The sequence below is a fragment of the Chaetodon trifascialis genome, chromosome 16, assembly GCF_039877785.1.
Source record: "Chaetodon trifascialis isolate fChaTrf1 chromosome 16, fChaTrf1.hap1, whole genome shotgun sequence".
Classification (NCBI taxonomy): domain Eukaryota; kingdom Metazoa; phylum Chordata; class Actinopteri; order Chaetodontiformes; family Chaetodontidae; genus Chaetodon; species Chaetodon trifascialis.
The window spans coordinates 15,318,529-15,389,727 of record NC_092071.1 but is presented as its reverse complement, the minus strand read 5'-3'; the positions used below and the strand labels follow the sequence as shown (position 1 = coordinate 15,389,727).

At 41.6% G+C, this 71,199-nt stretch overlaps 4 protein-coding genes across 6 annotated transcripts; 3 read left to right on the top strand and 1 right to left on the bottom strand.

The window, feature by feature from the left end:
* Positions 1-3,411: 3,411 nt before the first annotated feature.
* Positions 3,412-7,940, bottom strand: LOC139344965 (uncharacterized). 2 transcript variants are annotated; one of them, XM_070983410.1, is made up of 5 exons: positions 7,519-7,940; positions 6,983-7,104; positions 5,439-5,786; positions 5,233-5,356; positions 3,412-5,145 (listed from the first exon to the last, which is right to left on the bottom strand). In XM_070983410.1, exons 2-4 carry the CDS (start codon positions 7,050-7,052, stop codon positions 5,250-5,252), a joined length of 525 nt encoding a protein of 174 aa, XP_070839511.1. In that variant the 5' UTR covers positions 7,053-7,104; positions 7,519-7,940; the 3' UTR covers positions 3,412-5,145; positions 5,233-5,249. The 2 variants fall into 2 exon arrangements, with proteins under 2 accessions (XP_070839511.1, XP_070839510.1); XM_070983409.1 differs by having other exon boundaries at positions 3,412-5,356.
* A 3,619-nt stretch (positions 7,941-11,559) lies between these two features.
* thy1 (Thy-1 cell surface antigen) lies at positions 11,560-15,663 on the top strand. The gene is made up of 4 exons (XM_070983325.1): positions 11,560-11,722; positions 12,284-12,327; positions 12,496-12,819; positions 12,954-15,663. The coding sequence occupies exons 2-4, from the start codon at positions 12,297-12,299 to the stop codon at positions 13,058-13,060; spliced, it is 462 nt and encodes a 153-aa protein (XP_070839426.1). The 5' UTR covers positions 11,560-11,722; positions 12,284-12,296; the 3' UTR covers positions 13,061-15,663.
* Positions 15,664-15,817: 154 nt separating this feature from the next.
* Positions 15,818-22,730, top strand: f11r.1 (F11 receptor, tandem duplicate 1). The gene is made up of 10 exons (XM_070983191.1): positions 15,818-16,038; positions 18,770-18,829; positions 19,316-19,432; positions 20,086-20,226; positions 20,397-20,599; positions 20,698-20,800; positions 21,146-21,253; positions 22,150-22,162; positions 22,353-22,413; positions 22,538-22,730. Exons 1-10 carry the CDS (start codon positions 15,987-15,989, stop codon positions 22,571-22,573), a joined length of 894 nt encoding a protein of 297 aa, XP_070839292.1. The 5' UTR covers positions 15,818-15,986; the 3' UTR covers positions 22,574-22,730.
* A 1,774-nt stretch (positions 22,731-24,504) lies between these two features.
* ubash3ba (ubiquitin associated and SH3 domain containing Ba) lies at positions 24,505-41,799 on the top strand. 2 transcript variants are annotated; one of them, XM_070983508.1, is made up of 15 exons: positions 24,947-25,080; positions 25,192-25,363; positions 36,993-37,046; positions 37,276-37,462; positions 37,586-37,784; positions 38,082-38,251; positions 38,364-38,572; positions 38,817-38,961; positions 39,093-39,213; positions 39,319-39,441; positions 39,594-39,686; positions 40,309-40,453; positions 40,548-40,654; positions 40,868-40,977; positions 41,075-41,799. In XM_070983508.1, exons 2-15 carry the CDS (start codon positions 25,236-25,238, stop codon positions 41,210-41,212), a joined length of 1,929 nt encoding a protein of 642 aa, XP_070839609.1. In that variant the 5' UTR covers positions 24,947-25,080; positions 25,192-25,235; the 3' UTR covers positions 41,213-41,799. The 2 variants fall into 2 exon arrangements, with proteins under 2 accessions (XP_070839608.1, XP_070839609.1); XM_070983507.1 differs by having other exon boundaries at positions 24,505-25,363.
* Positions 41,800-71,199: the final 29,400 nt, after the last annotated feature.

Here is a 71,199-nt window from a genome sequence, read left to right as displayed (position 1 = left end):
CTCACTTGGAAATGTTCTTTTTCAGTTGTCGATTGGCAGACGTTGAGGAATAGTACCCGATACCTGGTGCTTTTTTTGCTATCACCTTGGTTGAGGTTCCCAGTGAGCTGAGCCGATACTAAAAGGTGGAGTGAAAACACTGCAGACCAGTGATTGGTCAGAAAGAATCGTGACTTGCTCGACACAGAGCAACCAGAGTCATCTCCTTGTCTGCAGTTTTTTGTCTTGCTGCCTTCAGTCTTTTCTGAAAACCTTGGTCTGCTTGCTGTGACAAACAGCCACATACTGAGAATCAAGAACATCATCTCTTCCATATCCTCCACTGTTCCTGTGTTTGTGTGAAGATTGAAGATGATGTCATGGCAGTTTCACACAGTGTCACTGAGAAGATCAGCTGAGCTGAGAAAACAGAAAATGAAAAAGTACCTCAAGCCAAAGGCGAGTCAAATTTAGTCATGTCGTGTCATGCAGTGGAGATGAGGCTTTAGTCTTTATGTAGATCAAAGCCCAGAAACAGTGGATCCCACATTTCCCACGAGGAGAACTCTTAAATGCAAGGTATTTGTTGAAAAAGTGAGGTCTGAAACCCGCTCTGAGATAAACTTCATGACATCATCAGGGTTATTTTCTCAGAATTTATGAAGCTCCCTCCAGAGCCTCAGAAGACTTTGCACAATACAAAGAGTGGGGTGCCTGTTTATGGTGTACAGGGTAAAATGCTCACATCAATATGTCCAATTCATTCACACATTACAAGAAGAGCACACTTTTTTTGGTGCTCACTGAGGTGGAGTGGAGTTGAAGGTTATTTATAAGGACAGGAAGCCAAGCACAGTGTTTTATTTGTTCCTTTGAACAAAGGGCCCATGTAATATCCTTGAGGAAAATATTTCCACCAGTTTCTCTGATCTGCACTATGCTTATTATCACAGGAAGTGACATCAGCTACAGTTTACGCTGCTCAAAGCTCTTTACGGTTAGTGACACTGTTCTGCTTAAGCTGTACAGTTTTGAGACAGCTGCCCAAAACAACTAAATGTGATACTTCTTTGCTCTGAAGGGCCACATTTCCTCAGCTTGTCCTTTTGTGCCCTTTAGCTGCACTCTGGTGTGAACAATCACATTTAGAAAATAACTCAAATGTGACTCCTGACAACAGTGAGACGTCTGAAAGGTGTCAGATCTAACACACACAGCATGTTCGGAGAGATCAACCAGTAGTGTCAGTCACATCTGGTATTTCCCTTTTCCTCCGACAACTGCAACCTCCATCTCACATTAAAGGTGAATGAGTGTGTGTGTGTGTGTGTGTGTGTGTGTGTGTGTGTGTGTGTGTGTGTGTGTGTGTGTGTGTGTGTGTGTGTGTATGTGTGTGTGTGTGTGTGTGTGTGTGTGTGTGTGTGTGAGAGAGAAAGACAGATAGCGACTGTGTCCTCATGGCAGATCAAGCTCTGTGTTGCTTGGGGGCTACAACTGAACAGGAGTTCTCCTCACCTGACCTGGAGTTCTGTTTAAAATATCTTGAGGCAAATGAGCCAAGCTGGATTCAGCTTTTCACCACATGTTTGTTTATCTTCATGCAATTGGTATCATAGTGCTGGAAGAAGTGTTGAAATCCCTTACCTAAGAGCAAAGTAGCGCTATCACAGTGTAAAAAATACTCCATTACCAATATTATGAAGTTATACTTAATTATAAGAACTGAAGTGTTGGTAGTAACTAAAATAAAAAAGGCCTCATTTATCCTTCAAAATCACTGATATTATTCCAGATACATTAATGTGTAAGCCAAGTTGAAGCTAATTTGAACTTCTTTGTGTGCCAAGGCACTGTATTCTATAAGTTGAAGGCAGCATGCAGAATACCAGCCCCCTGGAACTGAATACAAGTAGCCAGTAGTGAATACAATAGTAGCCATTACTGATATTATTCATTGCACCTGTTTGTTTCCTGCTACGTCTCAAAGGCCTGCAAATCCCGATGCTTCTGGGGGCTCAACTGTGTAACCTCTAAGTATGCTCTTGGGGGCCGTCAAATGGTGGTGCAAGACAAGAGTTCCCTCTGCAGGACAAAAGATGGAAGCACCAACAACAGCAGCAGCAAGATGGTTGGATGACATCTAGTGTGTAAATGGAGACATGTTTGATACAGAAACAGAGCGGCAGACCTGTATTGGCTTCAAAGGCCTCAGGTTTGAGAGTCACTGAGTCCATTGTCCATCCTGGTTAGGCTATTTTATATATATATATATATATATATATATATATATATATATATATATATATATATATATATATATATATATATATATATATATATATATATATATATATATATATATATGTGTGTGTGTGTGTGTGTGTGTGTGTGTGTGTGTGTGTGTGTGTATATATACACACACATACTACTCACAAAAAGTTAGGGATATTGAAATGATGGTTAGGGATAGTGAAATCCCAGGATGAACCTAAAATGCACTAACCTTTACAGGTGAACTTAATTTTACCTTCTCTAAACTTTGAATGCATAGGTCCAACTGTTCAAAATGTCTCTACTTTTTGCACAACTTGCTGTTCTCTAACAAGGAGCTGAACGGCAAAATTTACAACAGCTGTTTGATCCCTGAATCGACCAATACGTTTCCTGGTTCAATTGGAATTGGTATTTAAACAGTCCTCTTCATCACTATTGATCAACATTACCTCGCCATTGCAAGGCATCAAACAGGATGTTCTCAGAGGGAAGTGGCCGCTGAGCTTAGAGTGTCACAGAGTGTCATGAGCAGGACTGGAAGAGTCACAGGAAAGCATGGGAGTGGATGTCCTTTGGCCACATCCCACACTCATGACCGCTTCATTGTGAACAGTGCCCTGTGGAACCGGATGATGAATGCCACTCAACTCCAGGCACATTTAAGGGAGGTGAGAGGCACCCAAGTGTCACAGCAGACCATTTAAAACCATTAACATTAGCGCGGTCTGTGTGCTAGATGACCTGCAAGGGTACCTGACCACACCACCAGGCATAGGTGTCATCGTCTAGCATGGACCAGGGAACACTGACAATGGACGAGGGATCAGTGGGCCTCAGTGCTGTTCTCTGATGAAAGTCGATTCACACTGAGCAGAAATGATGGCCGCCAACGATGTTGGAGATGTCAAGGAGAGCGCTATCAGCCACTGTTGTCACCAGACGAGACTTTGGTGGTAGTGGTGGTACAGTATGGGCAGGTGTGTCTAGTCAATACATTACTGCTGTACACCTTGTGAATGGTACATTGATATATATAAATATATTCTATCCATGCAAATCTTACTTACATATTTTGATTGTCATTCTTATTTTATTAGAGAATAGCAGCAGAAGTTTATTCTATTAATAGTGATGTGCAGAGAAAAGACCAGACAAGCCTTTATTGTGTATAACTTTTATTTGTTACCATAGTTTTGCTATAGCTTTTAGTACACCTTTGGTGGCAGGACGAAAGAAACGTAAGCAGCTGAACTGTCTATTTGAAAAATATAGACATCTTTATTACAAGTACTACTTTGCAAATAATACTGAGCAGCGTAGCATCCAAAAATGATAGCAAAATAAAACAGAAATGCACTGTGGTCAAAATTATTGTTAAAAACATGGCATCAAAGTAAAAAAAATAGCATCACGGTTGTTTTAAGCAGCATAAAGAGAGCCTTCAAAGGCCATAAATGAGTGTGTTTAGACAGTGTGGAAGGCAATGTGCACTGTGAAAATCAAATATTCAAATGGAAACTGCTTTGAAAAAACACCATACAATATTCTTTCATACTGCACACAAACTGTCTACATTATATGTGTATACATTAAGTCATGCGTACTTGTACAGGGGGAAAGCGGTGTCCAATTTAGACCCACCAGGATTATTACAGTGAATATTTACTGTGCAAAATGTTAAACCTCCACCTCCCTCATCATATACTATCTTTCTGTTCATGGGTTCTTACTTGAACTGCATAAGAAAAGGGGTTACTCATTCAGCTGCAGTGTCACTCTCACAACAAGGCTGCAGAGCTTAACCCCCCCGCCCCCGCCTCGCCGCCATCAATAAACAGACTTAAAACAGTCACACGTACAACTCTTTTTAATCTGTAGGGCAGATTAGCATCAAAGCACTGAGTGAAACTGACATTAGAGTCTTTTTCTTCAAATATGGAGTAATCATCCCAGTCATGTGTAGTATTTGACTTATTGCTGTCCAATGGGAAAGAAAACTCTAATACTGCACCATGTTGGAGTAGAAAAGAGGCTGTATTTGAGCTGCATGGTTATAACCAGGTGTAAGCCACATGGGGGTCCAGTGTACAGACGTCTTCTATTTAAAGGTACTGAGGGTTTCAGAGATTAGCATTAGCATCAGCTAGCTGGAAAGGCAGTGTTTGAGCAGTTATTCATCACTATTACTCAATAGCCATATCAGCCACCTGAATTCCTGTCTGGGTTACATACGAGATATAGTTGAAGAAGCCAGTGAGACTGCAGTTTTATCCAAATTAAAATGACAGGTTGAACTGCAAAAAGATGCGACATTGTCACTCTAATTAATCTGTAGCATAATAAATCAAATCACAGGGCTCTCATTTCTTTTAGTGTTGAGGGAAGAGCTCCACTTAACACTTAACGTCAGTGCATATAATCAAAGCCATTTGTGTTCAGAACAGCAATAAGGTGCAATATAAATCTATAGGAAGCATCTGTTTTTCTTCAAAAAAAATATACAAAACCACAAAACTAATATTTATTTGGCCATTAATGAAATTATTGTTTCTATAGATGAGTCTCAATGAATCTTATTTACAAGGGAGACCTGATTAAGACAACAGATTAAAAAAACTGTCTGTAATCTGCTCTTTATGATAGTCATTATAATAGAAAATGAACACTGTTCAGTGCTGCATTTGTTTGCAATGCTTTTCATTTGATATCATCAAGATTTCTTTCCCCTTTCGATAACATTGTGAAACAATGGTCTTCAAGGTACAGTGGTGAGAATGAGGTCTATTACATAAAATCTTTCACACCCCAAAGGTATATTTTAAAAGAGTAGTCAAGGTCAATTTTATCCAGTCTTTTTAATTTGGAGTTGTTTTCATGGCTTCTGCTCTCTGCCTAAAAATAATAGGAAATGAAATCAGTCAACCACCATCAAACCAAAGTGAGTCACAATCATGTATGAAAGGTCCATAGAGTTGTTACCCTGTGAAAATGAGAGTTCATGGACTCAGAAGACCCACAGCCACAGGAAGTGACATCACCAGTGACAAAAACCATGGTGCTGATTTGAACATTACACTGATTGCAGAGCAGATTGGAAGAATCCCTGCAATAGAGCAGAATGTGACTTTAGACACTGTTTCAGTTGCTTAAGACCAAAATAACAAGCTTAAGTGAACGCTACTCACTGTGATGGACGGCCATGCTGTTCTCCTTCCAGCTGTTACCCTGGTAAACCCTGCAGGTGTAGGTGAAAGGCCTCTCATCAGCCAGCGGGGCCCAGGTAAGGCGGCACAGAGTGGGAGTGACCAGGCTGACGTTGCTCCTCCTGCGGTCCTCTGTGGACACGTAGATGACGGCGTTGGGGAGGGTGCTGCCCACCAGCCGGCTGTCTTGTCGATACTCACAGTAGGGGCCAGGGACCTGGTAGGTGGCTGGAAACTCACAGTCCACCCTGACATTTCGCTCCAAGTAAGTTAGACATGGAAACATCTGAGGGCCGCGTGGAGTGAACAGAAATGTTGTCACTGAGTTCACTGAAAGAGATACAAACAGGATATGAAGGACACGTTTTTCTCTTTTTCAGTGTGAAATGAGGGCAGCGAAGTATAGAGAACTCCTGAAGAGCGTTATGCTGTAGTCTGCGAGAGAACTGTAATATGTAAGATCAATATTAACATTAATTTTCTGGCAGCACAATGGTCCCAAACATAATTCCAAAGCTACACAATGACAAGCCAACAAGCGCACCCTATCATGCCAACCCTAACCCTAGCACCAATTAACCTTAGCCGAATTCTTGATATCATAATTGTGATTAAAATGGAAATTTAATAGAACTGCTATTAGCCTAAATACATATTTTGTGTTGGCCTATTCTTTTTCTGGATGTTTGATATTGAAGCAGCTTCAAAGTGAAAAGCCGGTATTAGCAGTGTTAGCAGTGTTATTGAGCTCCTGTTGGAATGAGGAACATCTTTAAAATTGAAAATGTGGCAGAAATGACACTAAACTTAGCCTGCTAACATTAGCTGCTGCTGTTAATGCTTTGATGCCGAGTAATAAACCCCAATGAACAATTTTATGGAAGTGATGAATGTTTATTTCATAACTTATTCATTTGATCTTGAAAACTGTCCAGCTCCACCAGTCTTGTGTGCCTTATGTGGGCCTTTGCCATTAAGTCTTCAAAGACATTTGCTTGAACTTGTCATAAGTGTCAACAAAGAAAGTCCAGATAACATCCACTGTGATTCAATGTGTTGTGTGTTATACAGAGCTTTGGCATGATATAACACAGGCCTATCATTTCATCTATCTCCCACTCACTGCAGTGTAAAAGTAGGCTGTAACTTGGCTTGAAAGCAACTTCATCCTTCTGTAAACTTCTACATTTGGATTACATAATCCTCATGAAACTTTACTGATCTGTGTGGTGAAACTGGGGAATGACGTCTTTGCTGCAGTATTGATTATCATGGACAATCAGGGCTTGTCTTTGAATGTTATTCACAACACAGGCATTTTGTTGCATTTAAATCACATATTATTTTTTAGCAGCAATTCATTGTTTTAATAAAATCACCCACAGCACGCATTCATACATCCAACAATAAATGGATGTGGGCTCGATATCAAATGAACTTTTTTGCGACAGCAACCTCAAATTACATCGTCCTCAGCAGTGACATGCCAGCCTGAACACGAATAAATACAGAAGAATAAGACATACTGTGAGTCTGATGCGTGATCATTATCCTGCCCAGCAGGAGACAGGCCGTGGCGAAAAGGTGCAGCTCCATGACGACTGATATCTGTCCGATCAGATCAATAACCTTCACACCTCGCTATGACCTGCAGAGTTCAACACGGGACATCATGAGAAAGTTCAACATGCAGCCCCTGAATCTCATCAGTGACTAAAGCAGAAAAACGCTTATCACCTACAGAGGCATGCAGTGAGCATGCAACCTATGACTGCAGCCTGTATTAGATGACAGTGTCCACTAGCGCAGTATTAGCGGGCCTGGATGTGCTGCTCCGCCTGCAGCCCAAATGCAGACAGGACTACGCCCTTGCAGTGTCTTCGCGCTGCAGCAAGCTGTCGAGCTCTCCTTACTGTCAGTGCGCACATTTTGTCCTCACTGCGGGTGAAAAAAAACAGGCAGCCATGCAGACATGCTCCCGACGCATGCAAACCCCACCTGAAAACATTAGATTTCCCATGCAGATTGTTATTTCCCCTGCAGAGGAGGCAGCCGCTCTCACCTGATGTTTGGTGCCTGTCCAGAGGTTGAGCTGCGCCTCTGTGACCAAATGCGGAGCAGCATCAGCAGAGCAGCTGCTGGCTTTTGACTGAGGATACAGTTATTGCAATGTATGCGCCCTCACTCAAGCACACACGCACACACACATACACACGCACTGTTCCCCGAGCAGAGATCCAGGAGCTGCGCAATTCTGGGAAGAAATTAATTTAACTTCCCTTCCATCAGCCACGTAACAAAGTTAGTGCTCTGACCAGAGATTTCGCTTTCGTTTTCCCATCATGTGAGACTCATGATTGATGAGGAGGTGGTATAGACTTCATGTTGGACATCCTACACTGAAAGTTTAGGGCGCTGGAATTGGGCAAGCAACCCATCAATTTAATTTTCACATCACTGCTGGCACCGCCTTCACCAGATACTGATTTTGGAGGAGCTGTCATATCTTGGTGCAGAAGAAGAGTTCCCTCTGCAGGACAAAAACTGGAAGGACCACCACATATATGACCAATGCAGCAATCAATGATTTGGTGACACCTAGTGTAAAAAACAAAGACACATTCTGACCTCCCATAGCTCGGAAAGCCCAGGAAAGTTCTACCTGTGCCATCCTTTCACTCCAGGCCTGTGGAGTTTAAGCTCATTCAGAGTCGACTGATACCTTTGCAGTGGTTTGTCCACTTCAATTTTGGTGGCATTAAAGACATGAAAGGGAATTAGGGGGATTTTTTAAGAAACTGTTACAGAGTATTACTCATGTTACTGCAGTTTGTGTAGCATTTAGTATTCATTTGGTGGGTTTGAAAAAATATATAGTATGAAAATAATTTTATCATAAGTACTTCTTTAGAAATGTACACTGAGCAGCTCATTGAAACATAAATGAATGATATAAGATAGAGATTCACTGAGGACACAGTTATTGTACCGCATATATTGCTTGTCTGTTCTACTGCACATACATGTAAAACACATCAGAGAGGAAATGGCAGATGCAGCTTGATGATTGGTATCTGTTTAATCAGATCAGCAAACCTCAGTCTGTTATGATCTTGTAGAGTTCAACATTGGACATCCAGAGAAAGCACAGAATCACTATTTAAAGTACAAAACAGCAGAAGCTTTCAATTCACATGGAAAGTCAAAGTAAACATGCAAATGAAAAGCAAAGTACACCATACATTGTATGGCTGTAGAGCAGTAGCAGCAGGCCTTGATGTGCTGTCCTGCCTGCAGCCCAATGCAGGCAGCAGATGAAACTACACCAATGCAGTGTCTTTACACTGTATTTTGGGTCAGTGGTACATATAAGATACTGGGGGAAAATAATTTGCATTTTGGTATTGTTATGCAGTGAAAAGAATACACAAATATGCTGAATTCTTAATACATGGAAGCATATAGATGGATACCCATATCCAGTATGTAGTATTTATACTGTATATATGCAGTATGTAGCATATTTTATACATATACATATTTAAAGATGCAAAACAGGATGGAAGGTAATGAAGAAAATGTTTTTTTTGTTTTTGTTTTTTAAGGTGAAAATGAACAATGTGTTCAATGTAGTACATTTCTACTACTGCAGTAATTCTAGGTTATTCCTGCAATGTTTGGGAAAAAAAAAAATAAAAATAAATGATAAAAAAATACAATAGTGACACCTTCATAATCAAAGCAAACCAGTAAATTTTTAACTGATTTAAATGAGTCAAGCAAACATGATCAGGGAAAACATTATATAACAGCACTTTGACAGTAATTTTTTGATAGTCCCTAACTTCGTGTCCCAGCTGTTGTGCATGGGGGCTGGGGACGTCTATTATGCAGACTGGAGCTGAATTTCAAAGACGCAGCTGTGTGCTGTGTGTTCATGTATGAGACTTAACTGAATAAAAGTTAAGAAACAAATGGAGCCTTACTGCTGCGAATGTGTAAATGAGTTACTGCTTATCTCTGTGGAGAGAATGACATCAGCCCCAAACGAGCCACATCAGCTACAGAAACACTGACAGAAGGGGAAGAGAGACAGCAGAAAATGAATGGATGAGGACTGGTTTTGTAGCATGAAGCTACAGTGTTTTTGATGGACCTTAAATTTTAAATGGTTATGACTTAATCAATACCTGGTTCAGTTTCATACAGTAATAATAGTATTGTACAGTAGTCGTGTACTCATAGTATAGTTTACGTCACTGAAGAAGAATAGATTATGTTTCACCTGCAGCATATCAAGAGCAGCATCCGGCAGAGGAGCAGCAGGGATCACAGCTACAGTATCTGTAATTAATGCTCTTGGCAGGGATCACTTCACCTGCTTTCTCTGCTTTTTGATGGTCAAAAGGGTGGAGACAAAATTGTGTGTATACAGTATACAATAGCAGATATCCTCGCTTTCATTCTTTGCTGTGCTCTGTGCCTTTCAGAGAGCTCTGCAACACTTCTGTCAGTGTCCTGGGAGACTGCTTCAGTATGGCAGTTGTTCAGCAACTGTCCAAGAAGGACCTTGACAAAATGGATGAGCAGTGTGAGGAGATACAGTGAGAGGACACAGTGAGAGGACACAGTGAGAGGACACAGTGAGAGGATAAAGAGGATTCAGTGATTCTAGCTCAGTAGATTTGATATAAGCCAGCATTGCTTCATTTTACATGGTCATTGATATTTAGATAAACATTTTGTTACATTATATATTCGTTCAACTATACAGTGTTACTGACTATTGACCCTGCAGTGACCGGGACCACCTCAACACCAAGCCAGTTCATTTTTGGCCATGCTGGCTTGCTGCATGGCTCTAGGGATGGCGCTGTTGGTGTGTCAGCCTGTCCGTCTGTGGCTCCACCACTTTGGACCATGAATTCATGGACAGCCATGAACGCTGGTACACACATTCGTTACCCCCCCATGCAATTTAGGTCACAGCAGCCATGTTGCTCTGGTGAGTAACCCAGATTGGAGGGAATTCAGTGGAGGTGACAAACACCCTGGACCTTTACAGAACACCGAGGACGTTCATAAAACATTCTCTTTTGAAAATCAAAAAGTTCCCCATATGACTTTAGGAAGATGATCTCACATGGTCACATAGCGACATTACAAAGAGGCCATAAAGAGAACGTTCCCACGTGGTTCCCTGTTACTGCGATCGACTGGCGACCGGTCCAGGGTGTACCCCGCCTCTCGCCTGTTGATGGCTGGGATAAGCTTCAGCCCCCCCTGCAACCCCGAAAGGGATACACGGTATATAAAATGGATGGATGGATGGTTCCCTGTTAGTCACATGGTTTGAGTCGCCATCTGCATTGGTACAGTTCCTTCCTGCTCTCTGTGATCACCTCTTCCATGTTTTACAGCACCTGAACTCAGGATTGTACATATTTTTTTGTTTGTGTTGTCAGACAGCTGACTGACTGTGAAATATCTCGGTTCTTGGTTGAGAAAAACACCATCTTGTGGGCTGAAGTTCAAAACGGAGGGAAAAAGATTTAACCAAGATCAAAATTAGCCAAATTAGTGTGGACGTACTCTAGTTGTGGTGTTGACAGAGCCCTCTTAATAGTCAAATTTTAGCACTTAGACTGCTTTAATGTAATATTAATGTACTTAGTAATGGTAGGCCTATTAGCAGAGCACTCGAACACATATAATATTATCCTATGTGGTCTTTTGTTTCTTGTTTCTTTGTGTTATTTAGTTCTATTTTTTGTCTTTGTCTTTTTCATTTTCACTGAATTTAATTATCTGCCATTTGCATTTAATAAGTGCATATCTTTATTTATGTTGGTAAATGTAGCCAGGAAGCTGCTGACACACACTGTATTTAGACTGAATGAGAAAATGAACAACTGCTGAGGTGTCTCAGCTCATCCAACCCTCATCACAACATTTCCTTTTTGTTTCTCGTACAGCAGCCTGAATTCAATCTTTCAGTGTGTGGCCAGAGGTTTGTGTATTGACATGTGATCCTCTGGTAAAACAGAGGGAGGGGAAATCAATAAAAATCCTTATACAATACTGAGAAATGTCCCCAAAGTCCAGTGGAGCAGCATTTTCTCCCCCCTTGTCTCTCCCCCTCCCCTCCTTCTCTGTCCCCCTCCCTCCCTCTCTCCTCTGTTTCTTCTATAAGCCGACCTCTACTGTATCTACCCCTGGCATCACACTGCAGAGCACTGAGGAAAGCCCAAACTGCATCAGACAAGGTGAGAATGATTCATATACTGTTATTTGCTAGATCTGAGCTGTGGCTGAACTGCGTTACACACAGTGCTTTCTTTCAGTCTTCATACTGTTTGGTTTAACAGTGGAGTCAGCAGTAAAGCAAAGATTTGAATGAAGGCGAGAGCAGAAATGCATCAAGCCAACAAAACGGAGCTGAGCTGCTTTGTGTTTTCTTAACGCTGAATGCAAGTAGGCAAAACAATCAGCCTGTGTTCTCGAGAGAGGTGAAGCACAGAAATGTGTCAGTGTTGGCAATTGACCAGTGAAGTTTGCAGTCCACCTCTTTGCAGCGTAAACAGTGAGTCTCTATTGTACTCCGTTGTTCAGTATTATGGAAGAGTGACTTTTCTACAGTAATCTCTGCAGATGTGTGGCGTTCATGTCTCTGAAATCTGACCCTGCTCTTTACGGCGCAGTCAGCTTTATTTGATTTGAATCTCAATAACGTGAAGCCATGACAGCAAAGTAAAAGCTGTTTGGCGCTGGTGGTTGATAATTGCCTGGTGTTAGTTTGCTCTGACTGTCTTTCTGTTTTTTGTCAGGAAAGTTGGGAGGATGTTCTTCCTAGCAACAATTTTACTTTTTGGTAAGATCATTCATGGTTGTTAGTAGAGGATATTTTTCTAATATTTGCTTTTTATCCTGTCATTATGAGTGTGTTTCTGGCATTGATACACAGGGTGAGGTCATACATCAGTGTTTTTAACAGATTTGGTAAACATCTGATCATGTCTTTGTGTTACACCACACATAGGCTTTGCGTCAGCCCAGAAGGTGATTCAGTTGAACTACTGCTCAATAGATGAGCACAACCTCAGGATGGATTGCAAATATGCGCTTCCAGCTGAGTCACCAGAACCATTTTGCAAGTACACGAACGGTGAAAGACTCTTTGACACCACCGACCCAGACGAGGAGCAGCATGCCCCCTTCAAGAAACGCGCCAAAGTCCGCATCTTTCCAGGCAACATCTGTCGCCTGCTCTTTAAAAACCTGCCCAACGGCAAGTCCAACTTCACCTGCAACATCAAATATGCCGACTCAACCACGGCGACCAAAACCTCAGTGGTTGAGAAAAGTAAGCTGCCCGTGCTGATGGTCACTGTTTCGCACAGCTGCGTGCATCCTGTTATTTCACAGAAAGAAAACATTTGAGTGACTGCCAAACAAAATGCTCCTCCTTCTGAACCTGCATTATTTTTCTTATTGCAGAGCTCCTCCTCCCCTGCTCAGCGTGGAGTGTCCTATTACAAAGCTGCAGTGGCCTACTGCTGACCTTGATGACACTTCCCATGCTGCTGGAAATTCACTGGCTGTGAACGAGGCGCCAAACTGCTGCATACGTTAACACTGCACCCATAATCACCTGGTGACTAGACTCTCCTGAAGCTGTGTGTATGCACAAAGTGCAATGAGTTGAACTGAATGTACGTACAATATGTATTTGGTATGTCACAGGCCTGCGTACTCTGCATCATGCACTCAATACTAAGCACACACACAGTACTACTGCATAAACTTTATACTCTCCAGTACTCTCACATATAAACAGTTGTTGAAATGTTCCGTAGAAATCTGTTGGATTCATGTTGATTTCTTACAGACTTGCCCAACAGGGCGATGAGTAAGAAGCATGAATGTGACTTAGTCCTGACACTGAGTGTATATCCTGCAATATTTAATAACTACATTCAATAATTTCAGTGATTTTATTCAGTTGAATGAAAAACATTGAGCTGTAGCCTCCAGTCGTAAGTGATGCAGCATTGCACTCCGCAAAGTGACATAATTGCTGACTTTCATCACTCTTTAAAGTAAGCAATCTATTTTGCCTGACTGAAATCTGTCCCCTGTGTCTCCTCCTGGCTGCCAAATGATGAGGGCAGATAGAGGCGACCTTGTGCCACGCAGGTCCACCGGCGGAAGATTATATTTGTCGATAAGATCTGGGTAGGGCAACAAAGAGAGCTTTGGAAGGATTTAATGTAATGAGCAGGGAAAAAAAACTCTAAAACTGGTTTTGACTGACCCACTAATGGATGCATGAGTGATGAAGACTCTCTTCCTTTCGATTATATTCTAATGTATTCTTAGGAGACAATGTATGAAGTCTCTTCGTGACAAAGAAAACCAAAAGACAGACTCAGTTTTTATTTTGCTGTTCACTTGTGCCTGAGACACATGATCCATGTTCAGGCTTGTTGTCATAAATATGCAGTGTGTCTCTGAACGCTATAACTTTAGTCAGATCCATGGTTCTCTATGAATTTAGACTAAACATGCCATATATGGTGCAATGTTTTCTCTGATAATGTAAAGGATTTTTACTTATGTACTGTATATAGTAGAGTAGGTGGTGTGTAGCCAAAGCACAATCATTTAATTGCACTGAAAAGCACTGCTGTTCTATCTACTGTATAATAACAATAAACTGAGCTGAACCTAAACACCATCAACAAAGAACAATGCTCATTAAATAGAACCAACCACCACGCTGAAGGTACTGTAGATGTCCTGTAGAGGGCGGCACTGGGTCGAAATGGCTTGAAAGTGTCAGAAAGGAGGGAAAATGCTGCAGGCATTACAGTTACGATGGAATACCAAAGTTTAAAAACATCTCGTTTGAGCAGGTAGTTTAGACATTAACAACATACGTTATGGAAAAAAAAATCTATTTAACTGCACACACAGGCTAAAAAATGTGTTTGTGTTCTCACATAATCCTGAAAACAACCTCTGTGGGTTTTTACAATGCTGATACATGATTGCAATACCACCACTATGCCCCCAAAATGGATGGAACAATATTGTGATTTGTTTGTGCCTGTTTAATTACTCCGTACTGATGTGCTGAGTGCTCAATCACTGTTGTTGTTTCAATGCAAATGTATATAAATAACTACAGATACAGCATATCTCCAAAAGCATGTGGGAAACCAAATAAAGTATGTTGTTGCCTGAATATTACAACCATTAGTAACATGCTAAAATAACGGTCATTATGGCATCAGAGAGCTTAGGCATTGATGCCGGGTGATAAGGCCTCAAAATAAATTGCAGCATGAAGATTTCCATTAATTGGAATTAAAGAGAGAAAGCCAAATCAAGCCAAAAACAGTTCCAGGCCCGAGAGAGTATCCAAAAGTATGTGCCTGGGTGTCCATATATTTTTGGCCACATTGTGTCTCACACCGACAGACAGAGTCACGAGGTGGAGAGTGACAGTAACTTATCATGGTCAGGAGAGAGCAGAACAATGGTGAATTGTTTCCCACACACACACACACACACACACACACACACACACACACACACACACACACACACACACACACAGCCGTCATGTCGCCTCATCCTGCACGTTCAGTCTGCCTTCACGAGCACTTGCGTAACACACAATAATCTACTGATGGTTAGTTTGGCGGCCAGACTTTTAATGTTTATGTACAAAGGCTTAATGTATAAACTGAGAAGAGACAGACACACAACTCACGGAAATGACGACCTCACAGATGGTGAAAGGCAGCGAGGACGCATCAAATGATTCATGTGATCATGCAGCCTTCAGTCTTTATGGCAGTATATTGTGTGTCGAGCAGGGATGGAAAGATTGTAAAACTAAGTTTATTGATCCTCTGACATGCACTTTGCATAAATCCACACTGTCACTGCTTCAAACACATTCAACACACATTTCCAGGATCTTATAGTGCGACAATAAAACATTTTAACTTAAAACTGAAAGTCGCTCCATTTCTCTAAATGAATGTCAATATGGTCACATAACCTAATAATAGCTGAACTATTAGGGTTCATGTACTCTAATATCAGTGATGGTAATAGTCTAATATTAGCCTGCACTGTATATATCGCCATCAATGTGTCATGTTGTCACTGATTAATAAACACAATCTGTCCCACTTCTCAGTGCATGTCAGTGCGCTTTGTCACAGCTTTGGTCCAGTCACACCTGTTTTTCCACTCTGTCGTCACCCGTCTCACCTGAGAGGATCCTTTTACCGGAAGTATCGAGCTTGTTGTCACCTGGGCGGATTCGTCAGGTGAGTGCAGTCGAGTTGTTGGAGACAGAAACGGCGACAAAGCGAAAAAGGAGTTTGGGAAATATTGACGGCTGGCTGTTTATTCGACGTCAGGAAGCTTTTTGCGTGTTTTCTGTCGTTTTTTTGTGGAGGATTGTGCAGAAGAGACGTCTGCTCGCAGCTGAAACGGGCCAAAGTGGTCGTCATGCTGGTCAGCGGCTTGGTTTCGGTGTCTTTGTTCATTCTCGCAGCGACAGGTGGGTGATTTTTAACACTTTTTTTTAACGCTACTAACTGTTTGAGGACAATTAAAAGTCTGTATTTAATTTAATTTATCCGTATTTAAGTCTGCCTTTAATAACAACCACAACAGTTAATATTTAGCCCTCTGTTGTTTGTTCACGAAGCGGACCACAGGGCGCGCGGGCCGGGCCTGCTCGGCCTCCTCTGTTTGTGTGAGCTCAGGAGGTTTTTGATCAGGAGAACCTTTGACATCAGAAACCATGAAATAAGATTCTCTGTCGGCTCCAAGTTGCAGCATATTCAGGTCTTTTGCTCCGATGCCCCATGAAAGTGGAGTGTGAGCAGCAGATGTAGCAGGGCCAGCAACCACAACAGTGTGGAAGGTGTGGAGAAATACAGATGTATTAGTTCCTCCTGTTTGTAAAAGGAGAGATACAGCTGTGTTAGTTCTTGTGTGTGAAGAATAGTCCTGCAGTGATCTCAACACATAAGAGAGGAATATATTCTAACCATGTTAAAACAATCAGATCAATAATAAAGACACAATCAGTTCTATAACTTACCATCAGAATTAAAGTTTAACTCTGAGATACTTTGAGTGGGTGGATCGTTATTTCCAGTGAGTAACTTCAAATACGCCTCTGGATATTGACATTTCAAATGCTGAGCACTGTTTTCATAAAGCTGCTGACACAACTCTGTCATCACTGTAGAGTTAAAGCAGTAAATGTATCATGAAGTCTGGCTTAGCGACACACATCCCAGTCTGCTGTTTGAATAGGTCCTGTGCAGCTTACAGGCAGGCCTTTATTGCTTATTCTTCGCTGGATCCCCTGGGGTCCTCATTGACAGCTACAAATTAAAATCGCACAGAATCAATAAGACCAAAGCATGCAGAAGAAGTCAAGCATGCAGATCAGGAAACTTGATGGGCATTCATCTCCCTGACCCTGAAACTCGCAAAGTATGCAAACAAACAACAAAAAAAAAGCCTTGCAGTGCTCTGGTTTCATTTTACACTGGGAGCTTATCTCTGCACCAAACCAAAACTGTGACAGAGCTTCCTTATCTCAGCTGAGACCGCCTGTGACAAAGGTCTGCAGGGTTTCAGGGAAGTCTGAATGTAACTGAAGTCCAAGTACAATAAAAACGTCATTTGTAGATGTATGGAAGGAACAAACGGTACAAGTGGTGGTGCGCATATTAAATTAAAGTCTTATAAGTGAGTATTTTCATCCTGTAGTGAATTTGGTGATGTGTACAATGAATGCCTGAGTTGGCACACAGTTTATGATTAACCAGCTGCTGTTCCCTGTGTTTGAAGCCTCTTGGTTTGTCACACCAACATCGTAGTTAAATCTTGTAACTCCCAACACTTACAGTAATGCCAGTGGTTGAATGTCATGTCAGGAGGTGCGTGGACGCATAGAATCTGTGACAGACACACTGGTGACCATGTGCATTAATGATTTAGTCGCTCGTGTCTCTGTTGTGGCTGAAGAGCCCCAGTTTCAACCTGACTGTTGACAGTTTCACCAGAAGTTTTCTGGCTCAGCGGTCGGGAAAGAGCCACATTTTTTTTCCTTTTTTGGCCACACCCTTGAGGCCTGTGAACATGCTCTGGGTGTTTGACAACGGGTGTGTTCTTCATTCTCAAGAGTGATTTTTCTGGGATCTTTAACAGTCATTTTGTGAACTGCCACTGTCAGTTATTGTTAATACAGTGATTAGGTGATGTAATGAAGGCAGGTATGCTTAGACTGCGCTGTCAAATCTTGTCTGTAGGGCAGCAGCTAATTTTATGTTAACTGTCATTCATCTGCCCATTCTCAGTGAGTCATTTTGTCTGAAGTGTCAGTAACTGCCTTATGTAATTTCTACTGGCCAAATTGACTCATTCACATTGCATGTTTTGTCCAACCAACAGTCCAAAAGCAAATATTCAATTTTTTTTTTTATTCAGATATTCCGTTTATCATCACAGAGGACAAAGAAATCCAGTAATTATCACACTTTTGAAGCAGTTTTGCTTAAAAATGATTGAAGCTGAACACTGAAAGTATTCAGGAATGAAATCTCTGCCGGCCTTCACGTCTATGGCAGCTTCACGTGTTCATCCTTAGAAATGTTACAACACAGAGCGCCCTGATTCCAGAAAAAGAGCATCCTCGAGCACATGATTGTATAAAGGATGTTACTACATGGGCTCGGGGACACTTTGTAAAACTATTGTCAGTAAACACTTTTCATATGCAGATGATTGCATTCTGTTTTTACTTATGTTTTCCACAAAAGTCCCAACTTTTTTAGATTCAGGGTTTTATGAGGGAGACCAAAAATTTGGTTTGCAATGCTTCAATTCTGCTTGAAAAGTCACTACAATACGATCGGTGCCAGTATGCTTTGGACGGGTGCTGCTGCTGCACCCAAAGACATGACTGTGCAGCCACTGCCTCAATAACAGTAGTTGTACTTACAGGAATTAAGAATTTAGACTCAGCATCTTTTTAAGATTGTGGTGATGACTGTCTGTCTCTTAAGTCTTGAGAGACATACTTACAGCCCAAGCAAACTCAAACAATGGTCATATAAGGACCTTTTTAATAAGTCATGCTGTGTGTATTATTCCTGTACATACTGTACATTGTGTATATATTGTTTTCTTTCTGCTTTTTTCTCTCACATGTTTAGTTTACTGAAATGTCTAAGAGTCTAATTACTTTTTTTTTGTCTCTGTGTGTCCAGGTGTAAGTGGCTTTTCAGTCACGACCAATAACGCAGATGTGCGAGTGAAAGAGAATGAAGGTAAGTCCTGAAGATGAAAACTCATTTGAATGTAGATGCTTTTTATAAAGGAAACTCTGGAAATGAAATGAATGTGTTAGCAGTGAACCTGCAATCTCTCAATCACCTCAATACATTGTTAGATTTTTGAGGAGTGTATCGGCTTCAGTGTAGTGTCCTTCATTTCGCTGTGTTTTAATGTGAGGAAAGCTCTTTTCTGACAAATTCATGTTTATTTTTGGGCGTTTTGTGGAGGACTTCACTACTTAAAATGCAGAGGGATGTACAGACACTGCACATAGCTTAGCAGTAGCTGTATGGTTTGTCTGGAGTAGAGGGCCTGTGGTTTTGGCTTGTAATAACCTTAGAGAGTTCGATGAGAGGTTATAAGATACAGCAAGTGTGTAAATGCACAAACTAAATGATAAGAAAATAGTGTCTGCATTCTTTTTGTTAATAATTCCTTTTTGATATGGCATCATTAAATCCTGAACTCTATTATTTCAGGGGCTGATCTCACATGCTCATATTCACCCGACTTTGGTGCAAATGCCAGAGTTGAGTGGAAGTTTAACGACTTGAAAGGCTCACAGACGTATGTGTTTTACGATGGGCAGACAACAGGTAAGCAGATTCACAGTTTTTCACACATTTTAGATTGTTTTGTGTACGATTTGTCACTTGATCCAGTCTATCTCATAGTAATCTCATCATAGTAACATGGCACCAACAGCAGCGTCATCATTTCTGAAGCGTTTTAGTTATTTTTGCTGGTAACTCCTGAGCTGTGAGGCGTAGAGGTCCTTGGATCTCTTCCATGGCCAGTATCCAAGTCCAACTGCATTTCATTGTCACTTAAAAAAATATGAAAAAGCTGTGATTTACTGCTGGGCTCTACCAAACAAGCATGTTCCTTACGTCTGGAGAAATGGAGCACCACAGTGCTTCATTTATGATGTATGTAGTGACATGTTTTATCTTTATCAAAACATTACAGCTCCTGCCATTTGGATATTGCTTTTGATTAAATACTGCTGCTGATGAACTGTTCAGCCCTATTGTCTATCTATCGAGGCATTGCCAATGCACACATATTTCAACTATTTTGAATCCTTTTTCAAAACCCTCCTGCGTACTACACATCTCAACCAGTCTTAAACGAACCTCTTCTATTATTAAAGAACAAATTCAGAGGACTGCTTTGGGGCAGCTTTGTGGGTGTATGTGCTCTCCGAATGCCTTTCAGTCTGTTACGTATTGCTGCAACTCCTCCACAGGGCCGTATTCCAGCCGGGTGACGATGTACGGTAACAATCTGAGATTCTCCAAAGTGACCCGCAAGGATAATGGAGTGTATGACTGCGAGGTGTCCGGCAACGGCCAGTTTGGGGAGAAAAGAGTAAAGCTGACCGTTCTGGGTAAGGATCTTTTGTAATTCCATCCTGCAGGCACAGTTTTCCAATTCTAATCCAGCCAGACTGGCATCACTACCATAAAATGACCAATAATCTGATGTGAACTGCTTTGTCTTAAATTTCTGTGCTGTAATGGAGGTTGTGTATCACTGTACATGTGTTATATCTCGCAGTGCCTCCATCTCCGCCTGTGTGTCGGATCCCCTCCTCGGTGACAACAGGCAAAGCGGCCTTCCTGTCCTGCCATGACAACGACGGCTCACCTCCGCCCACATACAAGTGGTACAAGGATGACACCCTTCTGCCCACTGAACCTCACAAGATTGCTGCCTTCAAGAATGCCACCTACAACCTAAATCCAGACAGTGGCAACCTGGTCAGCTGGAAACTATTACTTTGCACCATCTATACTGTGAAACTTGTGTTTCCTGTGGCCTTTCAAATTAAAACCTCCACCCTGTCTGTCCTCCTCAGGTGTTTCCCGCTGCAACCAAGGCAGACTCAGGTCAGTACTACTGTGAGGCTGTCAACGAGGCCGGTCCTCCTCAGCGCTGTAAAGCCGTGAAAATGGAAGTCCGTAAGTGTTCTTCTCTTCAATTTCAATACTATGCTTTAGCCTGAGCTTCTATATTCAGGAGAGGGTAACTATTAAACCAGTTTCAGCTGGTGGGGCGTGCTGCATGCCCAAACTGGAGTGACAGTAAACTGGTTTGGCTGCATTAAAGGTGTTTGTGTAAACAGGGACTGTAATGCTCACCATTAAGATACAACCTTCATTTTCACTTCTACTGAAATAATTTGGGAACCACAAAAGCTTTAGAGTTAAGTTTTTTTATTTATTTATTTATTGTTTTTAATTTTCATCGTAAAAAAAATGTGCTAGTTTACCACTCCAAACTGACAATGTGGTGTTTTGTTTAAGGTGACCTGAACACTGGAGGGATCGTTGCTGCTGTAATCGTGGTTCTGCTGCTGCTGGCCCTATTGGGAGTTGGCATTTGGTATGCCCACAAGAAAGGATACCTGCCCAGTGAGTTTCCTACATAGTTTTAAAATCATACGACGTGGCTGCGATCATCAATATTCTAATATTCACTGTTAACATTACCGGAAACCTCAGACTTCTGAGAGTCAGCTCATTGGCCATTAAATGAACTCAAATGAAACTGAAAAAATGGGAACATTTCTACATTGCTTGACCTTGAAAAAGCAAGATTTTGGTCATAGGTGCATTAAACTCGCATGACACAACATCTTTATTCAACTGGCTACAAGCTGCCTTAATCAATGAACAAGTCAAATCACACAATTCAGAATGAATCACATTCAACAACTGACCAAATGTGTGTTTCAAATGATTTAAGGTGTGTGTTTAAAGGTCTGCACAATTAGAAGGCTGAAAATAGAAAACAGTAGATGGCAACATAAAATCTGTATTTGTCTCACTGCTGTATGAAACAACAACCAGTCCAACTTACCCATCCAAATGATAAATAATTTTCATAACCTCATAATATGAATCATACTTTATTGATCCCCTCAGGGGGAAATCGGGTCAGTTGCAGTCGCTCCCATTTTACTACATGGGGAAAAATATGTAGCAAAATAAATCAGCCACAGATAATAAACAATATGAAATATGTAAAGCATGTGTATTCTGCTACAACAAATAGCAACTGTCTGTATACTGAGTCCTAGAATACTTCAACTGCTATGACTAATAATATAGTAATACAGAATCTAATTCTGGAGGCAGTGGCAGAGAGGAGGATGCTGTCAGAGTTTCATCTTAAATTAAAGCATGTTGTGCTTTAGTTTCTCCTCTTGTAACAAATCTCATGACCTGCAGTGAGTTTGCTGATTATCACTTTTGCATCAAATGCTTCATTGTACTAACATTTTGTCTTTCCTTTCGTCCCTTAACAGAGAAGAGTGAGAGGTAAGAGGCGTTGCTTTTCTATACTGTTGACTGGATTTGAGCAGATAATCCATACTGCTCCAGTTCGACTTAACACTCCTCCTCAGTGAAATGCAGGTTTCCTTCACTTTACATGAATAGACTGGTCTGCTGCTTTCTCTGTCACTCACTCAACGTGTCTTTGTTTTGTTTTTTTCAATTCTCCCTGCAGCAAACAAAAGTCCAATGTGGTGTACCAGCCCCCATCGTTGTACGGTGGTGAAGATGAAGATGTAAGTATGAACCTGGCACAGTCAGGTGTGGTTGTTGGGTTATTGACAGTGTTTTCTGGGTTTAACAGACTGAGAGATGAAGGAAAAATGTTGCACTTCTGATGTGTGATGCGTTTGCTTTCAGGGGGATTTCAAACAGAAGTCGTCATTCGTGGTATAGTCTGCAGCAAACAGGGACGACAGGACAGCACCTCAGACTTAAATGTGTCAGCACTGGATATTCCTCAACTTTTTAGTGACTTCAGTCTTTCTTTTTTTTTTGGCTCTGAAGTTGCAGGTTTTTTAGATCAGTGTGATTGTTTGAGTTGACGTGAACTGTCTGCTTTAGTGTCTCAGACACATGTGGCATTCAAGTATCAGGGTTATAGCAAATGATTGACTGTAGACCAGCAATGAGAGCTCTCTCATATGTTCATAGTCTTTTTTTAATAGAGCACTGTGGCCTACTGATGACCCATTTTTATCCATTTTTCCACCAATGTTTGGAGTGTGTGCTCTGTGTGTTTCTGATTTTTGCCTCCTACTACCAGAACTGTTTTTTTATTGCTCAAATGTTGCATCTGCATGTAAACATATCTATTTAGACGAAAGACAGATACTCACAGTATTTGTAATGAGAAAAATCCAGGTATATAAATGTTATTTTCTAGGAAACATGGACATGAGTATGGCAGACCAACCCATGTCTTGATAAAATATTTTTTACTATCACATTTTTATTACATTTACTGAGCCGTCACCTTAATTTCCTCCAGTACAGATGATCTGAGTCTGAGCTGAAATCCTGAGCTAGAATATCATAGCTGAGTGTCTCTGAATGGTGTTTGATCATCTTCTTTTTTAACAAACCACAAAACTGTTGTACAATATTCTTTTTCTAATGAAGTTTACTCAATTTCCTTGTAAATACCAGTTTTTGCATCTGTAATTTACTGAAGAACAATTTCAAATCAGCAGTTGTTTCTGAGCTTCCTGACTTTAACTAGAATCTCTGCTATTCCTGCTTTTATGGCATTAACATTTTAGGTGCATTAATGAATTGGACACAAGAGTGTGAGTTAATGATGTCAAGTTTTTAATGATTACCAGCATGTTTTTAGGCATTGTATCATAATGTTATGGTACCCAAACTGTTCTGATTGTCAGGGTCATAATATCTGTTCCTTTGTCCACCTCCAGACACTAAAGGGACATCCAGAAATTCTCAGGTCACATGTTTAAGTGGTTCGATAAAGTCAGACATCAGTTAATAGAATCTGTCAGGTACAGTTAAATTGGGAAAGTTTTCTACATTGCTTGACCTGTCCTTTGTGTGAATTCAGAGCTGATGAACCAGCAGACAGTTGTAACTTTGCCTCCTATGTTGTTGAATAAAATGTTTTTAAGTGTTTTAAAATTGACTCTGCTGTCATGTTTCAACATGGTAATAATCAGCTTTGTATAACTTCTGATTTCTGTGCCACTTTGTCTGAAAGTCCACGAGTCCTGATCCTGATGGGTTGTTGATTACCTTCACCTTTTTATTGACTTCCATTTCCATAATATGATCAGTTTCCTTATATGATGCACAGCAACATAATCATTAAAGGGAAATAAAGCTGAGTTGTTCTCATCTATGAATTCACCAAAGACACATTTCAAAATAAAAAAGCATGCACTTAAATGTTGAAGTAGATAAAAAAAATCATACAGATCCATAAGTGTGCCCAGCATTATACAGTCTGCATAAGTCTGATCTTGAGCATGATGGGATTGCTTGATTACCGAGGGCTATTTTTCTTAAATTATTATTAAGCTCTGTTTTTTCCTTTAACGTTGCCTGCATGAAACTGGAAATGCAAAAATTAGACCATTTCCTTCTATGATTCACAGGGAAACTTCCAGTTAGGTCCTAAAAGGCTATGGCCCCAGACAGATTTCAAAATAAAATGCATCCACTTACATGTGGAAATAAATATTGAACTAAAGTAGAAAACAACCACATAATTAAGAAGTTCTTAAAAATAATATCCAAGCACAAGTTTGCAAAGCTTGCCCCTAAGTTGCTATAGTAACTGATGATGGCGTGCCGCGCTCCTTGCTGTGCACTGCGCATGCGGGGAATGTCGACAGTCACCCACTATCGCAGACAGGAAGTGTGACCAACTTTTTCCACCGTCCAGCCCTGCCTCGCCACTTTCCATCACACCGCCTCGACTGGGAGAATTGGTGTCAGTGCACAGGTGTGAGGCCAGCGCGTCCAGCCGAGAGGAGCGCGTGTGACTTTCAGTTTAACGCATATTCCGCACAGATTTCCTGTCGGCTCACAGACGGCGCACTGCTCCTTTAAGTGAGGGGGCCGCTCAGATGGCGCTGCAGCCTTTTACAGGCTGAACCTCCGCTCACTCAGGACCCATTCATAAATAAGACATCGTATGGAAAGGAAGCTCATATAAGTCGCATCTGATTTTTCATTCAGCGGACCGGATGCGAGGGGCGAGCAGGAAGCAGACATGTCCACCGCGGTCGGGGACTGTGAATCGGGGGCACGGCTGAGAGAGCAGGAGTGACTTCCCATGGCTGACCCCGCCGCTCATGCTTTTGACTTCATGTGCGAGCCGTGAGGAGGCAGCTCGATCCAGCTCGGAGCGTTTGTCCAGCCCAGAGAAATGCTCGTTCCCTCGCAGGGTTTGCTGTTTTCTCCGTGCTTCCGCTTAACACAAGTAGCCCTGGTTTAAAGAGCCTCACCGCCTCGATCCGTCTTTTTTTTCTAATTCTTTTTTAAATAAATGAACACAGACCAGAGGAGCCGAGGACCCGGCATTCCGATGGAGCAGTGAGTTATGGCAGCTAAAGAGGACTTGTATGCCAAAGTGACCCCGCGGAGGCAGCGCCAGACCCGGCCGAGCACCGTCAAACATGGGTCCACTCTGGACGTGCTGCTGTCCATGGGCTTCCCCAAGACCAGGGCGTGAGTACACACACACACACACACACACACACACACACACACACACACACACACACACACACACACACACACACACACACACACAGAGTATTATAACTAGGTTAAATTCCTAGCAGCATCCCTCATATTCACTCTATCCAAAGTTTCACGCCTCTTTTCTGTCTCTCTGCGCATCATCATCATCATCATCATCATCATCATCAGCTCGTCTGCAGCATCTCTGCACCATGTTCTGAACATATGTCATAGCCTGTGGGGTCATGACAAATGACCCTCTCTAAAGTGCAGTTTCTGCTTCTCGCTCCACAGCCACACTGCATGTTCCACAGCAGGGTTATGCAATGGGACTGAAGGGTACTTATTTCGTTTTTTGTGCCATTCTGTTGAGTTTGATTTGGGTTTTTACCGACAAATAACACGGCTGTTTTTGTCACAGGACACTAAAGGGAAGTAGATCCTCCTAACAATACAACAATGTAAATACACTTCAGCACAAGTACAAGTCCTGCATTCAAAATTTTACAGAAGTAAAAGCATGTATGAACAGCAAAATGTACTTAAATGCAGGCAGTGACCCGTGTTCATTTTTGCATTATTATTATTTATGCTGTATTAACATGTAAGCAGTAAGCAGCATTTTATTGTTGTAGACCTAAGTTGGAGCTATTTGTAAGTATTTTATGTTGTCCTATAGTTAAATGTACCATATTGCACGTTTCATATGTTTATTCTGTGAAGTTACTCATAACTGCAAATAACTGTAGTCCGTAAGTAAAAGTACAAAACCTTCCTCTCGTAAAATACTCAAAAAGGAACTTAGTAATTAGCACTTAAAGCATTTGCCCAGTTAGCGTTACTGTGCTTCAGTACAGCAGCATCACATACAGTGTGTGTGTGTGTGTGTCTGTGTGTTATTTGGACATATTTCCTGCTACAAAAGAAAAATACAAGAGATGCTCAGTATTTTCTGAGTCATGCGCTTCACTCGTCAATGGAAACCTGATCCTGTAGACATCCCTGCGTGCTCCTCAGTGCTTCTTTTCATTCATTCTCCAGAGAAGAAGTTGCCAGGAAACAAGCAGCGTTGGCCTGTGAATGTCGTCCGTGCATTATGCAATCACATTAAAAAATGACAATGTGTAGTCTGACAGTGTGTCGTCTGCTTGCTAATGGAGTTGGTCAGCTCCAACAAATTCCAGCCAAAGAGTTCGTAATTATGTAATATGTGTCAGTGTTCGGTTCACACGGGACTACAGTAGATTTGAAGCAGCATTTAGCACAAAGTCTCAATATTTGATGCCACAAATGATCAGAAATATTTCTAACCAGAGAAATTCTAAACATGTTCTGCATTCAGGTGCTGCATTGTTAACAAATGGGAGAGTAACTTGATTTATAATGTAAAATGTGCTTTATATAACCCGTCTGGTAGCTGAGCCTGTTAGCACCGCAAGCTGTTTTACCAAATATATGTTTTTTAGAGTCCAAACACTATAATAAGCAGTTCCTTTTTAACGCCAGCTTGAACCCACTTACACCTAAATACAGCCTTTGATATGGTTCATACAGATGCTGAATAGGTCTCAGATTTCAATTTAAACTCTGCACGGCTCGTTTTTTTTTTTTCGTCTCAGCCTCCTCTCCCTGTCTGAACCCCACCTAAGCACATGATCTATAATCATAATGTCCCCTCTCATTGTTCGCCTTGTCAGTGACTCCCACATTATATATCAAACCCAATGAGAGCGCCTTACTGTATGTGTAGCACGCCTGAAAATTGAGTCCCGTGCAACAAAAGAAATCAGAGCGAGTTCACTTTGGGTCTTTGTCAGCAGCAGCAGTAATCTCACAACGCTGTGATTAACCCCCAGATCTATTACTTGATTTGGTGTCTGAATTGCAGGATATAACACCGTCTCCCCGTGTAAAACAGGAGACAAACACTTACGAATAAGTGTTGGCAGTTATCAGAGTTTTGCTAAGTAGGCCAGAAGTGTTGAACAGCCTTTCTTCTTTTAACTAGACAGATACAGTATCTCCAAAATTAAGCCTTTTTATCCTCTGCAGCACTGGCTAAGGTCATCCAGCCTTTCATCGTTCCAGACTGCAGCTCTCACTCCTCCTGCCTAATGAACCACTGCAGACAAAATGAGTGACTGGGTTGTGTTATATTTGCAGACATATCTATTATTTATGACAGACTAATACACTTTGATTTGATCGAAGCTATAAATTTGTAATGAAGGAGAATAATTTAGCGTCATTACCTTCAAGCCTGTCTGCTCTGATGTCAGTGGAGACACAGGAGCCATCGTAGGAGAGAATACGGATGGTTACGTAATGCAAGATGTGATAGTTGTGTTCGGGGTGCGTTAAGTTTGGTTTGCTTCACAACTTTACCGGCGGTCACAGCACAACGTGACATTCGCTCATCCACCTGAACGGGTGGTGACATCATGGCGATTTGCAGGGCTAGTTGGTAAAGTGCTAACTTGCTAGCTAGCCTGGCTGCTTGAGCGTTAGTCAGCCACAATAGCTCCCAGAGGGTCAGGGTAGGGTGCTATTTCATTCAACATCATGTCCCTCAGTCCAAAGTTAGTGAAATCATTTAGCAAACCTGCCGATTTTTGCTCTTGTTAAATCCTGGTGTGACTAGCTGGTGAACATCGTGTGGCATTGAGCTGCTTTAAGTTTGGCTTGTGACAGTAATCCAATTTGTGGGACATCTCCACCTGTGCAGATCGCCACCTTTGCTTCAGCCGCCAAGCCAGGTTGGCAGGTGTTCATTTGATCCGATCCTTTCCCAGACTTTGGTGAGAGAGGAAGAGGGAGTGATAGGAAAATGAGTTATCAGTCATAGCTTCAGGCAACAGAGGCTTCATTGTGGTTTTTCAGCCAGTAGGGAGCATGAATCATGTACACACACACACACACACACACACACACACACACACACACACACACACACACACACACACACACACACACACACACACACACAGAAAGAGTCCCTCATCAGCTCCAAAAACACCTGTTTGGAACATTCAACAGGTAAACAGGTTGATTGGTAACAGGTGATAGTATCATGATTGGGTATGATAGCTTCAATGTCCTTCTTTTTAGGGTGGAATAATGCCAGCTCTCTCCTCACATCCCCAGAAAAAAAGTCCTGCAGACACGACCTGAGCGAACTCTTTTCATAATTAAAGCATCTCTCTGTGAAGGTCCACTGAGGCGTCGCTTGTTATGAGACAAGCAAAGTTCCTCTGAGAAGCCCGTGCATGGCCAGGCACTGTTGTGATGTTCTGTCTGTGCTTGCAGTCCCTTTCACTCCTGGAAACATGCTCCTGTTTAATGATTAGTCATCTATTTTTGCTTCAACGTGTAAACAGTTTGTTCTCTGACGTGTCTTAAATGGCACTTCCCTGTATCGCTGTGACCGCGGTTAAATATTAAGTTACTCGTAATTTGCTTTCCGTCATATTTTTCGCTGTCCTCTGTGCTTGTGCAGTAATACCTGTGTATTTTAAAAAGGGTCCTTGCTTTGTCATTCATATTGATTATCTAAATCTGAATGGTTGTATGGTTTGTCTATCAGCTGCATGCACGGCACACTGGGTGAAGTAAATGGGCGTAGTGGTGAGAAGCTTGGGTTGTGCTTCTACAGAAACACACAGGGTGGTGTGTGTGCAGTGTTAAATAATGTGCTTTGGCCATACTGGAGTCACACACCTGAAAACAACACGGACCACCCTGTGAGGGTCCCTGTGTTGGTTGGCTGAACGCCTGAATTACTGGCAGAACAGCAATTTTTAACGCTGTGGAGAGCTGAATTTAACCTCTTAATTTTATGCAAATGAAAGGGGCTTCAAGACGCATGAGAAACGTACACAGACAGACAGACGGACGGTCTGCGGCTCCTTCGTCTCAGCCATGCATGAAGCATAAATCTGCATCAAAGCAGCGGCGTAAAGAACTTTGACTGAAATAGAAGCACATTTGAATAGGACGTGGGAAACAGACTTGGGTGTAATCACCTACTGCGGCTTTGTTTGGTTTAGTAACACTGAGGAATAATGTGGCAATTGTGAGCAAAGGGAAACAGGAAGTCGATGACCAAAATGCAAGAGAACATCAACGGCAGTGACGGAGGCCGAGGAGGGAAACGAAAGGTTTTTCAGCCTTTTTTACTCTGGTTCTTACAAGATGTAGACGGAGGCAACCAGAAGTTTTCTATAAGGCAATGCAGCAGTGTCATGTGATGTTTTAGACCAATCACAGTGACGCTGGTGTGTGGAAAATTCAACTACCAGGCTATGGTCAGAGAGCCTGGTCGCACACAGGGTCATTTGGCCCCTTATGAGAAGTCAGTCAGTACTTTGACATAAGACAGCCCATCAGTGCTCATGTGTGCAGGATTGGCTGATTGAGGAGAGGCCACGCACTAACATTTCCACCCAAAGTCTGAAATTGCGGATGATTTTAGATTTATATGAATGCTCATCTATATCGCAATGTTTTTCTTTGTCCATTTTTGGGCTCATGGAAAGGTGAATTTTCTTCTTTCATGCTCTCATTGATGAATTGACAAAGCATTTCAACACTCGACCATGATGAGGGCCAGTGGTGGGACTGACTGCCTGATGACACCTCAACACAAACACGCATGACAAATGGAAAGATTTTAAGAGAACTGAAATGCCGTGTTGTGCGAAATTTGTCGTTTTGTGCTGGTAATTCAACTCTCGAGGTAGTTTTTGTACCTCTTATTTCACTCAGAGGAATTAATCGTTGGTCTCACATGTTTATCGTCTTTTTCATTGTGCCTGTCGAACGACGACTTCAAAGCTCTGTGGTTACTGCGCTGCAGCTCGTCTGGCTGAGATGAGATGATATACGATAACTTCTTCTTTTTTTTTTCACCCTCAAACTCTGTGAAGCCTTTTGTGTGTTTAAGAGGAAGCCAGTGTGAGTGTGTTCTCCTGCCTAGGTCGGTTTCATAACTGGTGCCTTTACTGTAACAGTACGTATAACCTCACTGTTAACTTACATGCAAACATGCCCCACGAGACGTCACGTTCGTTTATTTGCGCCCTCGACATTATGATTGCAGTGCATATCTTGCACATACATGTACATGTACACCACTTTGGTGACTGCACGTGCAGCTTGCAAGAACAAACTCTAAGCTCATATTCAAGACAGCCAAGAGGAAGTCGCCCATTTCCGGAAGTTGCTTGTGACCTTTACCGAGCGCTCTGTTGAGACGGTGGTTTGAGGCCGTCTGAAACAGGGGATTCGCGTGTCACTCACAGATAAGGTTTGGTGCATCGGCTGAGATATCACATTTTTTCTCACGAAGAGAAGGCCTGAAGGGTGGCTGAGACTGCCTGGACAGAAGAGATGCTTCAGAAGACGCCAGCATGCCTCCAAACATGTCTGCAACTCTCCAACCTGCGCTGCTGGCTTCGTATGACACATCCCGATACTTTGAGGAGTGCTGCGTGATGCATCACAGTTTTGGCACCGTGCCTCGAATATCCTCAGTGAAACATTCGCTTTGTGCTCTTTGACTTGTTTCACTGACGTCAGGCGCCGCTAAAAATAACGCTCATGCCAAAAGAGCGTGTTGGGTTTGACAGGAGCGGCGATCATCATTTGTTCAAACCGGTAAGCTTGACAGATGCATTAACCAAAGGAAGAGGAATATTATTAACATCCTTTGGTCACACAGAGGCCCACACAGTCCATTTAATGGTGTCAATCTCCGACTTGCCCCGTCTGCCCTCGTGGACTTCTTGGCTCTGTTGCCCAGAAATAATGAAGTGCGAAGGGGAGAAGCAGTTCCAGACACTGGCTGTACACAGCTAGCTTTGTTAGGAACCTTTGAGTGAAACGCTGCCTTGTCAGCTTGAAAGAAAAGCTTTATGAGTGCACAACACCAAGAGCCGGCCTTGTTAGTGACTTGCTGACCCTAAACAAAATGTTGTGGCCCCAAAACACTCAAACAATTACCTCCAGTCACTCCCACCATTAATAAAACAGTGTGACATTTTGCGCAAAACTTTCCAAGAGAGCAAATAAGGGTCTCTCCCAAATGTTAAACTGTTCCCTTTGATATTTACACTGACTTCATTATGTGTCACTTCATAATGGTGGCCCCCGAACAACAGCTCAAACAAATATTACAACTATAAGCGCACATCTGCGCAATGCAAATCTGCAAATCTGTAAATGCAACCGCTCTGTGTGTCTGGATATATTTCCAAAAATATTATTAAAAGCTAGTCTTAAATGGTATTTAATTACGTCAGATTGTGGTTGTGCCTCGCTGAAGCCTCATCATCTCAGCTGTGCATCGATCATGCACTTTTAATTTGGAAACATTTCACATACTTAACAAGCATTTGTGCAAACGAGAAAACACTTTATTATCACATACATATTTACAGCTGTCACACGTTTGAATCGGAATAACATCATGAGCATCGCAGCTTGTTATCAAAAGCAGCGGTTAGGAAAAACTGCACGTTCGCACTTTTGAGTCAAATTTAGATTTGCATATTGAAAAAAGACTTTTTCCGAACTGAATATTTACACACAGGGAAATGATTGTAGTGTCTTTCAGATGGTGTACAAATCAGAAAACATTATGTCAAGCTGCAAATATAACAGAAACAACAGAACAAAGCTGCATTAACACACACAAACATCAGCCATTATACAGGAATTCTGATCACACACATCACTGAGTAATTACAGGTGCACAATATGTGAGCATTTACATTCTGTAGCCACAGAAAAAGCGCTGTTACAGCTGTGGTAACGTGTGGTGTTTCTTCTACTGCAGCCAAATGTTGATGAAAGTGAAAAATAATTAGTGTATTCTTCCTGTTGTTCAGATCTAATCCAAAATGTAATGTGTTCTTCTTTCAAACGGCGAGTGAGAAGGTCGAGGCGGGGGTGGTAACATGTGGCGTTTGGTTCGGCGCGGCCTCGCCAGGCCTGAGCAGAGTCGGGCAGACTGGATGGAGGGAGGCACATTTCCTCTGCTGACGGACCTCTCCTCAGGGGGCAGTCTGGTGTTGGGCAGCAGCAGTGCTCTCAGCGCTGTTAGAGCGATAAGTGGTCAGTGATGAGTGCTCGCCGGCGGCCTGTAAACAGGAAATGTTGTTTCGCTCATAGAACTGAGTCAGGGAGGGGCCCTTGGGAGTATGTAGCTGCAAGTGTTAGTGTGTGTACACATTTGTGTGTGCGTGTTGAGACGGGGTGACATGGTTTTGTTTACTTCGCTTTTAGATCCTTGTCATGTTCAGCTTTAATTTATGATTTCCTTTTTCTGTCTTGGCTAATATGCAGCCATGAAAGGCACGACGTTTACGGAGTCGAGTTTTGTCGCAAAAACTTCAAACGCAATGTTTACAGGAAGCGATCACACCCATGAGATGCTTTGAAAAGTGTGCAGATTGCCTGTAAAGCGATAACTGTCTCTGGAAGATATTCAAATAGCAGAAAGTTCAGCTGTAATAAACAGTGCAAAGAATGTTTATGTGGATGAAAAAGCCAAAACACCGCTGTTTAAACATGCAACATGGTGATGGGACATTTAAAGTGCAGCGAGGTGAAAAGAAGAAACAGGAACTGAAAACACTTCCCATGTGTAGGTGATATAATTGAAAAGCTCTTTTCCAGTATGGCAGGCAACAGTGTTGCAATGTGCAAATGAAGTGAAAGCCTTCATCTGATAATGGCCACTGTCATTTATGCAAACAGGACTGCTGGTTCGTAGCCACACCGAATCCAGAGGGAGTTCGCTCCCTCGCACCGTCTAATCTTTTTTATCTCTGTCTAGCTGTGAACAGGAAATGCAGTTTATAAATAACTCCCTCAGTTCTAACTAAGAGCAAAGGAGAAGCCTGCGGATTAGATTGGAGGACAGTTTGCCTACGACCGCTCTGAATTTGGTCAACAGATAGAAAGCAAATTTGACAAGTGAATATTCGCTTCAACCAAAGCACAAAGTGTCCGACGGCGGATGCTGTCGTCCAGGCCGAAACATCGCCCAGGCTGGCCTGAGGGAGAGAGACGGCTGCTCTCTGACGGTGTCACGGAAGTTGGCGTCCCGCTTTCTTAAAAATGGAAACAAAACAGAATTGGCACTATATAATCCAAACGCCTGTTATTCTTTCTATGCAGCGTGAAAATGACAATACTCTGCATGTGCAGTTGTTGGCAGGGACCCACCCAAGGTCTCCCGTGCATTATAAAGGCCAGCTGGGGCCTTGGATTGGGTGGAAAAGTGGAGCTAAATACCAAGGATGCCAACTACGCAAGGCCCTCAGGAGGCCTGGGGTTGAAAGTTTTCCATTTGCTGATAGAGAATGCAAGCAAGGAGGAAAAACAGCTATTGGTATGTAGACTGAAGCAAAAGCTAGCTAACAATATAGCAGCTTGTTGATGGATTGGTAGAGCTGAAATCACAAGTCGCGTAATCGATCAACAGAGAACCATTTTGATCGTTTTTGTGGGTTTGCATCATTGCTCAAACAAAACAAGCAATTTGAATGTGTCAGTTTGGGCTTTGGGAGATGGATGTGTTTATATTTTTCTCTATTTTCTTTATTTAATCGCCAAACTACAAATAACAATCAGCAGATTCATTGGAGGAACGGAGCTGCAGCCCTCAGTGTCAGAAGCAGACCCACCAAACCTGGAAGTGAAAGTGTCACAGAGAGGGCTGAAATGTGCTGAGGTTTCACATTGTGCCTACCGAGACACACACACACACACACACACACACACACACACACACACACACACACACACACACACACACACACACACACACACACACACACACAGTATCGCAGATTGTTTGTGTAGCATTGAGTGATTGTGCAAAGGGTCCAGACTTTCAGATGGTTTTACCTTCAGCATTGACTCATGTTTCTTTGTGAAAGAGCTAAACCACACGTATCACCTTTAAGCATCTGGTGATGAGCTACGACTTCCTCCTCCTTTGTCACTTCAGTCTGAGCCGGGCCAGATGTCTTTCTGCTGTCTCGACTTTGTAGGTTAACAAGAAGGATCTGTTTTCTTTTTTTTTTTTTTTTTTGCGTACCACAGTTCAAACAGACATCCCAGAACGTGGCCTCGGTTCATCACTGCACAACTGACAACGTGGAAATGCAAAGAAAGTCAAATATTTAAACGAAATTGAAAAATGAGATCAGATTTTCAGAGTTTTTCCTCCAAATATGCCAACTCAAATGACTCAGTATCAACTCTACAAGGTGTCCTAATGTTACATTCAGTGTCAAACTGCTGGTGAAGGAAGAAGTGACATGTGTGTATACATATATACACACTGTGTTGTGCAGAGTGGGAGCCTGGAGCAAACACTGCTTGAGCGGCATTTTCCTCCATCTCCTTGATTCTACAATATCTGAACAGTGACCATCTTAGGCAGCGCAGTACATGACAGCTGACTCATGGACGCATTACGATCTATGCTGTTGCGAAAAATGTACTAAAATATAATAAAACTCAATATTGGATCGGACAGTAGCAACTATCATCATCTAATCTGATGTTCTGATATCTTTGAAGTGTCTTTTTTTATACATTTCACAGCCCTGAAGCTTAAACGTCAGCCCCTTGCATTAGATTTAAAATAATATACCAAAGGGTCTTTAGTTTTAGACATTGCTGTTATTCATTATGTCCTACATCAACCAGTAAGACCTTTTCTGCTGTTTGATGTCACACAGGTTCACTCTTATAAAATACCACAGTGATAAGAAGCAAGCAATCCAATGTTCTAGCCCCGATTGGATTCTGTGACGTCTCAGCCACATCTGCTTGTAATCCCATCATGCCTTCTGAGAGAAAATCCCCTTCTTTCCCTTCATCCAGGCAGCACCAGGTGGAACCTCTGAATGGGACGGCTGCAGCCAGCGAATGGCTCTCTGTCTGAAGCCGTCTACACGCAGCAGAGCTCTCAGCTGTGGGAACGATGAGGGAAAATGTAATTGTCATTTCACAGTTGTTGGGCCTGTTCAGGTGACTGAACAGAACACTTTCATCCTTATAGCACCGTTATAGGTTGTACTGGACTCAACTTTGCCCTGCATGTGTGTGTGTTGTAGTAGATCAGTGTGAGCCATCTGTTACCACGCTGCAGCCTTGGCGTTCCCATCCTGCTCGCCGCGCTCTGCCCCAGGGTCCGCGGACTTTGCCGTATCTGGGACCCTCTCAGTGGGACAAATTTAAAAATAGCTCATTGGGTTTGAACGCTCGAGTTGCACGATGAACACCGTCGGCGTCGTCACACGGTCACGTCTGTATCAAACTGTGGCGCTGCAGTGGTGCCGACAACAATTGTTGGTTTCTGTTGATTAGAAGGTCCGTTCAGAGCAGTGAGGGGCAGTGCTGCCTGTAGGGACATGGAACCATTGTGGTAGGTTTTGTTTTTGGTTGTCTCATGTAGTGAATGGCTGATTAGTTCTCACGAACTCGGCTCTGTGCTTTGCTTTTACACACAGCACAAAGAACAGCTGGCAGAAGATGGGGTCGAGGTTTAAACGTTGAAAGCTGTTGAGACAACGTGCCGTTACTCAAAATGCATTTCCTGTTGCTTCATGATGAAATGAGCCATGTACCCGAACATTGCTCTTCTTAGTTATTTCAGGGCAGGGAACACAAAACCAGAAAAACATTTAAAAGAGGAGTCTTTGGAACGCACAGAGAAGCTTTAAAATGAATTAACAGACACCTCACTCTCACCATAATCATAATAATAAGTGGAACGTACGTGTGCCACATCTCTGCAGACAAGGCTCCAAGAGTCCAGCGTGTTAAAGTACACCACCGATGTGTTGATTGACTGAAAGAGTTACTGCCTGGGTCGCCTCCAGATGCTCTGTATCAGTCCTCTCAAAGCCAAAGAAAGCTGACCAGATCAGTGAATCCCTTCAGAGGCGGCCCGCGATACCAGAGGCTTTATAAAAAGACACTAATTAGATCCTGAGCACTCGAGAGTAATCACGCAATCAGCTCGCTCATGTTTCAGGAAAAGAAGCCGCAGTGTGAAATGACACAGATACAGTAAGTCACATGGGACGAGGTGACTGTCTGACCTCCTTTATGTTGTTTTTAATGTGCGTTACTCTAAAAAACAAAGCATCAACTCTGTTTTCATCAGCGTCACGGCCATATTTAGGACACAGGGGTCGTTACTGAATCATTGAATCACTTGTAACAGAAATTGGTTCAGACTGAGCTTCATGTTAAATCCAGTGTGCATTGACCACAGCGATTTGATCTTCTGAGTGGGATGAACACACTTTACAGATGACAGAACCAGATTTTTTTTGTATTTTCACCGCAAAGAATACGGCTGTTTGCAATCAGCATCGACGCTCAATTTCATGAACCTCTGGTATGAATAATGGACTCCTGTTATGAATTATTGTGTGCTTGTTGTCATTTTACTGCTCTCTGGGGATGTTTGGTCTTTGTTCATTGCCATGTGGAAGCGCTGCAGCCTCCTCCTAATAAACACAGTCCGGAAGAGCGACTATTGATTTTGTGACTGTGCTTTGATCTCCCTTTCTCTTTCTCTCTGCAGCTTGAAAGCTCTGGTTTCGACAGGAGGGAAAAATGTCCAGGCAGCCTGTGACTGGTGAGAGCGACACATACTTTCACTCACACGCTCCCCCACAGTTATTAATGCACAACTGGAATGCTTCTTGTAATGGTGAACGTGACATCTGCTGACCCAGCTCCACAACATTGCCTTGATGCGTTGCTGTGCTGTTGGAACAGTGCTGCCCTCTGCTGGACAGTAGCCGCCCCCTCTCCCACTTTTCACTCACCTCTTTTGGTCTTCCTGTCTGTGTCTGTCGCTCCAGGCTCTTCTCCCATGTGGATGACCCCTTCTTGGATGACCCTCTGCCCAGAGAGTATGTGTTATACCTGCGACCCAGTGGACCGCTGCTGCAGCAGCTCTCGCACTTCTGGCAGCAGTCCCGCCTCTCCTGTGGCAAGAATAAGGCACACAACATCTTCCCCCACATCACCCTCTGCCAGTTCTTCATGGTCAGTGTCAAAATTCACGTTCTTTTGAATGCAATTCACTGGCATTCACATCACAACACTGGGACATAGGTGCGCCATTCCTTAACTCTGGAACATTTCCTGTTGTGCTGTCTCCGTCCTCAGTGTGCTGATGGGAAGGTGGAGGCCCTGTCCGACGCTCTCCAGGCCACCGTGGCCAAGTGGAAGGCTCGTATACCCATGCCCCTCCCGCTGGAGCTCTACACCTCCTCAACCTTCATTGGCCTCTTTGTGGAGGAGCAGGTGGCGGAGGTGCTGAAGGGTTTCGCCGCTGACTTTGCCGCTGAAGCAGCAGCTAAAGCAGGTTTGAGTCTCCTTTGTCCCTGTGATGGAAATCAGAGCTCATGAACACTGTTTAATGGAATCATGTTGCTGCTCTGGTGTGGTAGTTTATGAGCTGCTTCATATGGAGACTAACTTCTTTTACTGTAGTCATACTTTGTGGTTGAGTATCACCAGATGATGCGTTTTCTGTGGGTTTAAATCTTTCTGTCAGTGGAGAACCACTATAAAAAGAATGTGAACACTACATCACGCCCATGAGTGTACATGTATGTATGTATTCATCTGGTGTGCACATTTCTCTTTTTCCTCTGTCCAGATGTTCATGTCGAGCCCCATAAGAAACAACTTCACGTCACGCTGGCGTACCACTTCCAAGCCAGTCACCTTCCAATTTTGGAGAAGTTGGCCAAAAACGTGGACGTGTCTTCAGGCTGCGACTGGCTGGCTGTGCTCTTCTCTCGCGATATTCGGTTTGCTAATCACGAGGTAGATATTCGGACGCCAAATGAAAGAAATGTTGCTAAAATCAAAGTCAACAGATGCATGTTTATTTCATAGTATCTCTATCAAACGGCTGTCATCCATCTTGCTTCTGCAGACACTGCAAGTCATGTACCCGTATGTGCCTCAGAATGACGATGAGCTTGAGCTGGTGGCAGGAGACTTCATCTTCATGTCTCCGGTGGAGCAGGGCAGCGCCAGCGAGGGCTGGGTGTACGGCTCCTCGCTGGGCACGGGGCTGTCGGGCCTGCTGCCCGAGAACTACGTCAACCGCGCTGACGAGTCTGACACCTGGGTCGTCCACGGGTAAGAAAGGGAAGCACGGGATAGTTGGCGCGAGCACAAGTCCACCGTTGTTTGTTTCTTGCGTCTCAAAAATTCCATGGACGGAGTGCACAGAGTAGAGAAGCAGCACTAAAAGCAGACGCAGATTATCAGTGATCGTCCCTCAAAATAACCACTTCACAAAGGAATCAAACAGGCACAGTGGATGAACTGTGTTGAATTTAATGTGCTGTGTGAATTAAGTTCTTGTTTCTCTGATCCTCAGGTCTCACTCTATTCTCAACTGTGCCTCTCCATCTAACTCCGGCAGCACTGTGGGTGGGTTATTATTTGATGGGAAGCTGAATGACAGTCTCCTCGACAGTCTTATGGATCCTCCCAGCCTCACTGGCCTTTGTCTTCCTATGCAGGTACAGCGTTCTGTCGTGCATCCCAGTTAGAGTGTGTTAATACCACTGATGACTGTATGTGCTTCTGGCAGGAGCCTGAGATTACTGCTGTGCGCCTCGTCTCTAATGCCTAAAGTGAATCTTTGTCTCAGATGTCGAGGCCAACCAGTCAGTCCTCCCTGTCCAAGATGAGGCTGTTTGTGTGCCGTCATGGGGAGAGGATGGATGTGGTGTTTGGGAAACACTGGGTCACTCAGTGCTTTGACTCCAAAGGTTGGCATGCTAGCATAGATGAACCACCTTTTTATACCGTAGGCTTCCATGAGGCGCTTTGGACTATTTCCGTCTTCTGTGAGATTCTCATTTGTGTTTGTGTAGGCCGATACATTCGCTCTAATCTCAACATGCCGTCCAGCCTGCCAGCGAGAAGCGGAGGTCACCGGGACTATGATAAAGACTGTCCGATTACTGTGTTTGGCTCCACCCAGGCCCGCCTTGTAGGTCAGTACACTTTATGTACAGTTGATTACATCAATAAGTATGTGTAAAAGAGGCCATATGCCATATCTACCAATGCACATTACCATAAATTATTAAAGGATTTAGCTTTTTAAGGATCATTTGATAAAGCATTGTGTTTTGGTCTCTCTCAGGTGAAGCTCTGTTGGAAAGCCATGCGGCAATAGACTTTGTTTACTGCTCTCCGTCTCTTCGCTGCGTCCAAACTGCTCAGCACATTCTGCAGGGTAGGACCTCATCTTGTTTGCCCTTCATCAATACTCTGACCACAGTCACAGACAAGTTACCCAGCAGCTGTTAATTCAGGTTCTTCGGCTGCCGTGTTGTGTGTACATTTCAAAAAGTTACTGCTGCATGCAAATGTTGGATTTGCAGTCTTAGTTTTGGGTCTGAAACCTCCAGTTTGGCTCAGATCTCAACAGGATTTGTCTGGTTGTATAAAGTTTTAATGAACTACAGCAAGACCTCGGAGGTACCTAGAGACATCGTTAGGAAACAAAACGGAGAGGAAAAGACAGAGCTTTAACAGGAGGTCTATCTCTTTCCTGTTCATTTACACATTCAACTTATTTTCTTTGAACACAGTAAAAAAACATAATGAATGTTTTTAGAAGTATTTCTATGACAAAACTTTTAAACTTTCAAGTCCTGTCACATTATTGATTTAGGGCACAGGGGTCCAATTACTCTTACTGCACCAAGTCTTACATGTCATGGGAAGATGTATTTATAGGTTTTCTGTGAAAAACAACAAGACAAAATGACAGGAGAGATGACATGACAGAGTAGATGCACCATTTAGTCCTTAGTGCAATCTAGCAGCTCTTGCTGTGTTTCGCTCTGTGTCAGGTCTCCAGCAGGAGGGAAAGACAAAGATCCGCGTGGAGCCTGGGTTGTTTGAATGGACCAAGTGGGTTTCAGGCACGTGTTTACCCATCTGGATCCCCCCAGCTGAGCTGGCCGCTGCTAACCTGAGTGTGGACACAACATACAGGTACACAGCAACACCAACGCTGCAACATCTATATGCTGTCATCTGTGTTGCTGCAGTTGATTGTAACCTTCTCCATCTTTCGTTTTGTCCCTAGACCTCATATTCCCATAAGTAAGTTGACAGTGTCAGAGTCCTATGACACCTACATCAGCAGGAGCTTCCAAGTAACCCGAGAGATCCTGGCAGAGTGCAAGAACCTGGGTAAGGAGGAATTGTAAACATGTGTCCAGGGTTTCACATTTAAACTAGCTTTACAAAAGCAGCAAATGTTGGCAACATTCACTGGCTACAATGGCCACTTTCATTGTAATGTTTCGCCTTCTTCTCTGTGTAAAAGCACATGTGTCACAGAACCTGAGCTTTTTAAGCTGTTAATGTGAATGTGGTTCTCTGTTCTCTGCTTCTTTCACACAGGAAACACGGTCCTGATTGTGGCCCATGCTTCCTCCCTGGAGGCTTGCACTCGCCAGATACAAGGCCTCACCCCTCAAAACTCCAAGGACTTTGTCCAAGTTGTTCGAAAGGTCAGTTTGCTGTTTCCGCTATGACGCTCACTCATTTCTATCTTCTCCTCAGCTCTTTTCTTTGATAACATGCAACATCTGTGTCCTCTTTGTACAGATTCCTTACTTGGGTTTTTGTGCTTGTGAAGAAATGGGAGAGACCGGGGTGTGGCAGCTGGTTGACCCGCCCATCTTGCCTCTGACACATGGACCCAATCACAGTTTCAACTGGAGGGAAATGCTAATGCAAGACTGAAGGATATGCTGTTTGGCTCTCTATCATTTGGCAGCCCTGAACTGCTGAAAAAATTATTTATTTTTAACCCATACTGTTATAAATCCAGCCCAGCTACCAAAAAAAAAACAACAACAACAAAAAAAAACACGTCTGGCTTCCATCAAAGACATCATGCAAAAAAAAGTGCATTCATTGAAGCAAATGTATTCACACGTACTGCTCAGGAATGAGAAAATACAGCGCGGAGATCACGGGACAAATGAGCTACAGACTGGGCGGCAGCTTGTCGCGTTTCCTTCAGCGTTCCACTTCTTAGCCCAAAATGTGGAGGTGCTACGAGAAATCTGGATATTTCTTGATGGCTTCTGATGAATCAGGTTTTATGCCATGAGAGGTGGTGTCATTCAGCTCCGTCTGCAGCTCCTCCACAGGCGGGGCGGAGAAGACTTTGTGCTCTGCTGCCTTCTCACACACTGTGACAAGAATTAGATGAGAGAGACTTGTACCACAGAAATATTTTTCCACGTGTCAGAAATTATTATTTAACTTGTAGCTATGACCCTCCTGCCAAAAAAAAAAAAAAAAAGAAAGCACAAAAGAAATGCTGACAATCAGACTGGGGAGAACTGATCTTCATTGTTTCTGGTGCTGAGGTGGGGAGTTTATGATACCTGTTTTATTCCTGTAAATGTCATATCATGAAGTGATTCTTCTAAGTTAACATGTATGTGCCCACATGAATCATTTAAACTTCCTGCAATGCAATTTTTGAGTCCCACCACAGGAGCAGCTGATTCAAAAAGAGGAAAAGAAGTGAATATAATGGAACGCAGACTGCTGTTGATCATTTTGTCCAGGTGCATTAACTAAAAGCTCTGACTGTCACTCTCTCTAAGCCTGATAACCACACTTCTTTTCAAACACTTTCCAGTTTTGGTTATGTCAGATGATTTAATTGCTTACTGCCTATTCCAGTTATTTGTTGTATGACTCAGAAAATCTATTGATACTCTCAAAAATGAATAAAGCAAAGTTGTGGAGTTATGAAGGCTTATACATATAAGCCTGTGCCGTGTGTTCTGTAAAACATTACTTCTTGCTGCCATTTACAGCAAACTGTTGACTAAAGTGAGAAAACACACCTCCCAAATATACTATATTGACTAAGTTTTCACTTTACTGTGCAGCTGTTGCAGTATTCATCACAGTAAATAATGATTATACTTATCCAGTGAACCTTGATGCACAGCAGCAGCACCTGCCTGGAATGGAACATGGCAATCATTAATGGTATTAAACACACCTGTGCTGTGCACCTGCTATGACATGGCAAAAAAAAGTCCACCCTAAAATGACTATTGGATTTGAGAATTCTGTACAGTTAAGGAATTTAGTTATTTAAAATTTGTATATTCTTTTTCTTTCTTTTTAATTTTTTTTTGTTTGTTTTTGTTAAGACTCTTTTGGTCAGCTTTTTATTTTATTTTATTTTATTTTATTCTATTTTATTTTATTTTATTTTTTTTATATAATGTCACTAATCCATTTGCGCACCACCCGGAAAGGACTGTCCCTTTAAGAAAAAGCACTTTCGGACAGTTTGGGCCCTGAAGTAGAGTATTTTTTTTTACTTTTAATAAGCTTCAAATATTTCGAGAAGTATAGAGAAGAGTTGTGAATATTATATGACGCCTTAGTTTTTGCCATAAATGTTCAGATAAGTATGAGAGTGAGTTAGCTAACGGTTTCTAGCTAAAAGTCAGTCAGCTAGCCACCTAGCTTTGTCCGCTGCTATCTCAGGTGAGGCATTTTGTGTTTGTTCATGTAATGTGTTTGTACTCTGCTAAAAATGTAAACTTCTTGTTAATTTTATCTGTGGAAGCATCTACCAAACAAACACTAACCTCACTACAGTAATGTCAGCGTTAATGCAGAGCCTGGCCCTTTTAAGATATTACAGGTCTTAGAAGCACCTGTAACTTAACCGCTGTTAGCATTAAAGCTACAGAGGAGGAGCATTTCAAGCTAACACGCTGGAGGAGATGAATCCACACCACACATTGATTGGTGTAGGTTTGGATTATTTAATACAAATATGGTGGTAGAAAATGTAAATATTACATGCACACAATTGTGTGTAATTGTCCTAATCTTGTGAACATGTGGATCAAAATCACTGTGGTTAACACATAGACAGTGCTGATCTTACAATTATTTCAAGTTTAACCACCCTCATTATATTTCCTAAAACATTTCATGTCTGAATGTGATTACCCCACTACCAGTATTGACTTACAGTTGGTGCACTTTGCTGAATGGCAGCAGTAAAAGCAGAATCTCTCCTGGGCCTTGCTGTCCGGATAGACTTGCTAGTTTAAAAAGAAATATGATAGTCTGTTGTGAATGTATGAGGCACCACTATCATTCAGAAATTATGACGAAGTCCTTATGTTCTCTGTTATTGTAACTTATTAGCACTGTGCACACAATGAAAGTCATCTCAAGATATTTTGACATCATATTAGTAACTACATTAGAACATGTGTTTCTAAACACAGAAAAAGGAATAAGTGATGACTAAACAAATAATGTCTTTGATAAATTGGCATCAGGGCTGCTGCGATATAATTTCTGTGAATTTCTAAAATAGCTGTCTCATACATGCGGTTCAAGTTCATACAGACTAAATGTGAGACAAACACTAGATGGCGCTGTTTGATGACCAATAACAGAAGCTGTCCTCTATAGTGAACTATAAACGTGAACAATGGTACAGCAGTTTCTAAACTTTTCCATGTGGTTCTTTATCATATGCAATGAGACCAATAGTCATTCAAATTTAAATTTTGAGGGTGAAATATTTCAATAGACTTGAGTTTCAGTGTTGTATTTAAGACCCTGTGATTTGCCTCTTCATTCAACCTGATAAGGAGTGAGACGACTCGGAAGGAATGACAAAGCATTGTTTTGTTTTTGTTTTTAAAAAGACCCCATGGTAGGTACAGCATATTTGTTAATGTGAAACCATCAAAAAATGATCATTACAATTATTATTTTTGATCATCATTATAAACTCAACTGATTACCACTGACTAATCCCAATGAAACATTTACAAGACTTTACAAGATTTAATTTTCATAAAATAGCAAAACAAGTTCGGTTCTTACTGGTTATGTAGGTCTACACTTAATCCTTGTATTTCCCTGCAGGGGTCAGAGGGCAGTGAGACCAACATCCCTGCAGGCAGCAGGTAGGTGATCTGTGATGCGCCCACTCACCTTTGTAGTTTAACACTTTGAGATTGTGTGTGTGTGTGTGTGTGTGTGTGTGTGTGTGTGTGTGTGTGTGTGTGTGTGTGTGTGTGTGTGTATAAGTTAATGAACAACTTGTTTTAAATTTAATTTGAGTTTTAATGTGTTAGATTTGATACTTTTTGTTGGCAAGTGTCCATAGTATCAGCAGGATCATATTATCCTTTAGGCATAGTAATGTTAAATTACTTACTAAATTACTTGTTGTACAATTACTAAAGAAATCATGAGATTGCAATTTCTCTTTTAATAGTCTGGCTTCAAATAAATAGATTTTTTATGTGTCCAAAAAATATTTGGACATATAAAATATAAGTACATTTATAATACTAATACAAATTTATTGAGGTACAAGGTACATTTTCTCAAAGCTTTTACATTTTTGCTCTCAAAACCTTCATTCACTAATGTGTATTCTATCATATTTCATCTCTGTTTGCCTTTTATCCACACTAGAAATGTAAATACGCCTCCATTTATTTTAAAGATACAGCCACGCTGCCAAGTTTGTAATTAAATAACAAACCCACGCAAAGGTAACAGGAGCTGTCATTGGCTTTTACTTCCTCTGCATTTTCTATCATATGAGTCTTGCAGTATTAGTATGACGTCTGAAAACACAAATATTACTGTGATTTGAGATTTGGGTCAGAGATTGTCCAAGACTTGTATTTAGAGCCCATTTTACTACTCGTTACTCCACAGGTATGATTTTTTCCCTAAATCTTGCTTAAAACTTTGTCACTTTTAGATATCTGATTGCATACAGACATACTATAATAATGAAGATATTATCCTAAAAAATTACCACTCTCACTTGTCACCACTACATTTGTCTCTCTCTCTGTCACACACACATGCACACACACACACACACACACACACACACACACACACACACACACACACAGAAGCAGAATTTCTGACATTTGTCTGGCATGGCCATGCATACACATTTAACTTATACACACATAACACACTCGTCGCTGACTCTTGTCACTTGCTGCCCTAATAGAGGGACAAGCCTGTGAGTTGGGGACAGAATGTCGGAATGTCGATTGCAGCAAGCAAGATAACGTCAGCATCGGCTAACACTGACATGTAATGTTAGCTAGCTAGCAACACACCAGTCACCGAATAACACACACACAAAACAAATGATTCAAATGCTGCACAAAAAAATACACAAGTGACTTCCTTTTCCACGCTCAAAACCCTGTCTCTTGAAAGTCTCGTATTTTCATGGGAAAAATTCTTCAGAATTTGTCCCCAGTGCTCAGAATGCTTTGCTTGGAGATGCTGTCCAATTTGTTAATTTTTAAGCTCTCATTACTGACTCACTGAGGTGAACAGACCAGCATAGCAAAAAAGAAATTGTAGTTACTGGATGTAGTTCTATGCGTGCATGTAGAGCCCTCTTTTCTGTTTTAATTGGGGAAGTTAATTCGCATATCATAGTATTGTTATGCATTTTACTCTGGCAGTCAGTGGCTCCATTTTGGTTATGACTCAAAGTTTGGGAAAGGCCGATCTAAATAATAATCAATGTCTCGCAAATCTGTTCTGGCATGGGAGAAAGTCTGCATTAAATCTTTTTCGCCAACTGGGGTCAGTGCAACAAGCTGTAAAGACACACTGACATATTATCACCTTATATAGTTGACAGGGTGGTTATAATTGCAAACAGTTGTCTATTTACACTTCCAGCTGAACCAGAACAACATTAGCATTAACCGAGAGTCATGTTTCTTGCTACCTGATGAATTCAAGTCCAATATATATTTTATGACTCTTAGGTTGCTCGATGCTCCACTATGTCCACCAGCCACTTGCTTACTTTTTCTATCCGCTGCTCAGTTGGACAGGTAATGTATAGTACGTTTATCACAACATCATAAAATCAAGTATTTGATTGCTGTTAGTTTAAAATGAAGGACACTAACACGAATGAATGTCAGACTTTTTGGCAACTTTTAATAAAGCGTCTACCTGATATGCATGCCTATGGAGACAGTGTTTCAGCGGTGTTTATCAGTCCAGTGTTTATTGAAGCTCAGTTTTATGTGTATTTTTACATTTCATTCTCTTTTCCTATGATTAACACGTGTAATGGTAGTGATTGTGTGCCATGCTCTGAGTGCTGCCACACGTGGGTGACCTACAGTCAATACTGTGCTTGAATGCGTCCTGTGTAGAAGCATTGCGGCTGCAACTGCTTCTTATGCTACGCCTCCTGTGTAGTGTAGTGTTACATTGACATTACCATGACAATAAAGTCACCTGTTAGCTTGTCACTCAGGCAGCGGGACAAATGAATGTTGTAAAACTGAATAGATGTAAATTTCACAACGTAAGACAGTGTGGGTTTAGGCTAAGCTGGTTGAATTAAGTGATAGTTCTCATTCATTCAAAGTAGATTTTTTTGAAAGACTGACAGGTCTATTGAATATCAGTCAAATGTTCATACGATATATATCTGGAATTGCCTCAAATAATTTCATATAAGAGATCTTTTTGTGATTACAGATTAAGCCTCTTGCCTTTGAACAACAGAGCTAGTCATCCCGACCACTAACAGGTTTTGACACGGCTGTCACGAGTTTGTGAGGCCACTTCATATTCTCAAGATGGGTTAAACAGGCTTCAGAGAGCAAGAACAGGAATAGCAAATAGCAAATACAAATGCTTGTCAGTCAGGTACAACATAACTAACTAAACAAAACTGTTAAGGGCACACTTATTTGACTCTGGATTTCTGGATCAACTGGAGAATAGTCACAATAATGATAATGATTGACTTTTTTGATTTTTGAAATAAGTTCTGCTTTGATCCCTGTAAACACTATGTGGTCTTTCAGAAATTAAGCAAGCGATAGCTAGCAGGGGCTGTCGAGGCCTGCTTTTGCCCTTTGCCCTGCTCTTTTTATATTTTATTATGATAGGCATTCTTGCCTACTGCGCTGGGTTCACGTAATGCTAGTCACTGAAGCAGACGTACTGTTTGTTGTTTTGTAAATTCTTTGTGTGTCAGTTAAATCAGTGGTTTAGTTTAAAGTGGCTGCTGTTTGTCAGGGAATTTTATGTGACAGCTACGATGTCATCATGCTCTGGTATCTCTGAGAGTTCAAGTCTGTATAACTGTAACTCTACATTAGTCAGAAGGAGCATATAATGTGTGCTGTGAATGGGAACAAATAAACAAAGTTGTTGTGTAATCAAAGCAACATCAGATCATTTTATCATGCTGCATAACTTAAAGGTAAACGTGCAAAGCATCAGTGATTTCACTTCCCTTCTTGCGGTGTACCACTGGCCTCTACAAAGATATTGGTAAGGAATAGCTGAAGGCCTGGTCATGGGTTTATCATCTCTAGAACAGCTGCAAATACTAATGTAGTTTATACCAGTGCTTCTGGTCATTCTGTTAAGAAAGTATACTGAAAGATGTTATGCTTTCTGTGTACTGTGGATGAAGAAACAGATTTGTTGTATTTCAGTTTTCTTATACATGATTTGTTCAGTGAATAATGCAAGCAAAAGAAAGTGCCTCTGTATTGTACCTAGAACAGTTCACAGGAAAGAGAGCTGAAGAAACAGCAACTTCTGAGTCCTTTTCTGTTCTGTCTTGGAGCTGTTTGGGAGGGAGGGAGGGGAGGTGCAGGGAGGAGGAGGAGGGAGGTGGAGTAAGGTTGGAGTCCCACATAAGGGGAACCACTGGCAAAGGAGCTGTTTCATACTGTGCTCCTCTGAGCCGTCTTTACGTCTCTCTGTTTGTATTCGTTTGGAGTCAGCATGCACCTGTGTTTCAGGACTCGCTGGTCTCTCTCATTCCAACTGGTTGTTTATCAGTGCTGTCATGTTAGCAGCTTGTGCAGCAGTCAGCAGGAGAGAAGCAGAACTGGACCTGGTAGACTCAAAATAACAGAAACCCAGGGCAAAGGAATTGTGTTTGGAGAGTTTCTGCCTCCATCTTGAGACGAAAGAAATCTGAGGAACAAACTTGTCTAGCTGGAATGAAGGACTGACAACAAGCAGACGTGTGTGGAAAAGGGTAAGTTACTCACAAAGTGCTGAAGTTACTTTAGTTTGTTTGGTTTCAACTGGGATCGATCTAAAAGTTTTTACCCTCTTGTAAAACTCCTGTAATACCCTTTAGAAAAGTGTACAATACTGTAGCATTTGCACAGTGTTACGTTAGATGGGCTGTTATTTGTGTATGTGTGTGTGCATACGCGTGTTGGGGGCGTGTGTTGTGTTTGTTGAATTTTATGTGTTGGCTGGTCTGTGGTTCATCTTTGGATTAGACTCAGCTGTTCTGGTTCTCTCAGGGTATGTCTTGTTTTCTCTTGTTCATTTGTTCAGACATCTTACATGTCCAGAAATAAACACACGCACACACTTCCACACACAGGAAGCAACAGGACAGTGTGATGTCTTCACTCCAGAGCAGACAGGATTTACTCCTGCTGGTTCAAGTAACAGCAGTCTACTTGTAAACCAATCATCTGTTGTACTCTTTCTCTGGTTATACACAACATTAGAAACGTTCAGCCTGGAGTGTTGGTGGTGGATAATCTTTGATTCTTGATTGGTCAGCATTGTGGACCAGTTTGCTTTGTTGCTTTATGCTGTTTTTGTTTGTTTGCAGTTGCAAAATATGAATATTTGTAAGCATGAACAGGAACCCAGTGGACATGTGGGATGCTTGCATGCTTTTTGCTGTGCATGATGAACGCAATAGAGAAAATTTTATGCATAACAGCTAGCCTGCTAACAGCTAGCGTGGCTGCTTGTTTAAGGGCAGTAGTGTTGGCAACTTAAATGGATGTTGACAGACGAAGACAGAATTGATCACTCTGGCTGTATGTAGTTACCGTATGAATAGATCAGATCAGATCAGATCAGATCAGAAAAGTTTCGTACCACCATTGAGACCCAGTGGTGTCCAAACATAACAACAATTGTGGAAAACCTACCTGAACCGGATGTGCCTAAATTAAGTTTCAGAAAAGGAGACCGATCCAAAAATGACCTAGTGACAGTCAGACCACTTCAGGCCGAAGATGGCCTGAGCAGAACTACACCCGATCCAAAACAAGGGCCACCTGAGCGGACTGAAATAGAGAACACCAGCACTAGCCGCAGGACTTGACAGATCACTTGCCTACAACTTTTTTTCCTGCTATTAAAACAAACAAGTATTATCACGAGTAACATACACCATGTGATCAGAAACCTGAAACCCAGAGCAATAGAGCAAAACCCTGCCCTGACAAGATTTGTTTTAAAATAATTTGGACGGGACCAATAGATGCTAAGTGGACCTGTGAAGACCTTGCATCTATATTAGCATAGGGTAGCATTTTTCATCCAGGATGTAAAGCAGAGGTTGACATTAATAACTTTAAAGCTCCATTAATCCATTTTTAGCCTCTAGTGGGCAGAAGAACCCAAGAAAAGCTTTATGCCTTACAGACTTACGCATTAGCAAACATTTGCCTATGTACACATCCAGCTGACATGGAGCGAAGTGAAGTATTCACTTTGGTCCTGTTGTCTCTGTTGTTTGGACCTGAACAGAATGCTAAAATTAAAGTCATTAAATTGTGTACATGTAATATTCTGTACATAACTAACTTTTGCCCTCAATTTGTAGCTTTGTTGCCACGGATGTTGTGAAATCTGATCCATGTATGATATTCATACACCATAGAAGTCAGGAGCCTGCTGTTAGATGCTGCATACAGCCAATATAATGTCTATACTGTATCAGTATATACAGTAGCTGCTTAAAAGTTTATTTTTCAGAACAAAGAAAAGAAAAAAATTCTAATCATAACTGAATTGATAATTCATGTTTATTTGCAGTCCTTAGATTCATATTACACACTAAGCAAAATGCCACAAGGTTAGGCACGCTGGTTAGGCTGACCATCAATATGATTTCAACAGTTCGAAAATCTACATACTGTCCAAGGACATCCTGCAGGAAAACAGATTAAAATAGCTCTCCTGTTTTTTTTCACAGGTCTCTCCAATGATTACTGTTTTTGAAAACACTGACCAACGTCATTATGGTGACATATTTAGTGATCTTGCTCGCAGGGCTGTGGGCTGCAAACCCACAGGAAAGCTAAAAGTATGGCACAGGCACAGCATAAAACAAGACACAGACATGTAGGGTGATGGGGTTGCTTTAGAGTATGCTTAAAAAGGTACATGTATTCTAAGCAAACAGACATGCAGCCACTGTATAGGAGGAGCAGCAAAAATTATTTACAAAAAAGTGGTGGGGGTTGTTGGGAAGAGAAAGGCATGTTTCACGCTCTGCATGCTTCACATTCTTAGCTGCTGACCTCTATGGAAAATAACAACAGCCGGGCTTGAAGGTCACACTGCCGTGGCCGGTGGGTGAGACTGAATCCTTACTGGTACCAGACCTGATGTTTGTAAGCCTGGTACTGTTCTGTAATTATATAGTCTGTCGGGGAAGAAGCAGAGAGCAGGCCCAGGATAGACGATGCAGACTTTTAATTGTAAAGTTAAGAGTATCTTTTTTCCACACTGCTCATCTTAAGTCTTCAAGTGTAGAAGTGTTGAAGGGTACTTGTCCTCAGGATAATAGTGTGGGCTACCATATAATTAGACCAAAGTTGTTGGGCATTATTGTCCTTTGGAAGCAAAAACTCTTATCAGGGGGCTACGGCCATTTGTCAATACCTGTTGTATTCAGAGAAATATAGGGAATGAAGAATGTATTCATTGCAGAAATAAATTTGTGATGAACTGTATCCTCAGGAAATAAGACCAAATATATTTTGCTTGGACAATTCAAGGACTGTGGTCACTGTTAAAAGGCCGTAGTTAAGCTTAGGCAGCGGGTGAAAGGATGTGACAGAAACACGGTTTTGCTGCACTAACTGGCTTGAAGCTTAGGGCTGAAAAGACAATATCACTGCAGTGATCACACACCATTTCACTAAATGGTTTAGAGTAATCCCTAAACAAACCAAAGGCTAAAGCATTAGTGCCAGTGTAATCCTCTGCATGTCTGACTGCATATTAAAGAAATATCTCTGAATGAAAATAACTGTGTTCTTTGACAGAACGCTCTTGTGCCTATGCCACTGTCATGATGAGGCATCAGACCTATAAGGCTATAATAACCTCTTCCTCCATGCATGAAAATGGTGGTAGACAAAACCAAGAGATTAGAATATTTTTATTTCACATAGTGGTTTCCCGCAGAATCATGTTCTTAAATCTGAGTGAGACGAATCAACAAATACGCGTAGATAATGCTAACAGTCCAATATGGTAGTAAAAATTTATGAAAAGCTTCTTTATTTGTTCTTAATTTTCTATGATTGTGCTGTTGACTGTCGATGTAAAAAAGTAAAGTTCACAAGAATAATCATCACATGGAGTAGACGGTGCTGAAATATCCACAGATTTATAGCTTAGTCTGATGTAATATGCAGAGAAATTGTAGCCTCATTAACACATTAGAGACTCACTGGTGTCGATTGCCTGTTCCTTGTCATTTTGCATTCAGATGTGCCGGAAGCCCAACACCCCTCATACAGGTGTCAGCCAGTCTTGTGATATATTGTAAGCGTCACATTTATCAGGATTAATGGGTATCTGTTCATATAATGCTCTTGTGTATATGGGAATCTGTGGTTACATTTGGATTGGTTATACAGTTTGAGGAAGCAATCAGTGTGATACTTTATGGAGCCATATCCTTGTCAAGACAGTGGGTAAAGATGACTGGTCTGAACCTGCCCATTTTTTTTTAGGTTGGACAGCCCCTCGTAAAAGAAACGACTCTAATAAACTAACTCCTGGTGTGCCTGCCAGACCACACGCTTGCTGTCAGCTGTAAAATATGACCACGCTGCTTCCCTTTTTCTCTCCTCACTCTCTGCCCTTTTGACCTCTTCTCATCTTTTTCCTCTCTATCCCTTTTGCTTTTTTCTTCCTTTTAAGTCTGTCCTTCTACCTTTGTGAACAACTTGCCTCTTTTTACTCAAGGCTGTGTCACTCTCTTCCCTTTGTCTGATTTCAGCATGTGATTTATCGTTAACTGGCGTAAGTTGACAACAGGGATAGTGTGCCATACCTTAGCATACAGAAGCCCAACTTTGAACCTGCTGTATGTTTAATGTGTTCAGTTTGCTTAGTCAAAATGGTGGCAGATAGCATTATTGTCCCAGATTGTATAGCAACACTAATAACTCTCCAATATAAACATAGTTAAATGATAAAAAGAGAGAGATGACAGTTTAAGTGTAATGAAATCAGATTTTATTCCAGCTCTCTAGAATGACATGGGGATCTCCGTCTCTGCTGTGCTTCAGCAGCCTTTTTCTGTGTTCAGTACACTTGAATTCAAGCTATGAGAGCCTGCATGAAGTGGGCGTGAATTATTTTTCGGTGACAGTAATCTTTAAGAAATTTCTTGTGACGTCCACATTTTAATCACAGGAAAAACTGGGGCATTGTAATGTTGCACTGAGTTCAAGTGCTTTTCTTAGACAGCAAGCAAAACAACCTCAGAAAAAAATACCTGCTCATGATGTTGCATGAAGCAGCCAGAAATTGCCTTGACAAATATGCCTTTTGAATGCTTGTTATCATTTTATGGGAAAGATAGCTGTGCTCACTATACTATAAGTGCTTCCATACCAGCCAGATCTCTTTCTGCTGGTTGGGACCTCACCGTGTCAGTCCCAGTAATCTGGTGGTTGCTTCTAAGAAATCCAGCTATTGACCAGAGAACAGGACCAAAATAAACAACATACTGTGAGGGGATTAAGAGTGTTGGAGACCTTCTAAAATTACAGCCCGCAGAACATATCCAGATGTTGCCTTCCTGATCCTCCTCAGGTAGTGCACGTGACAGAGCTGTAGTGTGCAGAGGAGCAAAGAGTGGCGTGGGTGGCTCATGTAGAGTACCCCTCTGGGTGAACCTCTTATATTTTTTGCCGTCCTGGACTCCAGCTGGTGTGATCAACCTGCTAGAGAGACAGAGGGTCTCACAGTATGGAGCCGGCCCTGTGTCTGAGGCTGATCCCACATGAGCCAGTGAGAAAAACACACAATGAGACTTCTGTAAAGAAAGGTGATTAAATGCAACTCACATCTTTAGACATTAGTAAGAGTGAGTTTCTGCTGTCACTTAGTAAAAAAGCAAAAAATATGCAGGTGGGGCTGTGATTTTTGATGTGCTTTCATACATAGAGGAGACCATGCTGAGAGGTTTTAACCATCGCTTAATATCAGATGCTTATTAAATGCATTAATCTGAAGCCCTCTTATGCTCTTGTGGTAACTAAGAAAAAGTTATACAGATGGAAAAATGACAAAAGAGAAGACTAATTAAACAGTTTTGTTCAGAGACTATAATATCACTTGCACGCATGTACATTTTTTTTCCATATAAAACATCAGCTGTGTGATATTTACATTTTTGCCATCAAATATTACATTAATATTTCTTTTACTGGTACACAAAACATATAGTAGATATACAGTGCAGTAGATATATAGCAGACATGTATGTAAATCGTACAGTATATCAGCATCAATCTGCCTAGTACTGTGACGAGGCATGAGAAACTGCCTACAAAGCTCAACCAATCGCCTTGTTGTGTTTTGGCTTCTATATGGCTAATGTCAGGGTTTGCGTTATGGTTGGAGTTTGGGTGTGCTAATCCTGCAGAAAGAAGTGGGATGTGTGTGCAGTTTTAGAGAATGTGCTCCTCTAGCACACTGAGTCATAGCAACAAAATCTCTTGGTTAACAAAAACGTTTGGAAACATTTTCAGTGGTTTCTGTTCATTCAGAACCCTTTTAGATGGCTCAAAGATAGCAATTAAAAATGTAATTCATCTGGATTAAAAACAGAAACTAGCAATAGCATAAAGCTGCTTTTTTAAAGGGGAACTCCACCGATTTTACACATTAAAGTATGCTTAGCTATTGAGGAGTACTACTGCTTACATAAAAAAAAAGTTGTATAAAGCCTTTCGTGGCTCCAGAGGGAGCTGCGCCAAGTCTGTTAAATTGCCTCAGGTGACATTACTTGAGGTGATGTCAGCTGGAGCTGCAGACTACAAGTTTAAAGAGGACATGAAACACTCCGATTCTTTTTTTTTTTATCACACAGAATTAAGTGTGTGGGAATATGTCTGTGATTTTTTTTTTTAAGATGGAAAGTGCTTTTACATAAAATTAGAAGAGGTTTTTTTTCGTGCTGATCAACTGCTTCAGCAATAGTGCGGCGCCATGTTGTTCTTGCATCATTAGCTACGTCACGAGGTTGGCTGGTTGGATCAGGTCGGATACGTAGCTAGCTTGGCAGTACAAAGAAAGAATGGAAGAGGATGAAATTGAGCTGCTCTGCTGTGAGAGGGAAGTGTTGGAAGTGGCCATGCTTTTCTTGAAAGACGTCCGTGCGGAGACCGTGGTGCGTCCTATTAACAGCAGGTAATTTAACAGTAACGTTAGCTGTTGAGTTGAAAAGGCTGATTGAAGATCATTATGTCCACAATACAGTGTACCCTAGCCAGCATTATAGTTCACTGGCTAATGTCCTCATCAAAATTGCAGTTTAATCATGCTAAGTTACTTGTGTGCCACAATGGTAAACCTGCTAGTGTATCATTAGCCAACCAGGCTAGTTAGTTTACTCACTGGCTAATGTCACACCAGTAAGTTTACCAGTGTGGTAATGTTAGATTTATTGTGGCGTTACCTTGCTAGCTCCACATTAGTAAACGAACTAACTTACTAGCTAAAAAGAGCGTAAGCTAGCTAACCTTAGCTTACTTGTCTCATCCCTCTGGGATACAGAGAAAGCGCTGTGTTTTTTCACATGATACTACAGGTACTTTGTGTACTTGGCAGCATCCTGTCACCCCAACACTGAGGAATTGTGTGGAATCAACTACGTAGATGGCAGATTGGAAATGTGGATCCTGTGGCTGCAGATGATGTGATGGTTGAGGCAATGAGGCAGTGTACACTGATCGCACACTGAGTGGGTCTCTAACTATTTGCGAATTTCACAAGATATTTAACATAGATTGAAAATAGTTTTTAATTGTTTTTTATGTGTATGGGAAAAATAAAGTAATCCAGAATCTTGAATGCGTGTTTTATTAATTATATGAATTGTTTGATGTTTAGTATTGTAGAAAATGAAGTGAAATTATCATTGTAGTTATTATGTAATGTGTAACTATGCCACAGTATTTTTTTAAGCCTGCCATCAGTGGAAAAATGTGTTGCTTGTATCTTTGGTCCATTTAAATTACAGTGTTAGCAGGAATAAAAGAGAAATTATATTGTAGATAGCAAGCTTGCTCTGGCTCTTCGTCTGATGATGTGATGGTTCTGACTAATAGATGGTGTTGTCCGCGCACAAACTGTATGCACACAGGACAGTGCATGCTCTAGCCACTGCAGTCAGTTTCCATTTTAATGACCTAAATGTATGACTACAGTTTGATCAGTTGTGCATAGTACTAGCGATCTCCACCAACTAATCTATCTCTCTCTGCTAATCTATCACTCTCTGCTCTTGCCTTACGGCGCACTCTTTGCTGCCCTTTGCTGCCCCCGGACTGTGTCGGGTGGTCTGTGGACCCTACACTGTAAGATGAAAAATCAAACACAGATGGAGAAGCCTCTGGCTTTAACCTGTTTGTTTTTACGAGTCACCAGGACACCTGATTCAAAAGCCTTCTCCTCAATGTAGTCCTCATTTACAAAGTGCTCGCCGCAAACCCTAGCTGCGGGACTCAGAGGGGGTCTCTGGCATTTGAGAGCAGCTAGCCAACAACAAAGAACCGATTGCCGCTTTAGTGGCAAAACATGAAAATGTTCAGTCTTGCCTTGGTTTTTTACTCTGCAGAATTCATTGCTACAGCCTGGAGTGATACAAAAATTACCTCCCCTGCAGTTCTTCTTTCTTTGTGGTTCCATTTTGTCACTGTTGTCACCAGTGGAGTATTGAAAGACCTCGATCCAACCAACCTTGTTACGTCACGCTCTATGCCAAGACAATATGGCTGCGCCCTTGTTTGACAACATTAACATTGGGAGTTAATTTCTTTTCTTACAACTTATTAACAATGTTAGGCATTGGCTAATGTTTTGGTGTGGAAAACCTTGCATTAATTTTTGTAAACTGTGTAAAGTGTTTCCTGTCCCCTTTAAAAATGAAAGAAATGTGGGGGTGTGGAGTTAGAGTTTACCAGACTTCTGTAGCTCTCTCTTTGTCTCTGCTTGAGCATTTCGAGGCTACATTAGCCACTGCTAGCATAACAAACCCCGATCTCTTCCTGAGTTGTCGATGCATTGCAGGTAAAGTAGGTGCCAGGTTTGGACAAGGAAGAGGATTGTGTGGAATAAAAATCTGCTTCTGCTGCATCATCTCTGATCTTTTTTTTAACAACCATCCATCATGAGTGACAATGTTGTAGGAATGCGATGCTAAATTGAACTGCCCTTTCAATGTCAGAGTCCATATGCTACTAATACCATTTAGGATGGCTCCCTTCTGTTCAGGTGTCCCAGTAAATCATGACAGTGTGGCGCTGAGCCAAAAACAGGACACTGAAACTGAAGCAACTAAAGGGAATTCATACATTACTCATTAGTTACACCTGTGGCAACAAACAGCTGCCTTCTTACATGCCTATCCCACAATAAACACAGCAACATGGGCGTCTCATTTGAGTCCTTTTTCTTGCCAGTGGTTGAATGCGTTTCCAAGATTCACTGGCACTTTGCTCATACTTTTGTTTTGTTTCCCTCTCTGGGGAAACTAGTCTCTTCAGCTTGCTGGATGTTGAACCCTCTTAACCTGCTTTGAGTCTATTTTGCATTTTCTGTCATTTTGGTCTGGGCTGGCCAGATGGGAGTTGCTGCCTATTGGTTTTAGGGGTTACCAAATACAAAATAATGAGCATTGAGCTACAGATTCGGACTCTTGATTGACAGTCGGATCAGCAGTACACTACAGGGAGTCAATTTGGTGTTCCTATAAAAGAACTTGTTGTTGGTTTTAAAACAAATACAGTACTTTCTAACCTTGTATTCTGGTTGTCTGTACTGTATTATAATCCCACCAATCCTGGATTTTTGAGGCAGATACAAATATCAGTGTAAACAAAGATATGCACTGAGCAGATAATTTTGCAGTTGCAGTCCAATATGGTGTATGTAACTATAGATCAGACATCTCCGACTTTTCTGCATTGCACCTCCTTGCTACCAACTGGCTGACATCTACACCAATATGATTCAATTTTCAATTAAATTTTATTTGTATAGCGCCAAATCACAACAGAAGTGTCTAGTCTAGTCTAGTCTAGTTTAGTTAGTTAGTTAGTTAGTTAGTTAGTTAGTTAGTTAGTTAGTTAGTTAGTTAGTTAGTTATGATATATCTGCCATGAGCTGATATCAGCCAAAAATACTGGCCCATCTGATTTACAGATGTAGTTCTATCCTGTAACTGTAAGAATGATTAGGGAAGCACTGATAACATTTTTTCGACCAAGTTCAAGTACTTGTATTTGGATCCTTGTTGATACCTAGTATAGATATGAGTACTTAAGAATACATTACAGTGCTAACACACACACACACACACACACACACACACACACACACACACACACACACACACACACACACACACACAACACATACTTTACCGTTGATTGAGCACAGTAACAATGCAGTGGAGTGGGTTTTTTCCTTGTCAGTGAAGTGTCTCTTGACAGCTGCAGCTAAGATTCCTTTCATTGTTTTGATGCCTCATCTGTCCTCATCTGTGATGTGGTGAAAGTTGGGAATCTCATACCTCTTCGTCAGCACACTGAGAAGAGAGACAATGACGATGAAATTCTGTATTATCTACCACCACAAAAGTTGGCTTTTGCGGTTTCCCATTGTTAGCATTAGCAAACTCCTTGAACTTTGCATTGTGTTGATTCTTTAGATGTTTTTGTCAAACTGCTTATTAAAGGAACTGCTTTTGGCCCCTCTTCTTCTCTCAAAGCATAGCTTGCATTCTCCTCTACTTTTGTCATCATTGCTAATCCTAAAATATCTCCAAGCTGACATTGTACATCCTCCACCTACCTGCTCAACTAATGAGGGGCCCTGGCCATGTTGATGCCAAGAGCTATTGAATACAGTTGTATCAGAGTAGTTTTATGATTCCAGTTATGACTATATGAGCACTAAACCTGACCTGTCACTGGTATCATTATTGTTCTCAGTGTATTCCTGGGGATGGCCATATGTGAGTGCAGAAAGCAAAGATTAGGTTCTGGGTAACCCTGCATTTCCTCTAGCTCTCCATCTTGGTTCTTCTCATCCAAATTCCAATTCTGGCCCATACATTTATGTATCCTGAGTTACTACAGTCAAACAACAGGCATCACTTACTTGCTGCATGTCCAGCACTGGCTCAGAATATGGCTCTCAGCCAAGTGGATTAATTCAATTTACCAGTTAGGTTACCCTGCATAGTTCAAAAGAAGTCAAATTCATTTATATTCTACATTTCTTACTATGTAAGATCAATGATATGCCTCTTTCTAATCCTAGTGAGTACTGTGGCTGCAGCATTTTGAGCTGGGGCTGTCCCACAGTCTTTTTGGGATGTCCTGCAATGGAGCTTTACAGTAATGTAGCCTAGAGGAGATGAATGCATGAACCTTCCTCTTTTCCAGCATCTGACTTAAGGATGGGCATTTCAAGCAAAAGTTGTATTTGATTTTCACAAGGAGCCATTTGTGAGACAGTTTGCAGTGGACCTCCTGTCTCTGACCTCCAGCACCTACCCCAGGGACCGCAGTCTTGTCGTTGTTTAAATAGTTTTGCATTATCCAGTGTCTAATGTCACTAATACAGTTCACAATGTCATTTATAGGGCTGTGGTTATTGTATGAAAGTGAAATATACAGTTGTGTATCATCAGCATATGAATGACAAGGTATATTGTGTCTATATATGATGGAACCAAGCATATATATTACTATATCGCAATGATGTTCAATGTATGGCCTGTGCGTCTGCCTCAGAGATATCTTTATGAGACCAGTTTTTACTTGGGACAAAAAATGTAAAGTTTTTGTATGTTCATTTTCAAAATGTTAAATAGAATCGTTATTAAAATAAATAGTTTGCATAATTGCATTTGAACATTTGAGCATGTTAATACAGGATTTAGTTTGATTAGAATGATTAAATAAAAACATCTTCTTCATCATGGAGAATGATGAGTGTTGTCACAACTTCATAAATCATAATGAAACAGGATAAAGAGATGGACTTTCTTCTCACAGAGTCTCTCTGCAAGCAACCTCAGTCCTTTGTGATATAGATACAGTATCTGTACAAAGTTACAATCATCGTTGCCAGAAACATGGCCTCATCATTGTGGGACCAAATGGTCAGTTATCATGGGCTAAAGTAGGAGTGGGTGTAGGAGTTCATCTTTTTGCCATGAACTTCATATTTCAGTGCTTGAGGTTATGAAATAAGATTTTTCCTCTAGCCTTTTTTCCTTACTGCCAACAGTGAACAACATCCTCGCTGCTATCCTGCTATTCGTTCCTCATAGTAAGCCTCTGCATCGTGGGCTGAATCAGCACCATGAGTGGAAATACAGACCCTTGGGCCAGAGAGAAGGCATTTTTATCTTTTTCCAGTGTGTGGGATATCCTTGCTGAGTGTGCATTTTCTTTGGAGGCAAAAATGCAGAAGTGTACACTTCTAGTTTCTCCTAATTTAGGAGAGCAGACATGGATATTGCCTGATTTAAACTCAATTTCTTAATTTCTTAAAATTGGAGCTTGATTAATAGTTGCTGCTCCATTGAGGAATGAAAATCGGAAAGTAAAAAGGACTGAAGACAAAAGCTACGTGTCTGTTCATTTGTGGTGATGGTGATATGTCAACCTGGACATAATATCTGAACATCACACCTCCAGTATCTGGTTATATGGTTAAATTCACTGTAACAATGCACAGTGCAATAAGTTGAAGTAAGTTTAAGTCCAGTTTGACTTATGTTGTCAGTATCGTCATTTACAACTTTCATCTGTCCCAGTTTATAACTCACAGTGATGAAAATTTGTAAATTCAAGGCCTGGGCAATATGTTTGAAATCAGTATCATGATTAATTATTAAATTGTTATTAAATAAATTACATACACTGATATACATACAATATGGCAAATAAAAAAATCATGTAAAATAACATGATTGATCTTCAGTGCGAAGAGCTGTGTCCATTTATGTGCATTAAATCAGACAAAATTCCTCCCACTTCCAAAGAGTGATTTTTTTCTTAGTTTCTAATTACAAATTGCTTTGAAACATTCATTTATACAACAGAATTTTGTAAAACTTTAATATGATGTGATCATATCATATTATGATTCCACTGAAGATCAATAAATAATAATTGTAAACCAGCGTTTGTCAGTACCTGCTGTACCTGTGCCAGCCTTGCTACTTAGTCAGGAAACTAAACTAAACATTATCCTGCAGTATGTTTTTTAAATTATTGTTTGGGGCATATTTTCCTTCATTGGACAGGTGATACAACAATAGGGCCAGACAGGAAACGAGGTGAGAGAGGAGTGTGACATATAACCTCCTGCTGGAATTCAGACTGGGGACATTGTAGTGTTACAGTGTTTGACTTAGCCTCTCCACCATCAGGACACCCTTATGTCTGCAGTTATTATAATAAACTGTGCTCACACACAAAAGCTCTGCCATGTCAGACCTGCATGAATCCCAGGTCGATTACATGGTCATCAAGTGAAATCAGTTAAGCATTGTTATCCTAATTACACCAATAGCAAACACTAGTATTTTGTACTGCTTTCGTCTGAAAGGGGTATTTGGGTGACGTCTGTGGTTGCCACATGTGTGCAAACACTTTTCCATATCAGTGAGGCCTCTGATGAAGTAGACCATGGCACTGCTGCAGTTTTTATGCATGACTGAATATACACCTTCACTGTGTGTAAAGGTGTACAGCTGCCACAAGGCATTTAGTCGAACAGCCAACACCCAACTCTGAAATTTTGTCATGAACGTGTTGATGTCACTGGAGGGCGAGTCATGCGATAAGCACATTTTACTTCACAGCTCAAAAGTGATTCATTCTGTTTCAACAGACCTTTTTCCATGGGACGATGGATATACTCAATTGGTTACTGTGTTGTTTTAATCAGAGAAAGATATCAGATACGGATGAGACAGCTTGTAAAAGTCATAGTCATTGTACCTTTACAGTAAATGAAAACAAACTGAGAGCAGTTCAGATACTCCTGTTAGCATTATGGATTTTATTTACTGGAAAAAATTGATTTGAGTCACTGCTCTCAACTAAGCCAGGGTAAAATGATATAGGCTGACTTGGCTTACAATGAATAGCTTATGTCTTATCTTCCCTGCATGCATATAAGGCTTGTCTCTCTCAAGGTTTCCCCTAGATGCCAGAAAATTTGATTTTACTTTCCATGTTTAATGTGGACATTCCAAATAATGTAATTCAAACATGTAGAAAGTTGCAGCTTTTGTGTCTAAATTTCTACATCTTACACCAAGTAAAATTCTCAAATATTTTCTATAGTTAGTGCCTCAGGGCAATGTTCCACACATATCAACTGAAAAGTGCATTCTGTATGTCTCATATCCTGAGGAGCACATGTTCACATTACTCTCCTCCACTTCATCTTGAATTTTTAATGTTGTAAATTAAAAGCTTAAATTAAATTAAAGCTTTGCTGAATACAACTGAAATCATATTCAGTCATTTGCTTTTGCTGTCAATATTCATGTCAAATGGATTTTTAAATGGTTGGTTAATAGGTTTCTTATTAAGAGTAAGAAATGTAAATAAGAAATAGTAAATAATAGAGATGCTTGTTTTCTGCTCCGTTGCTGGAGCAATGTGTTGGTATATATTTGATTGACAGCGCTTGTCAAGCTGATCCCTGCCTGGGGCATGGGGAGTACACAGTCTTGCTGGGAACTGTATCTATTAAGCCATTGACATGTTTTGTAAGCATTGGTATTAATAGCAATTGTACCGATGAGTGAAGACCATGCAACATGTAGCTGAGAGAGGAAAGTTTGAGCGATGCTGCTCACATTTGCTCTTTGGATTGCAACATGGGTCTGACGGTCCACTAATTTTAATTTTATTGGATGGATTGGTATTGCAATTCTGTGGTCCCCCCAGAAGATGAATGTTAGTGGTGATCCCTTGACTTTTCGTCAAGTGCCATCATCAGCTCAAAATGTCACTTTGCCCACTCTTAGCCTGCAAATGTTAGCAGGCTAGCATGTTAAAGTAAGATGATGAACATGGTGAACATTACACCTGCTAAACATGAGCACTGTCATTAGTAAGCATGCAAAAACATACTGACATAATCAATTAGCACAGTTATGTCCTTGGTGCTGGTCTCCCTCTTCCTCCGTTCTTTGTCTTTCCCCCAGGCACTTCAATGAAGTTCCTCTCTGTAAATATTGCTGGCCATCAAAGTTATGTGACTTACAGTTGTCCTTCTCATCCATGGGATAACCAGCCATTGCACTGACTTTTCTTTAAATGAATACAGTAATGTAAACAATTCCTCTGTCGTTGTCAATTATGACAACCAGCATTTCCATTTACTTTTAATTGTGCGTGATGATTTACCTCACACTATTTGCATTTAATTGGCTGCAGCTGTTTCACTCTCCATAGAAGATAGGTGCCACGCATGTTCTGAGTTTGTGTGCACCTTGGTTGTGTACTGTTTGCATTGTGCTGCATGAAAAATCTCAATGAATGTTTCCCTGTACGTCTAACAGACATGCACTTGTCTGTGTGTCTGTGTTCTGTTTTCCCACACATATAAACAAACACTCGAGCATACACATGCTCACGCAAACTCTACCTAACTAGCAGTAAATGGAACAGAGAAGGGCCACCTGGTTCCTGTGTGTTTCAGAGAGCTTTACTTTTAGGGCGAGCCTTGCTACTTAGTTAAACAAAAGGGCCTCCGTGTTGGTCCTCTAGATAAACACACTTTCCTGAGAAAACACGGACACGGTTACACTTTAACCTGCCCAGGGAGGCCACGGCTACATCCTCCCGGACAGCATGGGTCAGACTGGGCTATAGTTCAGACCCGTAGCGAGAATCATGCGCTGCACGCGAAACCATGCTGGCCTGTCAAACAATGGAGCCTTTGACAACCATACCCCCCTCCCCAGTCCACAGCACAGTCAGAGCACTGTCTCTCCAGGGCTTGGGTGTCACTCCCCATCTCTGTTGTGCTCCCCTGGAGCTGACCAGCTGGCTTCTAGGCTCTGGGATGTGAGAGCAGCAGCACAGAGGAGCTACAGTCAAAGTTCAGCCCAGATTAGCTCAGCAGAGGGGCCGGCAGCAACTCAGCCCAGTCAAGTCCAAGCTATTCCTGCATAAATAACCTGATAAGCTTGGCCACTTGAGACGAGGTTGAACTGGTCCTTTTTAGTCTGACCCACCCTAGAAAATCTCAGCTCAGGTCTTGCCTCTTGGTCCTGCTCAGGGATGCTTTTGAGTCTTTGACTTTGGTTGCAATGTTGGAGCTGGAATTAGTGTATTTTTACATGTGTTATGGTGTAGTACGTACACATACACATTACAATATCAAATTCATGTAGATATGCATCATTTCATAGGGGAATGAGTCTATTTTTAACAATGAACTAACAATCGTAATTGAGCAGATTTGTGCCCCAAAGTAAAGCTGTCAGTACAACTGTGTTTGCGCAGCAACTGTTTGCCTAAGTGTGAAATTTAAATTATATCACTGCCATATTTTACATGTACTTGAGTATACATGAGCAATATATTTTCATAGCTAAAGTAAGTAAAACACCAGAATGACTTTCAAATTCTAGTTACGTTTTTTTGCTTATTGCAATAACAGTGTCATCTGCTAATTCACATGTTGAAAAGGGTTAAGTTGAAAGGAGAGGCATATTGCTCTGTGTGCATTACAGGTGCTGTCTGCTATGTTTAGTTTGGACTGAGTTCATACAGGCACATGTGTTTCCTCAGTGTCTTTGTGCATGTAAAACACAAAGGTGAATGGAGGAAGCATAGAGTATATCACTCTGCCTACATTTCTGGATTTAAACAAAGTGTTGACTGGATCCACGCAGAGGCAAAAAAGCTGCTCATTTGGTTAAGTTTAGTGTGAAGCCGTTGTTGCTGTCAGGATTTTTGTACCATGAGAGTGAAGGAGTTAAATGAAGTTAAACGCCTGAACAGTTTTCAGCATTTGAAACAATGAATAAAGGATTCTTGTCTCGCTGGTAGATGATGATCATAAATACAAGCAATGAGTGTTATCTGATGGTGTAGTTATGCAGAGCTGCTACCTCCCCCCGGCACAACGGCAGTCGTGTAAACAGACAGCGCTCTAGAGGAATGCTGGACCCTGTGACCTCCCGCCCCGAGTGCTGTTACAGTGCACTGAGTTCAGCTGAAACAGCCTGCCCCATGCTGCGCCTCCCCAAAGCTCCGCCTCACCCTACCCCAGCCTGAGGCCCCACAGGGTGGAAAAAAACACACCCCTCTCACTGAACACCACGGCCTCCTCACATACACGCACATACGCTTACATGAACAGACACACACACATTCAGACAAGTGCTCAAGTGCTCCCTTTCTTAACCACCCCAGCTGTCAGAGCAGAAAGTTCTTGTAGTTTCAACAGCCTTTCACCATCATCGTTTGAAGAACTCTTGCAAGTTAATTTGCAGTACTTAGCCCCTTCTCATGCAACACAGCTTGTTTTGTAAAAAATGATGCGAATTGCAGTTGAGAATATAATTTAGTGAGCTTTAAATATTTTCAGTGAAGACACAGAATTTCAGTCTATCGTAATTAATCTTGTGTCTGCCTTGGCAGGCAGAAGCTCTCTTACTCTCACTCGTTCTTGTTAGTCACGATGTGACATTTGGCAACCTTTTGATGTGCCGATGTGAAAAAGTTTTTAATCACCTTCTATGAAAAAGGCTGAGGTCAGTCCATGTTTAATGAGAAATTAGTCTCTGTCACTGCTTAAAATAAACATTCAGTGGTTTGAGTTTGGGAGAGGCGCAGTGTAGTCTCAAGCTGACACTGCCCTCTGCTGGAGTCCAAACAGAGGAGAAAGGCCAGGTCAGAAGAGATGATGCCCTCAGATGCGGGGTTGTGAAGTCACACACATTTTGCAAAGTACTGAGAAACAGAGGCAAGGCAGAAACTCTGCAATCCAGCATTGATAGAAATGTAATTTACTTCTCAAGTAGTTGCATGCCAGCTGTAACCTCATTCACATCTCATGAATAAATCAACAAAGTCATCAGGTAGAAGATTTAAAACATTGATTGACTGCAGTGAAGGCACGCTAAACCAAACGCTGCTGATTATCATTTTGCTGCACGTCATCACATCAAACACAACGGGGCCTTGCACATGTGAAAAGTGCTCATGCAGGCAATTAGACATGTGGACACGCAGACACACATGCACGCGCAAAAACACAATCACAGTTAGCTGTTGTCTGAGGAAACGAGGAGCTGTCTGGTGCCATAGCAACCAATGCGGATATCCCACCCTTCTAGAGCAAGAGGGAGAAAAAAAAACAGAAGTGGCAATGACAGATTGACAAGACCCTAATGAGATGCTAGATACAGAGATGAAGTGAGATCGATCTATCTATCTATCTATCTATCTATCTATCTATCTATCTATCTATCTATCTATCTATCTATCTATCTATCTATCTATCTATCTATCTATCTATCTATCTATCTATCTATCTGGTTGTCTGGTTGTCTGGCAGATTGTCATAGAGAGACTAAATGGGGAAGTGGAAGCATCAAAGTGTGGCAATGGCGACATGAGGGAATTTTAGAAAACAAAATGTAAGAAATAGCAGAGCGTGGGTGAGTAAAGGGGAGAACGCAAACTGATGGGGTAGGAGAAATGAAACGAGGCAAGAAGAAAAAAGACTTGGACCGCTCTCTGGGGCATGTCTGTCTGTTATGAGCACCGAGCCACAGCCTGAAAACACAGACAGTGCCGCAGTCTGCATCAGCGTGCCTTTCACCACCGTGACTCCTGTTTGAACTGCAATCTCATATGTAATACTATTATTCTGACCCATATACCAGGTTACATAACACTCCGAGCCAAATCCTGACCTCAATCTGCAAAACAGCCACTCTTGCTCTGATAAAAATTTCACACTTCACATCAGCACTGGAATATGCAGAGCACCCGAACGAAAAAAAAAAGTCAGTTGTGATGCAACGTTGCATGATTTGGACAGATACAGACAGTCACATATGATCTATTCATCAATGTTTTTCTCTTCCTTAGGTGGCTGGATGAACTTGTGCCATGGATGGAAAGCAGAGCCCATGTTTCCAGCGGTAAGTTGACTCTTTGCTGAGCCTCACTTCCTGGGCTGGCCTGCAGGTGGAAGTCACACCCATTGCTGTGTGCTCCACACAGTACAATACAAGCACCACTGGTAGAAAAAACAAATCTCCACTCCCTTTTCACCATTCCTATCTGCCAAGTTTGGTGTGATGTGACAAAGCGACAGTTTATTGATGGCCACTTCACCTTAGTGCCACACTGTGTGAGTGAGAATCTGTGTGTTTTTGTTTTGTCTGTGTGGTGTCGCAGCTATTTATATTAGTAGTGTATGGCAGAAGACCACACTCACAGCACTGGCGTGACCTATTTTTTCTTTCTTTTTTTTTTTTAACCACAGTGTCATTGCGAGGTCTTTGTGTGATGCCAGCCAGCTTCGCCAATACTGTTGAGCTTTGATGTGCTGAAGTGAGCTTGGAGCTTGTGAGTGAGTCTGCACAGTCAGAGTTGAATGAGACTTGAGAGAGGCCATGACTTTGACTGAAAAAAGTGGATTATACATGAAAATGAACATGCTTCTTGTCCTCGTGTGGAGTGGTATGCCCTCTTGTCGGTCATCATAATTAGACAAATAACCCTAAATGTAAGCCCGAATGAACAGCTTTTTTAGGCCTTTTTTTCCTTAAAACGCTTTATCCTCATATGACCTAGTTTTACCATTTTGATGCTACTTGCCAGGATCATTTGAATATATCTTTCTGGGTAAATACAGCTCTGCAAAAATGAAGCACAGGTGCATTAGCCCTCCACTGCATCCCTGCACTCTCCCCTATCTGAATGAAACTTTATCAAGGGTGGTGAAAAACATCCAGTTGCTCCACTGTCCCCATTCTGCTGCTCTGTTACCTGGCATGGCCCCGAGTGCCCCCTCCTCCTCCTCCTCCTCCTCCTCCTCCTCCTCCTCCTCCTCCTCCTCCTCCTCCTCCTCCTCCTCCTCTTCAGGAGTGCAGCCCCACCTGATGCACACATCTGCTTGCCCACTCATGTATGCCATGGCTTTGGGAGGTGGGTGGTTGGCGGGGGTGGTGTGGTATTGGAGCACCAGCCAGTAACGCTCCTTATTCTGACAGCATTGAAGTGACTTGACTCATGTATTCAACCAATCACAGAGCACTGCAGCAAAGAAAGCAGCAGTAGTAAAAAAAAAAAAAAAAAAGAGGAAAAAAAAGAGGAAAAAAAAGAGTAAATACAGTGAGGATTTATTCAAAGGGGGGCATCATTACTGTGCTGTACTTGTGCACATTTTGCAAATCTCAGCTTTCTGTATTTGTTCTGTATGTATGAGCGAGGTGACAAATTACAGTCATAACAAAACTGGAAAGTGAAACCATGTTATGCTCCATTATTCCATGTGAGACAGTTATTCATGGTCAATATCATATTTTTGACTTTGGTTTCTGCAAGTCTACATTGTTCCTTCCATAGTAAAACTCTTGACCCCACACACTGTCAGTAGAATTAAGTTTATAATCAGCAGCATTTCACCCGCCACCTCCCGACCACGCAGTTACTCTTGACAGCAATGATGTGGTGACTGATCCTGTTGCCTTGAAATGGTGTATTCTTCAGTTCACTTGAGAGGAGACAAAGGATGACAAATACAAGAGGGGGTGGTTGGTCCCTGTCTGAATAGCAGTTATTTTATCCTTCACTCACTCACTTTCTGATTTCCATCTCCTTTTGAATTTCAACTTTGGATTGCCCCTCAACTCACCTTGATCTTAAGCAGAATCACATGATTGTCTGGAGTAATAAATATGGATGGCTGCCGTTCACTCACACAAGGTCAGTGTAACAGAAATCCGTGCCTTCTAGGGAGGAGAGGAAGAATAGAGTTTTGTCGGGGCATTGTGAAAGGGGGTAGATCTGTTCCTGCTGTACAGTGGAGCCATAAACCTCCATATAGTATCCCATTAAGGACATGTGCTCACTACCTCAAGTGCCTTGTTGTTACCGTACTGCACTCCAAACTCTGTCATTTCGTGAAGAATCAACCCAGGATGTGGCTTGTCAGCTTCAGTGTCTGTCAAGTTGGTCACTGCAGAAAAAAGCCTATTACCTCGTCTGACACAGCGTGGCAGCACTGTCTTAACGGCTGCAGACACATGCCAGACAGCAGTCGCCAGCGAGCAGAGGGCCTCTCTATCAGTGTGCACTTTACTGTACATGTCACTATGGCACTCACTCCTGTGCAATGAGTGAATGAGCAGAAAATATTTCCTGTGAGTTCAGACGGGTGTTGGCTCTCAATGTTTTACTTTGCACCTCTTGTTAATGACTGTGTTTGGGAAATTGTTTTCTTTGTTGTGTTGTACCAGATGTATGGTTTCTCTAAGACTGTGCATGGTGTGTACAGTAGGATATTTTGTTGTAGTGTTGCCATTTATATTTGTGTCTGTCTTTGGGTAGACAGAATAGAATTCTAATAACAGACAGACTTGTGATAACTATACATAGGTTTAATAGCTCTTGTAATGACAGTACATGGTAAATATGTTGTATTTACACTGCATAGAATAAATGATCTTAGTTGATACAGGAGCTGTTCGGCTGATAGAAACATGCTATTGAATGACAATAAAACATTTCTAAAGCTACTCAGTGTTTTAAAAGTGGGTGCTGGCATTGCTACCGCAGTCATGTGATGGAAAAACAAGTATTTTGGCAGAAATAGTGAGCAGTTTAATTAATGACCTCATTAATTGTTACATCTGACATGGAGGTTATATTTTCGGTCCTATTTGTTTTTAGCAGGATATTTCCAAAACGTAGTTAAAGATTTGAATGAACTTTGATGGGGAGTTCAGCTGTGGGTTGAAAAACAAGTAATTAGTTTTTGGTGTGGGTCTGGATCAGGGTGCAGGTCAAGGAATTTCCTAATGAATTTCTTAACTTTGGAACATGAACATTCTCACTATGTCCTCATGAACCGCTAAGCTTGATGAAAAACGTCTGGCAGATGTGTCTCATGATTGTCTCTCAGATGTCATCCACATGCAGATTGAACATTTCTAAACATTTCAAATTTTTGAAATGCTGTTTTGATTTTAATTGTGCAGATTTGGCAGAGGTAGGTTCCTTCTGAGAGCTGTCTAGTGTTTACAGTAAAATGATGATGTCAAGCAGCCCAAGCACCTTTTGACCTGTAACAAACAATGTTCCAGCTTGTATTGGAAGACATCAAAATATAGAACTGGACTTTTAAATGAAGAGGTGCATTTCTCTGAAGAAACCAATTAGATTCCATTAATGGTGAATTGCCATCACTTTCTCAGTTGTTGTATATTTTGCATGAGACCCAGGTGAACCAGTAAGGTAGGGAATGGAAGAGCTCACAAAGGATTGCTGGACTTGGTGTGTGTTTGCAGTATGACTGGACAAATAGATGGCACATTCATGTTTGAAGAATTTCACAGGAAAAGTGAGTGTGTTTTTGTGAAATGGGTACCATTGAACCGATTACACCCTCATTATGTTTGGGCTTTTTAGTGCCAAGACAAAGCTGAAGGTGTGATTAATACTGTGCAAAATATAATATAATGTCTGAAATCTTCTTAGTCTGTTACTTATGGTAAAACAACAGATTCATTGTTTCCTGTTGCAGAGTCCATATTAATATGGACTGAAAATATTGTCACTTATGTCACTTATGTGGACTGCTGTTAAAAATTAGGTTTTTGTGTCTTGTTCTGTATCATGGTATGAATCCTTTTGATATTTTTGCAGTTATTAGCGTTTTTTTATTTTAGTAAACACTCGACCATACACGTGTAACTGCTTCAGAATTATTGTCTGTATATCTTACAGTTAAAAAACATTTCTTTTTGTATGGGCACATGAGGATCTACAGTGCAGTCTCTCCCCCATCATGTGTTGATATTTTGTGAGGCACACTTTGTGCATTTATAACAGCAACACATCATTTTCTGCTTTTACGATACAGTAATGTCTGTCTGTTTTGCACATTATTGGGTCATGTTATAATAACCTTCAGCCGTGTTGTTCAAACCGCCTCTGGGATGGCAGCCATATTACTGAGATTCTTACTCTTTTTTTATTGGGCATGACAGGAATGTCTCTGAATTTTCGTCTCACCATCTCAACTCACGAGGACCTGTGGGAGACAAAGACGAAAACCAATCACACATTCCCACTCACCAAAGTTAAACTGAGAGG

Coding starts and splice junctions, on each gene's coding strand:
- LOC139344965 (XM_070983409.1), bottom strand. CDS start 7,052: ATGGAGCTGCACCTTTTCGCCACGGCCTGTCTCCTGCTGGGCAGGATA. Junction 5,787..6,982: donor GATCACGCATCAGACTCACA/GTATGTCTTATT, acceptor TATCTCTTTCAG/TGAACTCAGTGACAACATTT. Junction 5,357..5,438: donor CAGCATGGCCGTCCATCACA/GTGAGTAGCGTT, acceptor GCTCTATTGCAG/GGATTCTTCCAATCTGCTCT.
- thy1 (XM_070983325.1), top strand. CDS start 12,297: ATGTTCTTCCTAGCAACAATTTTACTTTTTG. Junction 12,328..12,495: donor AGCAACAATTTTACTTTTTG/GTAAGATCATTC, acceptor CACCACACATAG/GCTTTGCGTCAGCCCAGAAG. Junction 12,820..12,953: donor AACCTCAGTGGTTGAGAAAA/GTAAGCTGCCCG, acceptor TTCTTATTGCAG/AGCTCCTCCTCCCCTGCTCA.
- f11r.1 (XM_070983191.1), top strand. CDS start 15,987: ATGCTGGTCAGCGGCTTGGTTTCGGTGTCTTTGTTCATTCTCGCAGCG. Junction 19,433..20,085: donor TTACGATGGGCAGACAACAG/GTAAGCAGATTC, acceptor ACTCCTCCACAG/GGCCGTATTCCAGCCGGGTG. Junction 20,227..20,396: donor AGTAAAGCTGACCGTTCTGG/GTAAGGATCTTT, acceptor TATATCTCGCAG/TGCCTCCATCTCCGCCTGTG.
- ubash3ba (XM_070983507.1), top strand. CDS start 25,236: ATGGCAGCTAAAGAGGACTTGTATGCCAAAGTGACCCCGCGGAGGCAG. Junction 40,454..40,547: donor AGTGTGGACACAACATACAG/GTACACAGCAAC, acceptor TTTTGTCCCTAG/ACCTCATATTCCCATAAGTA. Junction 40,655..40,867: donor GGCAGAGTGCAAGAACCTGG/GTAAGGAGGAAT, acceptor TCTTTCACACAG/GAAACACGGTCCTGATTGTG.